Source organism: Puccinia triticina, chromosome 1A, assembly GCF_026914185.1.
Source record: "Puccinia triticina chromosome 1A, complete sequence".
NCBI classification, from domain to species: Eukaryota; Fungi; Basidiomycota; class Pucciniomycetes; order Pucciniales; family Pucciniaceae; genus Puccinia; species Puccinia triticina.
In genome coordinates, this window is record NC_070558.1 from 6,410,687 (window position 1) to 6,482,178 (window position 71,492).

Consider the following 71,492-nt stretch of genomic DNA (forward strand, 5'->3'; position numbering starts at 1 on the left):
GATAAGTTTGGTGTTTTCCTTTAAATTCACTAGGAAAAAACCGCAAACAAAAAGTCAGAAACTGGTTAGAATATTTTTTATATGTATTTAGAATTTTAGGTAGAATTTTGAGTGAAATTTTGGAATAATTAAGTGTTTATTTTGTGGTTTTTGTGTGTATTTTTGGCGGTAAAAAATGGAAAAAGATGATGTTTTTGTCAGATTTTAATGTTTTAAAGTGCGCAAAAATTATAGGAACATAGTACAAAATTATTAGAGTATTTTTATGTATTTTTGTGAATTTTTAGACGTAAAAAATTGTAGAATTAAAGGTCCTTTCTTTCAAATAAATTTGAATTGAATTTCCCAGCCAGACCCCCAATTGTCAGCCTATGTGATGCCAAGGACTAATCCTTGTAGCTACACGTGGTGAAAAATAAGATAAAAGAGTATAAAACTCTAAGCAAAAGTATAAGGGATAATACCAATGGATATATTGGTAACTAGAGGCAAAGGCGGCTTTGCCGCTGCAGGGTGCACACCCCCAAGGACATCCTTATTTTGCCTATAGAAACTCATCCTTGATGTACTGAAAAGTCATTCACGCTCACCTTGAAGTTCTGAAAATTGCAGCAAAATTCATCCAGTGTGAATTCATAACTATGGCAAGATGTCATCCCTGCAAGCCAAAATTTCTATTTATTTTTCCAACCACTATCAACATTAGGAAACACAGAACCAATATAAACCTGAGTGCTAAGGGTGCAAAACTGAAAGGAACAACATGAGAAATGATAAGGAAAAAAATGAGAGACTGATTGCAAAGATAAACAAAGCAGGAGGCAAAACAAAGGAGATTAGATACAGATTCCCAGGGCTGCCTCTTCACTGAGAAACTCATAGCCACCTTCAGCCTCAGAGGCGACCACTTCCTGTCCCTGGCCATGTGCGGCATCTTGAATGGCCCCTATGTTGGCCTCAACAACAACTACACCCTCCATCCCGTCCTCAAAGTGGGTCATTTCACACACAAACACACTTTCCATCTATCTATCTCTGAAGAAGAGATATCTTTTGTTATTTTGTAGTTCCTTGAAGGCCCGGCTGCCCATGAGCTCTTTGAGCTCCAGGACCCCCACAGTCCGGCATCCAAGGAGGTCTCGCAGAGGTAAATATGCCAATTTCAGAAAAGAAGAGAGGACACTAAAAAGACTGACTGATGAAAAAGCCTGAGCAACTGTTTGAAGCACGGCGTGAAGCACCTCCTGATTGGGTGGATGAACGACCAAGTGGTCCCGCTGTACTCGGCACTCAACAGCCCAGTCAACCACCCCTCAATCCTGCGCGCGCTCTTCATCAACTCCGCTGTATTCTAGGCCACCGACTTCCTCACTAACTTCATTGTCTTCTGTCTCCGGCTCCGGGACGCTGGCTTCTCTGACCACGGCCCCATCTTCCTCCTCCATACAATTGGTGTGCAACGGCGTTCGGAAACTTGAACCCGCCCAAGAGAAAAAAAAACCAAATTTGCGTTGTCGTTTGACGGGTGGTAGAGGAAAGAGGTTGAGCAATCAAGTGTGCAGTGCAGAGGCGAAAAAGGTCAAGAGAGCTGCTCACCAACATCTTCATGTACCAACAATGCTGGTAGGTGCTCAGCCTGATAGCCGCATTTAAACTCCGTCAAATGTCTCCTTCATCCGTGTAGAACTCTAAAAGTTTCATTGAAGCTTTGGCCAAGAACTTTGCCTCCAAACATTGCTGGAATGTGTCCTTTGCCTGTTACTTATGGTGCAATCAGAACGCCAGATCCCCAAGGATCTGCCACTCCGTCCTATTTTTCCTATACGGCATGTGCTGGGCCTTGAAGTGCGCTACCTTGGCCCTCCAAAGCGTATAAACCCTCAGATCCTATTCAAGCAAAAAAAAAATCATCCTATTCAAGTAAAAAAAAAAATCATGTGAGCATTTGACACTCTCTTGACTTCTTTCGCTTGAAGCTCACCTCATAGAGCACCATAAACAAGTTATCCAACCACCTTTCACAGAGCCTCTTGTTCATGAAGGTATTTTGGGGGGCGGCTGTCGTGGAAGTTGCTGCAATTTCATCCTGCTTGTCCGTTATACCCGTCGATGGATGAGCTGCAATTGGTTTATCAACTCCTGGCAGGGCCGACCATTGGGCTTTTAGAAGGCTGATCTGGGTCGTCCGGAGGATCCGGGTTCAAGCCTTCATCCTCTCTGGAAGAGAGTTTGACCGGACCTACCATCTCAGGCGGTTGAGGATCTTGTGAACCTGAGACGTTGATTGTTGGGATAGGGCTTGGGGGATTGTATGCCATGAAAGATTGTGGATTGGGGGGGGGGGGGGGGGGGGGGGGGGGCGAAGACTCTCTGCGCAAAGGCGCCTTTGCCCCATCGTCTGTTGCGTCGTTCGGACCTCCATTACTCGTAGCGGAAGTACTGAATTGCTTTGCATTTGGCTGAAGCAATCCTTGCTGCTCATTCTCTGATTGCTGTTGCCGATATTCTTCCTCCATCACAAAAACCTGACTCCAACATTTCAGCAGTTTGTCCCAACCAATCAGAATCACCAGATGAGTCAATAGCTAATCAGCCTCAGGCGGCGATGAGGATTAGGACGCGACTGGGGGGCGCCTAGCTGCGACTCGGTCGGATTGTTGCTTGGAGGAATCGGAGAGGGTAATGAAGCGGGGATGGTCAAGTTTCCGAGATGGCGCTGGCCGGCTTGCCCAAGATGTCGAAAGCTGTTAAGCCGGGTGGAGTGATGGTCGATGGGAATTCTGAATCTGGAGCCACCAGGACAAGGGGCGAGGGCCTCTTGAAGTTTACCGGCTTGGGTGGAGTCATAGGCGGCCCAGGGACAAATGGTGTAGCGTTCTTGTTGAGACGCTTGAGGGGCGATACCACCATCCTTATCATAGCCCCCAAGGCCCCGCCAGCGCAGAGCGCAGGAATGTTTGACAAAAAGATGCAAGCTCATCAATTCTAGAATATGAAAGATGCAAGCTCATCGATTCTAGCATATGTATGTAGCATGACTGGTCATTGCCATGACCAATCCCGTCATCAAAGGCACACTCACTGTTGTTGTGGAGCTGGAGACGCAGGAGGCGGTGGGAAGGCTGGTGGCTCCAGGATCAGTCAACAGACATTGCAGAAGCTGGGATGGCGCTTTGCCCTATTTGGCATTCTGATGCTGGGAAACAGTTGACATGGCTGGTTTGGAAAGACCCTGGGCAGGCGTATTGCAAGGGCAATGGTTTGAGAAAAGCCTTGTCTTGTGGCGAGGGTCACCATGGGTCTCCATGGGTTCGTTGCGTGGCAGTGGTGTGGTTGTCAAGGAAGGATGAATGCGCGAGTGCGCGGGTGGATCTTGAGGGCTGTGCCAGGTGGTGCCAAATTTTCTATAAAAAGAGGGCATTGGCTTGCTTTTTTGTTTCCCCCAGGCGTCCTCTGCTGCTGTACTTCCAGCGTGCGGTTTGTCCTCATCCCCCTCCACTGTTGCACTTGCACAGTTTGAGGGGCTCTACTTGGTGGCCCCCCTTTGCATAATGCCTTCAATGCGGTGCGCTGGGGGCCATCCACACACTATTTTAAACCCTGCTAGACAGGAATGGATAGTGGGCCTAGTTAGTGGTGTTTGGATTTTGTGTTAGGGAGGCTTGTTTTTGTGATTTGTTTTTTTGAAAGGGGGAACCCTTGCTTTTTTTTTTGTAATTTGGTTCATTTGTAGGGAGAACCCTTGATCTTTGTTTCTGTGTTTCTCTGTCTTTAATAAACTTGGATTATGGCGTAAAATATATGACAAAATGGTGTAATTATATCAATAAAGTTAATATAATTAAATAAAGAGGGGCCTGATAAAATCAGGGGTGTTTAATCCCTCAAAAATGAAAACTGGGGCCTGTGAAAAGGGGTAGTTTATATCTCAGCAAGGAATGGCGGAGAATCTCAAGAGAAGGAGTTTAAACTTACTAGTAAAAAGCCCTCAAAGTCTTGAGGTTCTTCAGGGTAGAAACTGGGAAGTTGGGAGAGCTTGAAGAGGTTGATTCTGAAGGCTGGGTGGACACTGAAAAGTTTCTGGAGGAAAAATGGGGCTAAAAACAAGTACTAAGGGACTAACAACAAGCTATTGAGCACGGGTTGAAGGCGGGTAAATTATAGTAGGTATGTAAAAGTGTGATGAAAGGGCTTCTGCGGCGGACAGAGGGCCCCTTAAATACCTGTGGCAGCTCTCTGGGGCGCCTGGGGGAGCTACAGGGCCACTGGCCAACTTGTGGGCGCTTTTGGGCCAGGCTGTGGATGCTACAAGGGCTAATTCTTCTTTGGGAAGATGTACTAGCCTAATTGGGGCGCCTTCAGGCGGATTTCCAGCCTGGATGATGGCGCCATAGAAGCTAGTCTTCTTTGAGAATATGTACTAGCCATTTGTGGGCGCCTACAGTTCAGGATTCCCTCATCCAGTCAGATGAGCTGCTACGTGTCTCATATTTATTCAAATAAGCCACAGTGCTTCCCAATTTGTCTGTACTGTGTATGCATTAGGTATTGAATTGTTTTAATGCGTCAGGAATATTCTGTTTACATCCATGTGACATCATTACATATGTACAGCTTATGTAATGTGTGTAGTGTTTCACGTGAAGGGGCAGACTTGATGTAATTACTTCCCTGTGGGCGTGCTGTAACACTTCAAGGATAATTAAATTCCCCCAAAAAATTACTTAAAGTTTGAAGTTGGGAAAATCATTGAAAAAAAATCACTTCCTACTGAAAAAAAATGCTAACTGAGCGTGCTCAGCCAAAAAAATAAAAATGTGTCAGAATGAGTAAAAAACAATGGGGCACATTTCTGGGGTGATTTTTTAGACAGGCCTGCATCAGGCCCACATGGGCCCATACCAGGCCCGTTGGGCCCATTGAAAAAGTAGTACTTGTTTGGAATTCCCATGCTCTGCTAAAATATGAAATGGGTCAAACCAAATAAATAATGAGGGGGCACATTTTTGGGCAGATTTTTTCACGGGCCTGAATGAGGCCCACCCGGCCCCCACAAAGCCCACTGGGCCCATTGAAAGAGTAGCCTTAGTCAAGAATGCCTTATATGCTCAGCTAAGAAACAAAAATGTGTCAACCTGAGTAAAAAATATGGGGCCACACTTTTGGGGAGCGCTTATTGACAGACCTGCATCAGGCCCATACGGGCCCACCCAAAGCTGGTTGGGCCAACCCAAAAGTATTCTTGGTTAAGAATGCCCATATGATGTTTCAGAACAGCACCAATTGGCCACTAATCAACAGAAGATATTGAAGGGCTTCTGACATCTGTATGACATTTGTGCACTCACAGAATGTAGGTCCAGGCCCATCCCTTCCCCTAGGAAACCTGTTGGCCCGTACGTGCCTGATACAGGCCCGTCCAAAAAGCCTCCCCAAAAATCCCCCCCCGTTTTTTACTCAGTCTGACACATTATTATTTCTTAGCTGAGCATATGCTTTCTTAACCAAGGCTACTCTTTCAATGGGCCCAGTGGGCTTTGTGGGGGCCATGCGGGCCTCATTCAGGCCGGTGAAAAAATCTCCCAAAAAATGTGCCCCCTCATTATTTATTTGGTTTGACCCATTTCATATTTTAGCAGAGCATGGGAATCCCAAACAAATACTACTTTTTCAATGGGCCCAACGGGCCTGGCATGGGCCCATGCGGGCCTGATGCAGGCCCATCTAACAAATCACCCCAGAAATGTGCCCCATTGTTTTTTACTCATTCTGACACATTTTTATTTTTTTGGCTGAGCACGCTCAGTTAGCATTTTTTTTCAGTAGGAAGTGATTTTTTTTCAATGATTTTCCCAACTTCAAACTTTAAGTAATTTTTTTTGGGGAATTTAATTATCCTTGAAGTGTAATTTACAGGTAGCCCTTTTTGGGGTTTCATTCATCTATGGAGCTCTGCGCTATCTTTAGGCGTAGCGCGCAGCACGCGGGTTTAGAGTTAACTCAACCTGAGTTGGGCTATCTTCTAAACTAAACATAACACTTCAATTTTGTGGCTATTGAAGTGTTATGAGCATATGTACAAATGTACACAAGCATACAGGTTGCTCAATTCGAGGTACCTTGTAAATGCTGATTGGGTGATTACACAATGAAGCAGTGAGAATTAAGGATACCCCAGGTTAATTTAGGCGTAGATTAAGAATATAAAATAACATTTATACTTTTAATTATGTAAGAGACAGTATTAATGTCTCTTTCATAGGTAATGATTTTTATGTTTTATTTTTATGGTATTAAATATGTAAGAGTGTAATAATATCTCTTTCATATGTAATACTACTTTTTATTTTTATGTTACGGTGGCTCTGCTATAGTAGCCAGCTGACAAGGAGGAGGAATGCCTTCATGCGGCTCTTGGCCTTTGGAATCAGAGGATTCACTATCTTGATTGTCTTCAGATTCAATCTCGGCCGGTTGATTCTCTGCCAAAATATGGTCAGGTATTGGTATCTCTTTGTGTTGTTTGTCACCAGGCTGAGACTCTAATAGATTCAAAAACTTTGTGATGACCTTGTCTTCTCTTATAACTAGCTCTTCATCAAATTCATCATCATCTTCTTCTTTCTCAAGCTTGCCATTTATATCTTCCTCTTTTTAAGTATGTTGATTGTTTGGGCTTATATACATTTCTTCTTTGGATTCAGAAAGCTGAAGGAGGAAGGGATCTATGAAATCTTCAATTGGGTTTGGGGCCTTTACAACGTTAGTAGTTGCTGGAATCGCATTGGGAGGAGCTTCGCCGGCGGCAAGAAGGCCAAAAAACATGTTCTTGGAGGCTTGAGCGGCCGAGGAAGCGGCGATCATATCTTTGGTCGCGGTCGGGGGTTTGATGGTTTCAGTAGCTTGATTGGCGGCCGGAGGACTTTTGACCACGGTCGGAAGGCCAAAAACCATCTTCTTGTAGGCTTGAGCGGCCGCAGTAGCAGCGATCATATTTTTGGCGGCTATCATAATGTTGGTGGTGTCAGGGTCTTGGGCAGTTTTTGTGGCGTTTGAGGAAGCGTGAACGGAGTTCAAAGAGGTGTCAGCCCGATTAGACATGGTGGTTAGAGTGTTGGGGAGTGATTGGATTGAGCCGTTGGATTTTTTTTTATGTTGTGTGGTGTGTACAACTACATGCTGGGTTGGTTGATCGCGGTTACGGACCCGGTGAAGTCCCGGGATTGGTGTGATATCATATGCATGTAGTCCGACTTCCACACTGGCAGAGTTTTTAGTTGGCCAACTCTCAAAAATAGTAAAAAATAATAAAAAGATGTGGTCGGGGAAATTATCTCAGCAACTCCCAGTTGCGGCATTAGGGGGGTTCACAATAGGATAAAAATAAAACTTTAGAGCCAATTTTAAGGCCTTTATCAACAACTTTTTAAAAATTTGGTAAGATGTACAGGATTGAGTGTCCCTTGACATTCAGAGAAACTTCTTCATTTTTAAAAATGTTGTCCATAAAGGGCTTAAAATTGGCTCTAAAGTTTTATTTTTATCCTATTGTGAACCCCCCTATTGCAATTGGGAGAGTGACTCCCAAAAAGTCCGCAACCAAGGAGATGGTTGAGGCGACCATGTCAGGACCGCTGGGCGCGGCCCCACGGACGTAACTCAATTCTGGGAGTCGTTTTCCTAGGGCCTGGGAGTCGTTTTTCCAAGGCCCTTATTTTAACCACTGTCTAAAATAAAGAATGCAAATATGAAAGATATTTTACCTGAAAGCAGCACGAGTGGGTTCTCTTGCTACAATGTGGTGGTATAAATAGGTGGTCTGTCAGAAAATGCCCACAAAGCAGCATGGCCGGAAAACGCAGGCGGCTGAGCTCATTGGGAAGCTTGTGCGTTCCTGAGAGAGTAGAAAAGCACGTGTGCTTATATGCTGCTGAGGGAACCTCAAATGTACGACCAAACAAAAGCATGCGGAAAGTCAATGGGCGGAGGCGGGCGCGGAGTGGGGGACCAACACGGGTGCGGGGAGCCGGGGTTTGAGCCACGGCCTAGATGGAGATTTAGCTGAGAGTTGGAGTAGGACTGTGGCATATTGAGTGCACAGATGGACTAGTTGTAGGAATCTGAGATCTTTTTTTAAACTTTATTGCAGCACACAAACTATAGCTAGTAGTAGTAGATACTAAAAACAAGAATAAAAAGGTCAAAACAGATGTAAATGAAGAAACAATGATTGAAAGAGTGAAATCATGTACCTTCTTATAGTTCGGGTCCTTACTATAATTCAAAAGAGATTTTTAAGAAGACTTTGACAGGAATAAAGGGAAAACAGACAAAACAAGCCTAAAAGAAATCTGGGTTAACAATGAATCATGAGTGAGACAAGAGAGAAAGAAAAGGGGATCAATTTGTACCTCCACTTGTGTCTGATCCGTGCTCCTCCTGAATCTTCTGAATCTCAGACAAATGTTTGAATCGGAACCAAATTGCAAAACTAGGACATTTAATCAAAAGTTGATTGAGGGCTTGTATGTTCAACGGAGTTGTAGCAATGAAGTCGTACTCCAAAGAAGTTCCTCTCTGAGTTCAGGGGGAGAACCAGGGGACCCGCGGCAGTGCTGACACATTGCATATTCATCATACAATTTGAATTATTTTCTGACACTAGTAGCGGTGCAGAGTTAGGTGAACTGGGGCAGCAGAAGTGGACGTCATCAGTGGATGATGTTGGGGTGGGAGGGCTGGGTAGAGACTATCTCCTGAGGCTAGTCACGGGGTGCAGGAGAACAGGCGTTGGAGATGTGCTAGGCTGGGAGGCAATTTAGGCGGAGTTTTTTAGTGCGGGAAAGTGGGAATGCGGACAACCTTGGGTGGAATGGAGGACGGCGGGGCAGACATTCTACTTACTACTCTTACAATACCAACATTGTAGTAACTGTTTTCTCATGTGTCCCTTTACGGATTACAAGTGTGCGGAGAGTCTTTTTTACCTACCCAAAAAATCATACCTTTGCAGAGTTCTTGCGTGTGGAAGCAAAGCAGTTGAACCCTTTGAAGACTAGGTGGATCATATCAGACTCACGGAGGAGTGCTGAAGGGATTTTTACATTGCGGAGTTTCAGTGCAGACTACCAAACAAGCCTGGAACTATTCTAGAAGGAAGGCGGACAATCAATTTTATCTATACTTCCCCCTTTTTATTAAACAACAATGAGAGGGGATGTATGCTACCTGAAGGTGGATCTGTAAGCTGCGCCTTCATTAGCTTCTGTTCTCCCTCATTCTGCTTCTGTTCTAGTTCTAGCTTTTGCACTTACCAATACAGGGGCTAGTCAAATTAGGATCCTAGTCTTATCCTGTCTGTAACGGTACGTTGTTTCTGTTTCTGCTTGGCAAACAAAGTTCAAGACAAGTTAGTGCTGTCTCTCTTGGGTCTAGGAGAGGAGACTGCTCACCCATTGTGGAACTACTCTTTGGGATGAATAGAGCTGGAGAGGGAATGTTGCTTTAATGGGCTGCCTCTCTGGGAACAAGAAAAGTATATAAGAGTGTGGACTCTTATGGAAAGGTGTGGCTATAGAGGATTCTTGAGGTATGTCTTGAGGGTTACTTTTCTACTAATCTAATATTTTGTACAAAGATGAAAAGCTTTTCCAATCTGATTTATTGGCATAAGCAAGGCTAATGATAGGTGACCAGTGATCTGAATTACTTTGACAGGATCTGATTGGGAAAAAATGAATAGGAAAACAACCCAGTTTATATCAACGCTGAAACAAATACAATACATGGAGCGTATATGGTAAACATTTTTCATTGAAGATGGAGACCTACATGTCCTCTTTTTTGTTTTTAGCCCTGATTATGTATAGGATGGCTGAAAACAAAAAATAGGACATGTAGGTCTCCATCTTCAATGAAAAACGTTTACCATATACGCTCCATGTATTGTATTTGTGTCAACCCTTGAGACATTTAGAATGTCCCAAAGGGTTGCAAATACAATTATTATTATCATTAATGTAGTATACAATTCTATAAAAAGCGCGGGCGCAGAGAAGTGAAAGCGCTAAGCGCAGAGATAATGAATATGTAATGATATGTTATGTGCTATAGCCGCGCTATGGAGCGCGGGAACTGCAAGTAAGAATAATGCATATATGCTTAAAGTAAGAACAACCACAAATAGTAGAAATAATCATCAAGAATTAACAAACATAGAAAAACAAGTAATGAAGAAAAACTTTGACATGTACAATGACACAATCACAACCAAAGACACGGAAGAGAGAACAGTTATCTCTTCAAAAGAGTCGGAGAGAATCTCTCCCCCCCCCTCAGAGAAGAATAGATCAAAAATTTTACTCGACTTCCGACCAGAATTCGTAAATCAAAGGTAATCACTACTTAGAAAGACTCTAAGCTAGACTACTGTATTACAGTACTCTAGTATAAGACTCCTTTATCTAGTATTTTCCTTAATATACGTTAACAAGCGGAATCGGATAATTATTGATATGAAATTCTTGTGACCTTACTCAGCTCCGTAAACCTCGTTAAGCAAATCGTACTCGATAGAGATAGCGCTACTAGGAACTTACTCTGTAAGTTTAAATTCCGTATTCTTATCAAAGAGTTATATTATACTCCTCTCTTATAAATATATATTTATCTCGAACCACTTCCCTTTTCCTTACTCTTACTAAATATCCGTAAACCAACTATACAATAAAACTTTACTTCTGGGTTTTTTGGTAATAACCCTACCATGCTATCTTAGCCGGAGAGAAACCAAAAAGATCTTATAAATATCTTAGATCTAACCTCCTATAGATTTCTATAGGAGAGGCTAGCTATAAGCAGCTTAACCAGTCTACAAAGACTCGACCGCTATACGCGAGATAAACTTAAATATAAATCTCTTATCTTTTATCCTTTATCTTTTTTTTTTCTCTTCCTATCTACCGTTGTATTTAGAACTTGTTAGTAATTATACATATATAATTACTAACACTTTGTCTAGCTAGTTCCCTACGCGGGTAAGCCAGCTGACAATTTGTTTCAGCGTTGTTTATATACACAAGAAAGAGGAGCCATGAGGAAACAAGGATAACCTGAAGGGAAGCATAGAAAATTCTACTTCTATAGGATGAAACAGCCATGTGGTCAGAGTACAAACTTGACACAAGTCCCTTGTACCCAGTTTGGTAGAGGGGCGCGGGCGGCGTGTGCAACCCCACTACCATTGGTAGAGGGACTTGCATGCAATCCCACTTTCATAGATAAAATGCTCTTGGTGTAGAGCACACCTTTTTGGCACAACACCTCACAAAACCAGCAAACCTTGTTTTTCTTTTACATGTAGCCAATGGCCTGCTTCTTGCCGTCACTTCAGTCTATTCAAAACTTTGAATTTCAACTTGTAGTATGTTTTATATTTTTTGAAAAGTCCGGGTCTTTGAGATCCCTCGACTGTTACACTCTGAAACCCATGATCTGCAATTAAATCCTAAATTAATTTTCTTGTACCTTTTCCTCTTTTTTTCCGATCAACCTTGATTAGTAAGCTACAGTTCTCCAGCAAAGACCTACCAAGACTCAAGGAATAAATCTTGGCCGGACAGAACCCGCTCACTTCATTGGCGAGAACACCAATCTTGGCCAGACAGAACTCACTCAATTCATTGGGATCTGGTTTGCTTCACAGGACCCTTCCACCTCATCGGCGACAGCAATTGATCTCGGCCCAACAGAACATGCTCCATTCATTGGGATCTGGATCCCGCTGGTAAGTCCATCACATCATTTGTTCAAAAAAACATCACTGTATCCTCCACACATCCCCAAGAGCGCTATGGTGCGCTGCTGGGGCGTTGTTGTCTCCCCGCCAGGCGCTGTGTGAGTGGAAACTGGTGTTGTTGTTGTGGGACCTTTGGCTCCTTCTTTGTGGGATGATGTGGAGGAGTGTGCCCAACCATATTCACATAATTGATTCTCTCCAAGTGAATCAAGTGGATTCAACACCGGCATAGTTGCCTTCTGTGTTGAGGGGGCAGACAAGTGGTGATACATACATCTTGGTGATCCAAGTCTTCCCAGAACTGGTGCCCGATAAAACAAAAGTATTTCTTTTTTTCACAAGATTTACAACGGCGTCGACCTATAAAGCCGTTGGTGTTTGACCAAAAATGGACTTGGAATCTTTGATAATGTACTCCCGGAGAGAATCATCATTCATATCAAGTATTGTCTGTATCAACTTGATCCTACTGTCTCGGACAGCTTGATTCTTGAAGAATTTCTTAGCTAGACTTTTGGGAGACATCAGACCGGCACTTGAAGATCTTGGGGTGGAACTTGATGAGGAACTCAAAGATGCCCTTGTCAGCACTTTGATTGGTACTCTAGGCATGTTTGCAGCCGTCTGGTCATTATTGTTTTGTCAGTGTGTTCTGCTGGTTCTTGATTTTCTGGGTTCTCCCTTGATGATTGTGATCACAACACACTCTGTCAAAGAGCTTACCAATGACCATTGGAGACTTACAGAAAGTCAGTCGCCCTCACGTTAAAAGAGCAATGGCTTTCGTGATTTCACACTCCGAGGGAATTAATTACAATTGGGCATTGCATTGAAAAAAAGAGCAGCTCAACACAAATTTATTTTGTCATTATAAAATCAAGTTAACTAGATAGAGAAAAGCTACATAGTACAAGAGGTGCACATCAGATCAGACAAGGATTCCATGTCTTGGAATAGTCATCTAAGTGTGTGGGTTTTTTTATATCTAATTTAAAGATGTAATCGGGGTAATTTGCGAATGCTGTCAGCCCCGCAACCCGACTTTGCATATAAGCCTCTCTACGAGAGTGTTGCCCCCGCAAGACCTCCAGAGAGGCTGCTTAAGCTTGGTCAGAGTAGTGGTTCAAGGAGTCACATGATGGTGTAATAGTGGGTGGGGATGATGCCATCTTCTGGGGCTATGGTGCAATCTTCTTAGTTGGAGGAGGGGATATGTGAGACATAACAGGGGTAGAATATTCTATGATCTAAGATAGGAGGAGTTAGGTGTTTCAGGAAGTAATAATCTAGGGATCTAAGATAGGAGGAGTCAGGTGTTTCAGGAAGTGTTTCAGGAAGTAATAATCTAGTTGGGGTTTGGGGCTATGTATAGTATGATGTGTATCATGCTGGGTTTGGAGGGTGAAGGGTTTCAAGGGTGCTTATACATCTTTGAGCCCATGGTTTTAAGGAAAAACTAGAAGGGGGTAACATGTGATCTGGGTAGATGTTTGAGACTAGGGAGAGGGTTTATCCAAGAGAGGGGGAGTGTGGGAATAGAAAATACTATTATCAAGGGTATGACCATTGAGTGGGTATGTTGAGGGCCTTGGGCTTTGCTGACAAGGGGGCCAGCACTGCAAGAAAAACTCTAGAAACTGCTTGCAGTTGAGATGCAAGAACTCAAGGCAAGCTGTGCCTCATGCAAGAATCAAGCACTGGTTGATTCCATGCACATTTCATAATTTATGCAAGAGTGAGTCTAAGGTACAAAAAACTGAGTAAAGGCTCCAAAATATTTATTTGATACCTGTGCAAATTCCCCTTTCATGTACACATACCCCTTTCATGTGCACATATCCCTTTTTTATGCATTCAACCCTTTCATAATGTGTACATACCCCGTTATGTGCACATACCCCTTCTGTGTGCGTGTATCCCTTTCATGTGCATGTATCCCTTTCACAATGTCAACATACCTCTTTCATCATGTTTTAATGACCCTTTCATATTTACATGTCCCCTTGGAGCTTTTTAAATCCCTTTCAATACCCCTTTCATCATTCAGTTCTACATACCCCTTTGATGTTTACATATCCCTTTCATGTGCAAATTGAAATACCACTTAATGCAAATACCCCTTTCATGTATAAATACCCATTTCATCATGTGTACATATCCCTTTTATGTACTAATATGCCTTCTCACATTCCCTTTCATATGTAGATATCCCTTTCATGTGTACATACTCTTTTCATGTTATTCTGGCTGGATTCAATGGCACATGGAGTGTTTACTAAAAGCAAATAAAAGATTGCTCAGGGGGATGCTCATTTTCAAGGTTGAGCATTTGCCTCAGCCTACTGCATGAGCACTTGTAAGCGCTCCAAATAGAGGGGCGCTTCACTGGTTGGAAGCTGGCACTGGGGACAAGGATGGCTGGGCCTTGGAAGCTTTCTAGAACCAACAGAGCTGTTTTGATTGCAAGTGGGGCGAGCTAGCTTGGGAGAGATGACAGATCAATCTCTGTTAGTTCTACTCACAACATCATGGGCAAAACGGACAAGGGTCAATACAGAAGGGAGAAAAGGAAAGAAGGGACTGGCTTCCCTAGCTCAAGAGAGATGACAGATCAATCTCTACCAAGCTAGGAGGGGCGGGGGCGTGGTTGGACTATAGGCAAGGACAAATGGAGGCTTGTGATCCTTCTTGTGACAGCCCCAAGGTGGGGGGTCACAGCGCTACAGCATGTTCAGCATTGGGATGCTGAACAAGGTGCACACTCAAGGTGCACCAGCACACAATTTGAGTGCTTGACTCCAGCTTGAGCTGAGGCTTGATTCAAGCTTGCTGCATCTCAACTGCAAGCAGTTTCTAGAGTTTTTCTTGCAGTGCAGAGGTATGGGATTTGGTCTTGAGGTGTGACAGCCTTGTGATTGATTGTTGCTGGTTTTCTGGTAGATCAGGATTGGCTTACCACACTGTGACGGTGCTGGCTGCAATCCTAGCTAGTAGGGAGTCTGATTTCTTGGTACCAATACGGTCTGCAAGCGGTCTATGAGTGTAAGGTTGGGTAGCTTGGTCTGAGCCCCAACTTTAACTCCACTTGGGTAGCTACTTGTGTACTGAGCTTAATCTTCCTCTTTCCCTTGCGGTTCCTGTGAAGGTTGCCGTGTTCACAAGTGAGCAAGCAAGGCTTGTCAGCTGGAGGACTTGGGTTGAGGTTCTGGGTCTGGACTGCTAGAGGGGGGCTTACCTCTATTTGCAGCTAGGTCTGTTTCTAGTTGTGCTAGCTTCCTTGACAGTTGCTGAGGATGGTCTGGTCCGGTAATCCTACATAAAGTTCCCCCCACATCTTGTGTCCACCTGTCGTGTACAAGACACGGGCTCATAGGGCTGGAGAGCCTAGAGTTGTTCTAGGACCAAACACATGAGAGAGAGAACAAAATAAAAGGGCTCAACTGGCTCAGAGAGAAATGGAATCAGTTCTCTGCTGGGCCAAGCAAGAAAGGAGGCTGAACTATATGAGGTAGTGTCATGGAAGGTGTTCACTTGTGACATCTTGTGAGCCACAAGGAAGTATGGGGGTTTCCACTGAGCTACCTCTGTGCTTATTTTTACAATGGTTCATCTGTATTACATATTTTCATTCTGTCTACATACATATTTGTTTACTGAACACGGTTGAAACTTTCTTGTCTTCTTAGGGGTGTGTTGGAATGCGTGCTGCATTTAGTTTCTTAGCAGAGCATTGTGATTCATGCTGCGGCGAATTCTACAATTTTTCTTAACTGCATATCACAATCTTATGTTCTGGGCTGTCCATCTTTGGCGTGCAATTTGGCATGTTAGCTGGGCTTGTCTTAAATTATAGCCCTGCTGACAAACAAGGCTGTTTGACAGAACAGGCCCATTGATATTATTGATTTTTTGGAGGAGTTTTTCCTTGCTTACATCTCCTTTCCTTGGGGTAGTCTTCACCACAGGTCAGTTAGTTGCACCCAAGTTGAGTGCTTGATCAATAGTCACAGACCAGGTTTCATCAATGTTGAGGCAACAGAAGAAGATCTGTTCAACAGAGTGCACAAGGTTCTACACAGCACTCATCTTCTTGATCTTCACAGCTTTTACCTTTTCAATCTACAGTACTTGCTTGATTGAGTCAATCTTGTTTTGTTGTGCTGAGATCTGATCACTGAACGCTGAAATACTGGCTTTGAGTTCAATATATGGTTGGAACATGTCTAGTGGAAAAGGTTTTATTTCCTTTGGCAGGGTGAGAAAATTGAGTGGTTTGTAATTCAGATGCATACAGGGAGTTTTACTTTTCTTTCCAGGACCAAAAACCAGTAAGCCACTCATGGTTTTGAGGTGTTGGATGATTCTTGATGAATATTCTCTGATGGGAGTTTGCAGAACTTGTTCAATTGATGCTTGCAGCTCAGCTATTTCTGCTTTCAGAGTCTGAATTTCATTCATTGGGATATTTTCAGTGTTTTTTTGGTGCAATCAGGTGCTCAATCCATTTCAATATCTTGCGCATTCCTGGCATTGTTCTGTTCCATATGCTAGAAGGTATGGTAAAAAGTTTTGAGATTTCATCCAGTTTGGCAATTTCAATGGTTGACATAGATAGGCCTGAAGATACTTCTGGGTAAGGAGAGGATAAGCTTTCTGTTTTCTTGGATCTAGAGGCAAAATTAGGACTTGACATTTTTGTTTATTGCTGGGTTGCTTTATTAGGAGTGTGCCAAAGCACACTCCTTTATTAGGAATGTGCCAAAGCACGCTCTTGTGTCAAAGCACGCTCTTGTGCCAAAGCACACTCCTTTTGTAGGGGTGTGCCAAAGCACACTCCTTTGGTAGGAGTGTGCCAAAGCACACTCCTTTGGTAGGAGTGTGCCAAAGCACACTCTGTTTGTAGGAGTGTGCCAAAGCACACTCCTTTGGTAGGAGTGTGCCAAAGCACACTCCTTTGGTAGGAGTGTGCCAAAGCACACTCCTTTGGTAGGAGTGTGCCAAAGCACACTCCTTTGGTAGGAGTGTGCCAAAGCACACTCCTTTGGTAGGAGTGTGCCAAAGCACACTCCTTTGGTAGGAGTGTGCCAAAGCACACTCCTTTGGTAGGAGTGTGCCAAAGCACACTCCTTTGGTAGGAGTGTGCCAAAGCACACTCCTTTGGTAGGAGTGTGCCAAAGCACACTCCTTTGGTAGGAGTGTGCCAAAGCACACTCCTTTGGTAGGAGTGTGCCAAAGCACACTCCTTTGGTAGGAGTGTGCCAAAGCACACTCCTTTGGTAGGAGTGTGCCAAAGCACACTCCTTTGGTAGGAGTGTGCCAAAGCACACTCCTTTGGTAGGAGTGTGCCAAAGCACACTCCTTTGGTAGGAGTGTGCCAAAGCACACTCCTTTGGTAGGAGTGTGCCAAAGCACACTCCTTTGGTAGGAGTGTGCCAAAGCACACTCCTTTGGTAGGAGTGTGCCAAAGCACACTCCTTTGGTAGGAGTGTGCCAAAGCACACTCCTTTGGTAGGAGTGTGCCAAAGCACACTCCTTTGGTAGGAGTGTGCCAAAGCACACTCCTTTGGTAGGAGTGTGCCAAAGCACACTCCTTTGGTAGGAGTGTGCCAAAGCACACTCCTTTGGTAGGAGTGTGCCAAAGCACATTCCTTTTGTAGGAGTGTGCCAAAGCACACTCCTTTTGTAGGAGTGTGCCAAAGCACACTCCTTTTGTAGGAGTGTGCCAAAGCACACTCCTTTTGTAGGAGTGTGCCAAAGCACACTCCTTTTTTAGGAGTGTGCCAAAGCACACTCCTTTTGTAGGAGTGTGCCAAAGCACACTCCTTTACACTCTGTTATCAGGAGTGTGCCAAAGCACACTCTGTTATTAGGAGTGTGCCAAAGCACACTCTGTTATTAGGAGTGTGCCAAAGCACACTCCATTATTAGGAGTGTGCCAAAGCACACTCCATTATTAGGAGTGTGCCAAAGCACACTCCATTATTAGGAGTGTGCCAAAGCACACTCCATTATTAGGAGTGTGCCAAAGCACACTCCATTATTAAGAGTGTGCCAAAGCACACTCCATTTATACCCTATTTGTTTCTGGTCCTGGATGTGTGTGTTTTTTGGGCGGAAAAAGTGGTATTAAGTCCACAGGGGATATGTGATCAGTATGTTGTCATAATCTTGATTTGAGTTTGCTGATTCCTGAGTTTTTTTTCTTCTTCTTTTTTTTTTTTGAAGAGATGAAGTGAAAAGGTCTTTACATTGTGTGCTATTGCCTGTTTTGCCTTCTTATTCTCAAGCCTGAATTGTCTTGGTAGTCATGTAAGCTGACTTGAATGACTCACGCGCGCTGCGCCGGTCGTGGGGTCTAAGAGTGAGGAGGCACTCAGGCTCAGCAAGGGTCATGCCTGACTGCAACCAGACATTCTCTTGGGGTCAAAGAAGGTCTATTGGGGCCCGGAGGGCTCTTTGACCTTTGGTTTGAACATCTCAAACGCTTCATGCCATTTTGTCAGTGTTGACATGCTGATAAGCTAACAAGCAGGGAGTCAACATTGTTACTGGCTTGTTGAGTTGAGCCACCAGCCTTCTTGATAGCAGCAATGAAAGCGTTTGCCGCATCTTCCGGGAAAGTGCTTTATGCGAGGGGGCACGTTGCTTCCATCGGGATTGGCGGGGAAATTACCAACTTTGCGCAGTGGTGATTGCCCTGTTGACGACCCCCTTTGAGATCACTGGTGACTTTGGCCATGTCGATCAGAGCAGGAAGCAGCTGGGGGGTGACAGGATGGACAGTGCCGGTTGGCCTGCCATCAGCATCAAGGGTAAAGCAGTACTGGGAGAGGAAGCCGGTGTCAACCCGGGCAAATTGCTTGTACTCTTTTTGATCTTCATCCTGGCCAGCGGCTGAGAGAATAAGACAGGTGAAGATATTATAGTGTTGGCTCCAGAGTTCGGACTTTTGTTAAGTCTTGCCAACCATTGCACACTCCTCAGAATTTTTCCGTGTGACTATCCACAACAAAGATGAGCGAGTTGATGAGACTGAAGGGGCGGAGGACGCAGGTGCTTGCCCGGAAGGCCCAATTGGTGCCCGCAAGTTGCCAGAACAGGGCCCTGCTGGACCATTGGTCTTCTTTGGCGAGGGGCCCACGGTCTCCCCTGTCCAACTGAAAATATAATATTGGTTGGCTTGCTCAACGCCAACAAACAGGTTCAGAATCTCCCTCTGTTCAAGAATGACCAGGGCTGATTGCAAGAGTAACAGGGCGGCGTGATGGGCGCCTAGGAGTCGAGATTGTACGTTTATTCAAGATCAAAACAGCTGAATAGAGTGGAGGTCAGCACACAAATTTTGATATGAACACAGCCGATGGGAGGCTGTATGATTTGTGGGGTCGCGTGGCGTTTTGACGTTGGCAAGGCCGAGGGGAGGTCTAGCGGGGGAAACGGGAGGTGCAGTTGTTGGGCAGGCGGGGATGGGGTTGTCGTGGCGTTAGAAGATTTTGTGGTTGAGATCATGGCATAAGCAACCAGTCAACTTCTGTTGGTGGTTGTGTTGGCTTTGGCAACAGTGAAGTGGAGTCGGTGGGGAGTCTGCCGGCAAAGGTATTTAACAAGGTCACTCTCAAAGGGATGATGATTTTCTGTTAGGGCATCCCCCATTGCACTTGCGCGGGGTGATATCCTCACAGCCCCGACTTTTGCTTCTCACAGTTCTGCCAGGCTGAGCGGGTTAAATCTGGTCTCTTTTTACCTGTGGCATGTCACAGGCTGGGAGTTTGTTAAATCTGTTGCTTTTCATGTATAATTAGTCACCTACAATTTGTATTTTTGTGCTTTTTGCTGGTTTAACTTGTTTTTATATGGTATTTGCTTGGGTACAGGGGAAACCCTTGAATTTTTGTTTGGTGAATCTGTGGTTTTAATAAACTTAGATGCGGCCCTACATAGCTTGTTGTTTTCTCTTTCCTAGCTCAGCAGACACCCAAACCCAACTGACTTGTCTCCCTGAGCTAGGTATGTTGCTTCTTTCTCTTTCTCTTCTTCTCCTTTATCAGTTGTACTCAGAAGACACCCAACCCCAACTGACTTGTCTCCCTGAGCTAGATGCAATAAAGACCCCAACATTGGCATCAGAATTCCTTGAGACCGTTGTCTCTCCTGAGTGCCAGTGCCTAGCCCAGTGAAGAGCTTCCAGCTCTTACACACAGTATGTATTTATGTAATCAAAAAAAAAAAAAAAAAGAAAAGAAACATAATAGGAAACCAATGATGAAGAGCTGAAGGATAAAGCAGTTCAGTTAAAGGAAGATGATACAAAAAGTAAGTGAAAAGGACAGCCCAAGATGATGTTGAGGGTAACTTGGGTGATAGCAGACTAAGAGAAGTTTGACAAGATGTCAAGGACAAAGTCCGAGCACAATGAGTCAAAGTATAATCATCATTCAGTGGGGAAGGATAACAGTAAGAAGAACAACTAGACTATATACATGTATAATATAGGCTAAGTTGTGGGTGTATAGGTTAGAAGCATACTACATAGGGAAATGCTAATACACTATCTCAACAGATGAGAAAAAGACTGATATATGAAATTCTGCAGCAGCAATACAAAATGCTGTGCAAGATGGCTAGTTTGAAGAATTGGAGAAAACACTGATAGCAGGGTATTTTGGGCTGCAACAATGCAATGCCAAAGATTGGATAGGGAATTGATATGTTTTCGGGATTCATCAAAAGAAACTGAGTTAGTATCAAGCATGACTTTGAGTTTTAGGGCTGAATAAATTTTAAGAGTGTAGAAAATGAAATAAGGTGTGAACCAGGAGATATGCAACAAAAACCAGAATGGTTTTATGGAATCTACCATCATTTAAAGAAAATATCATGTTCTCAAGAATGGGTTCAACATGATATTTCACAATCTCAGACTTGGGCCACTTTAGCAATGCATCTAAACCATCTTCATGAAGATTTTTCAAGTTTTTATTTTCTGATAACCAATATTTCCAAGTTAAATCAGCTTTTTCAAGCCGTTCATGTGCTTTTTTGAACTTTGGATAGATATATTTTATTTGATCTTGATAATCTATCTGGATTGATTGGGCATCAATGGATTGTTTCTTCAGTATTTTGCGGCAAGAGGAGTCCAATTTTGTGAAAGCCTCTGGAAGACGCTTCAGATCATCAATTTCTGAAGATAGTTGTATAACTTGATAGTAGTCTAAAGCATTTTGTAGTATATATGCTTTTGGATTTTCCCCAGTAAGCAGAGGTTGAGCATCACTTTCCTCCTGAGCCAGTGGACCAATCAAGTTCATGGCATCTATTTTCATTTCTTTGGTCACCTGGGTTATGACACCTGGGCAAATGAGTGTTTCAATCAAGTCCAGATATTGGCAAATCATTTTAGATATAGGCTTTGCATAAATTACAAAGTACCCATTGGTATAACTGACACCTGGACCATGTGCATTGATTGAAATAGTGAGAGCTTTCTTGACATCCTTTTTGACTTCTTCTACAGCTAAAGAATTTTCATTTTGGGCATTCAATTTTATGAATCCCTTTCTGAATTTCAAATGATCCAAATATTTCCTGTCTGAAATGATATCACAAAATTCAATGAAATGTATGTTGCTTGCAAGAGAGTACCCCCCATAATACATAGTTTCAAGCACTGCTTGGTTTATTAATTCCATTTTGATCCTTGCATGATCTTCTTCATCAAGTACTATATAAATGTGTATTCATTTTATCAGAAAGAGAGAAAAAGGAGGATGATTTGCAACACCCAATCACATGCAAGAATTCAAGAGATACTTACTTGTAAAAAATTTAAAACCCAATGGTCCCCAACCATCACTTGTCTTACCAAACAACTCACTGGTAAAAGGGAATTGTTGAGAATAATAATACTTTGCATAAAGACTTGCTCTTGTCAGGAATAAATCATCTTGGAAAATCTTTTTCACACTTTCATTGCAAATAAATCCATTCTTCAATAAGAAATCCATTGTGTTCAATAAATAGGGCATATATTTTGAAGGGTGAAACATAAATTCAAAAGATTCATTTTTGATATGAGGTATGGTATATTCATAAACAACAACTGCTCTCTTTATCTTCCCCAAAATTGAAAGTCCCAATTCTTCACCATTTTTCCTGACACTGGAGGGAATTTGATACTCTTTGTTGATCTTTGAATATTTGTAATGTTTGAAATTGTTAGGTAAAATACTTTTCAACTTCTCCCAATTGTTGATCAAATCAAATCGGCCTAGTTCTAACAGCTTCAGTTCTTTCAAAACCAATATTTTGTGTTGAATATCTTCAATTAAATCTATATGCTCTTGTTTTGGTGGAAAAATCCCATGATTTTGCTCTGGATCCTGATGTCCCTCAAACAAATTGGTGATTATTTTCAAATCATGATTGAGTGATAGCAAAGTATATTCTATCAGAGAGAAGTTTAAAAATTCAGCTCTTTATCCACCATATTGATTCAAGTTAATCTGATCACAAAGCTACCATTACCAAACCCCACCAAACTCATCATCTCAAAACATCTTATCCTGGTTTTGAGACCACTTTGGGATCTAGGCCTCAGGTGATTATTCAGATTTTAAATTTGGAATTGGGTGATCATCAAACCCTTTCTTCCACCCACATTGCATCATCCTCAGAAGCTTGCTTCAATTTATGCAAGCCATTTGAAGAGAGAGGGCTGAATGCCTAGTCACCCCTATTCTTAGATTAAAATCTGAATAAAATCACCCAACTGGGTGTGGATGTGGTTGGTCCTGTTAACCGGATATGATGGTATGAGATGATCCTTTTGGTGGGAGTTGGTCTAGAGGCTTTTACTTGTTGCAAGCTGTTGATCAACTCTTTCAAATGAAAGAATAACTTACCTTCATCTTTTGTGGTATGATCTGTTAAGATTGTATTTTGGATCTTCATCAGAATGAGCAATTTAATACCAATCAGTTGATCCAACATAAAAAATTTACTTACATTTTTGATTTGTCAGTTTGTATACTTTCCCTGGTTCATCCACCTGAAAATTTGGTTTTTGTTCAGGTAGTGACCCTTGTTTCTGATATCCATTAAAAAAAATCGAAGTTACCTGTGTCTCAAGGAAATTGTTTTGTGCACATGTGACCTGTTGCTCTTTCCGGCCTTCAGTGATTTCCTGTTGAGCAATTTGATTTGCTTCAGAAACTTATGGATTGAAAGAAAATATGAAGGATGATGATAGATAAAAAATGAATCAGCATTAGGAAGGCACAGCACTAAGGGAAACTAGAAATGAAATTATTTATTACCCTGATTGTGTGCTGCAGCACTACTTTCAAAGCTAGGAACCAGTGAGCTGGTGACTCTTTTAGTTGTAATCAAGATGGAGCACAACACCCCAAGTATCAGTGGTGAAGACATGATGTTGGAATATTTCTGATGGCTAAAAATAAATTTTAAGCACAGAGGAGTTTGGGCAAAAGATATATTGGAATGGAAAATGAATATGTTTTCACTAAAATTTAAAAATAAGACCCTGCGCCCAAGATCCTGTACAGATGGTGCTTCATCCAGGGCCAAGATCATTGACCAGACAGAGATACATACATTTTAAATGTCAGAACTCCTTGTCAATGTTTATGCATTTGGCCTGCACCTGTTGTATATATTTCCATGATTGGTTTCATTGAAGCTGGGTGTACAACAGATAAAAATAAAAATGATAAATGATAAGGCTGGGTTTAGCCAGGATTGATGAAGGGTGTCTCAGAAGTAGAATTATCTGTGTGACTTGCAATAGTAAGTGATTATGTCTCAAAATTATTTTTTATATATTGGAATATGAGTTTTCTTGCTCAAGATCCAGGTACAGATAGTGTGTCATCCCCGTTGAAGCTGGATGAAAAAGACACAATCCAAGTGCTCTACATTGCATAAACTGCTGTTGGACTGAACTTGGACAGACCTGTCCAAGCAGTCATCAGACAGAATTTTTACAACAAGTTCTGTAATAATCCAGGCCTTTATAGCAGAACCCATTGGGCAAAATGTTTCTGGAAACTGCTTGGACAAGATTGTCCAAGCAGCAATGTGCTGTATGTTGAACCTGTTGGAAATTGCAATAACAAACCTGATAAAGGAAATTTTTTGGTTAAGTCAAACTAAGTCAAACTTAAAAATGTCCCTCCCTGTGCTCAAAGGGTTCAAGCACACTCACACAAGAGAGGGACTTGAGTATAATGTCCAAAATTTGGCTTGAGGCTGGCCAGCCATTATAATGAAGCTCCCTTCTATTTCACATATCACCCTCTACCCAGCTGACCTTTTACAGCCTTGGGCACCATTATAATCAGCTTCTCTTTCTTCATGTTACCATGTATGCCATCAAGATTATATCAACATCCCTTGGATGTAATTGGGATGTAAAAATTTCCTTGAGGCCAAAACTATGAGAACCTGTACAATCTTGACCTGTAGTTGACCCAATGGGTCCATGATCATCACATAGGTCAGGGGCAGCCCTTACAAGAATGGCTACTTTCCAGCCAATTTTTTCAAAAATACTGGGGAAAAATATGTAAAAGATAGCTGAGATCAAGGGCTACAACATGCTCAGCTAAAATTTTGTTGGTAGTGGGGAGATATTTGTGAAAGGCATGTAAATAAAACACTCCTGTTTTCCTTTGAAAACCCCTGTCAGTGTCAGCCTTAGGCCAATAATATGGCTTTAGTCAATAAGCCTCTCCTTTGGAAACGCTTCGCACCTCCTGGGAGAGGCTTACTGAATTTTGCATTTAATTCAGGCTCAATGAAGGTCATCTCAATACTCTGAGTCTGACTTGAAATATTTGTATTTTTGGCATCCGTCTGTTTTAAGGTTCAAGGAACCCTTCACTGATGATTGTGAGATGGGGCACAAGAAGCTGACTTGTGGACATAGAGAAGGTAGGAGAAGGGGTGACTCACCTATCCACAACAGAGGCAAGGAGCCGTCTGGTTCTCTGCTAACTTCACTTAGCTAGGTGGGGAAGCGGCTACTGTTGTCTGTGTTTTTATAGTTGGATCCATGGAAGTTGGTTATATGAAAACAGCAAGCACAATGAATGCTGGGAGCACTACAATCCATGATTCTGCATGGAACCCTACCCGCCAGAAAGTCACCCAGCACGCCTACCAGCCAGTAAAATTCCTAGGCTGTGCATGTTTGCCAGACCTCACGTCAATGTTTTCCAGAGGGAAAAGTCTTGCCCCTTGTCAGCTATTTTTATGAAACTTGGGGTAAAAACCTGTCAGAAATAAGGGTTTTTGCCCTAGTACTATAACTGTACTGAAATAAAACACTGGCAATAATGTGCCAAACTTGTTACGTTGTATTTAACCACTACAAGGGTTTAAACACTCTTATGTAAGAGGAAGGTATTTGTAATTAATAAGTTTTACTTATTAAGAACAGGTATATATAAGGTTTTTGTCGGAGAAATAGCTGGTAAGCGCTTAAACTGATTGGCTGCGCGTTAGAGGCGGAGGTCTTACAGCAACTTTATATAAAGATATAACTGTAATAAATGCTTATAAGGGATATTGGCATTTTTAGAGTTAAGATCTAGTGGTTTTTGTGCCAGGAAGGCAGAAGTAAAGGAAGTGGTGGCTTTAATAAGCCAGAGGAGAATTTTCACGAGTTAACTTACAGGTTAATGGGCGGTGAAATGTCTGGGGGGAAAATTCCAGTGGCCCCATAACCTCCTTAAATACTGGAGAGGTCATTGAGGGCGCTGAAAAGTTCCCATTAGTTTTGGCTATGGGTAAATTCCAAGAGTAGACGTGTAATCTGCCTTGGTTATGGGGTGGGTGAATTTTACAAAGTGTTTCTTACAAGGTACAAGGCCCTGTAATAAATTTCTTTGTAAAAGTACACATTAAGGGTGGTTAAGTGTGATTTTACAATGTGTTGGCTAGATTCCCACCTTGTAATGTAAAAGCAACCGTGTAAAATTATACCTGAAGTCTTCCATATGGAATTTTACTTGGTGTTTTTTTAAAAAGTGCCACCTTGTAAAAAAAGGAACTTGCAAGATTGCATATTTGCAGCAAAAACCTGAATTTTAGAAGGCAAATTTTGAGGAAGCAGTACACCAAGCAAAACATGTGTTGCAAAAATCAATAACAATGACTACCAGGCTTGAAATTTACAAGGTGATGTGGAGATTTTATAGGGTGTTTTTACTCCTTTTTCCTTTGGAAAATTGACTTTCCTGAACTGCAAATTGTCCAATATGCACTCCTGCTGAAATTATTGAAGGTGCAGGAGCAATAAGAGAATTCACTCCACTGACATAAAATTTGAACAAGGGTTGTATGGTGATTCATGACTCCCAGAAATTTCATAATTCCAGCAGAAGTTCATATTTTCCAAGTGCAGTTGGTAGTAGTGGGTTTTCCAAAAAAAAAAAAAAAAAAAAAAAAACTGCCTTGTAAATTTCCCACAGCAACTTGTAAATTTGAGCTTTGTAACCACTTTTATTGATCTTTACAAGGTAGATTTTGTGCGGTGTACCAAAACCACCTTGTAAAATTTACACAACACCTTGTAATTTCAAACCTGGTTGCCATCATTATTGATTTTTGCAAGGTATATTTTGCATGGTGTACTGCTTCTTCAAAATTTGCCTTGTAAAATTCAGGTTTTTGCTGCAAATATGCAATTTTGCAATGTACTTTTTTTGCAAGGTGGCACTTTGTAAAAAAACACCAAGTAAAATTCCATATGGAAGACTTCAGGTATAATTTTACACAGTTGCTTTTACATTACAAGGTGGGAATCTAGTTAACACATTGTAAAATCACACATACCCCCCCTCAATGTGTACTTTGGGGTTGGTAAAATTGTAAACATTCTGTTTTCTAAATGCCTCAGAAGTGAAAAATGAGCTAAACTGATTCAAAATAATTACCTAAAACAAGCAAGAATAATTTTTGCACTGCTTGTAAATATTTGTCTTTTTGGCTGAGCATCCTGAATTTGGCTCAGTTTTTCACTCTGGGGTGTGTTCAAGATAAAATGTTTCCATAGTACCCAGAAACAAAAATCACCCCTAGGAGAAATTTTCATATTTTTGCGGTGTAGCACAGGATGGTGGTTTTCCGCTCTGTCACGTGGCTAGACTAAAAATAAATAGCGCAGGGTTTTTCCCGCTGCGCTACTTGTGTCAGCCTTGAGCGCACGGAATAACTACTTCAATGCTCCAAAAGGCTACTCTAGACCCCTAGGTCGGAGAGGTACTGCCTCACCGAGCCGGAAAGAGTGCAAACAAGTTCTGGCACCAGGAGCGGACTCCGCGACCAGTAGCGGATGCCCAGCTCCTATTACCTACTGTCTCCAAGGAGACTAGTAAATTCCATTAGGAGATTGATATCCCCTAATGGAGAGTGTTATTCCCTTATAGGAATAACTGCCTGAGCGTGGAACCACATGAGGAGAGTGTTGAAAGCACTTGCTACTAGGAGGATACCCCAGATTTTAGGTTCATCGTCTTGTAGCCTACCAAGCCCAAGCAGTTACAGCACCCGTTTGTGATTGGGGCCTTTATATCAGTCTCCTTTTCTTTTATCCCCTCCTCCTTTTCTCTATTCTACTTCATCTGACTTCTTCTCTACTCATTGCACTTTTACTTTTACTTAGTTGCCATGTATTCCAGATATCCTCAGTCTTCTCTTCTCTTCCAACCACCTGCCTTGCACTTGAGTTTTCATTCAGAGGTATTCACCTAAGAGACTACCCCTGAAAACTTGCCATGTGAAGCAATGACCGCTACCCTCCCAGGGCAATTAGCAATATTGCAGCAGAAGCAAAAGCAAAAGCAGAAATTTTCTATGCTATCTTCTCAATTAGCAGATATTGGAACTGTTGTTTGGTTTCACCTTTGTTTTTTTTGGTTTTAACCCATTCTTTTCAAACATCAGAAGCAAGAATTTGCTATATAGTATCTGCTGATTTAGTGGATAACCCAACTGTTTTGTGTTTTAAAATTCTTTTTTCCTTTTTCAACCCAATTTTTTCTTATCTTCCAAACTGCTGCACTTTTTTGATGATGCATATTATCTGTGCTTTTATATTATTAGCAATAATGTGTCATCACAACATGAGATATAAGGTGGGTGTGATTGGCTCAGTAGGAAATTGCTGCTAACTGTATAACCTTTTTGTTACACAACCAAACAGTCTAAAAAGTTCAGGGATATTTATATGTTGTATATACTTTGTGCTATGAAAATTAAGGAAATATTATGTCATCAGAAAATTAAGTATGAGGGATGCACGTTAGCCATCATGCATTAACAACTTACCTCACGTAGACCCGGTTCCGCTGAACTTTATATAATCAATTTTATTAGCTCAAAAGAACCGCCTGAATCTATCCTTTCAAATAAAGAAATTTTGCAAATGTTTCCTCTCATTTTCACATTATTTACAGCGCTTTCCATCCAGCCTTCTGTCCCAACGGCAGCACGCACACCCCCTGTTTACCTAACCCTGACAAATTGGTACATTGGGGGTGAAATGTTACATGTTGGGTTACATGTTGAATTTTGCGTGTGTACATGTGTTTTGTGGTGTGCATACTTAATGCTTAAGGTTTACATGGTATTTGTGCTTGTCACAGGTGGTACATACATGTGGTACACTTTTTGTAAACTTCTTTCATGGGGTTTACATGGTGCGGGTCATTCATGAGGGGTACTTGGGGGTTACATGTTGCGGGAACATCTTACATCAATGTCATGCGGGGTTTACATGCCGTGTAACAATGTTATATGGTGTTTTTATGCCACATAACAATTTCATACAGGTAACTACCGGTGTCTGCGGATGGCTCCCAAAATGGTGTTCTGCGGAGGGCTGATTCCCTTTTCCATTGTCAAAAAAATAATAATAAATAACTTGTGCAGACGACTCCCAAAAAAAATATAATTGGGAAAACAACTCTCAAAACCTGTCCCGGCGACGTAAATTGGGAAATGGGAGTTGTTTTCCCATTTTTTGGGAGTTGTTGTTCCAAGAATCTCTTTATAAGCTTGAGTTTTAACCTTTTTTTTGACTTCAGATTCTGCTTCCCCATACAAATTTAATCCTATTCCCAGCTGACAGACTTCTCTTATTCTTTCCACCAAAAGTCAAGTTTCCTTTCTGCCAACAATATTTGGAACTTGATTCTTCTTATAGACTTCTGGCCTCTAATCCTCCACCCATCTCATCCTTTCAGTGAGGGGTCACAGAAAACTCACACATGGTACAAGAATTCTTCAACCGCTAGGAATGTGTGTAGCAGCAAAAGATTGGGAAGATTGAGACAAGTCTCATGGTCCAAAGGGTAAGCACTTACAGCAGCCATTTGGGAATAGGGTCAAAATTGAAAGGCACAGAATCACCTGGAAAGGGTCATTGGAATATCTGAATCTCTCAGTTCAGTTAGGGGACATCAGTCCGGGGCCCCGCCAGACTATGTAGCTCAACCTAAGCCTCTTGAACGGAGGGTCTGGGTGAACCTGCCCAGAGGTCTCTATGTAGGAGAGGCTTACAAATAATGTCTGCAGGCTTGCAGAAAAAGGAAGGATTTTTAATCCTAAAAACACAAAAACACAGTTTAAAAATTAACAAAATATGTGAAAGAAAAACTGAACACACAGTTTCTTTGACAGTACTGATGCGCAATTGAAGAAATCAGTTTTGAAGATAAAAGGAATCCTGAAGGATATTCCATTGCTCTGAAGATCCATTTTTGGATTTTCTGATAATAGGGGGTATCAAATATGACAAAATCCACCATTATGTAATTGACAGGTTTGAAAAAACCCACCATTTTTAAAACATGCTGGTCCTTCTTCTACCCCATTTTGGGATCCACTGGTGACAAATTTCACTTTTGGCCAATTGACTGGTTTCTAATTGTGGATTTCTCATATTTGATACCCCCTAATATGCAAGATTGAATTTCCTATCTGCAACAATTGAGTGGCTACAGGTGTAGGATCTGTAGATATCTGCAGTTTTGTGAATCCAAGATCCCCAAGGCATGATGGTTGTAGATTTAGCTTACATTTCTTTGTGTTTTTTATTTTTAAAAGATTAGCACAGTGAAAATGATAGGGATTGGGGAGATGAGACCAGCACCATTTGAAAGCTGAAGTCCAGAAGTATATTTTGGCTCTGGGGCAGGTCCAAAGGAGCTGAGGGGGAGGGTGGGTGAGGCTATAGGGGCCTGTACCATGGGCCTCAATTTTGAAAAATTTCAACTTTTTTTGCCCTGTACACAAAAATGGAAAATTAGAAGAGGGTTCAAATGTTGAAATTCTTCACATTTGGGCTCCAGCCAATATTTTGGCCAGGCTCAGTTAATGTCCCAAGAAATTTTGAGGCAAAAAAATTTGGAAAATTTCAATTTTCATGCCCTATGGTACAGGCCCTAAATATTTTTCCTCCAGGTGCCATTCATGATTTCTTTCTTAGCCAAATTTTTCACTTTGTGCACAAGTCCCTCCCTGCAGGAGGGGCCGCTTTGCGGCCAGCCACAGCAAGCCTCCCACAGGGTCCTGAAAGTGGGTTTGGGCTTAGTTTGGTTCATGTAGCAACGCGGTTTGATTGCGGGGGAGCAAGCAGGGCACCGCGAGTACCCCTCTGTCCATGGAGGCGGCTAAGCGGGTGTACCTGGGGATCAGAGCCGGGACAAGCTAGGGCCTCGGACGTCAGCCGCGGATAACACCACGCAAGGGCCCGGCGACTCATATATGAGTTCCTCAAGGAAGAAGAAGCATGCCCCAGCAGCGTTCTTCCCCCTCACCAATCCCCTCCACACCCTGAGTTGCTCTCAACTTTTCAGACACCACGCACCCACCCCAGAACAAGGCGAGGTTCAGGGTGTTGACACCTGAACCCTACACCACGGGCGCAGAATTTTCAAAGTTCGTCGTCAAACCACCCAAGGCAATAATTTGACATTGACTCGCCACAGCTACGGCAAAAAGCGGTCCCGGTGAGGCAAGACCGCCAATCACCATCTTCAGACGGGCTAAGGCTAGCCTTCCACACAGCAGACCTCCTAGCCCCGTTGGGCAGGAGTTGCCATCGATGAGCCGGCAATCTCTCCACTTTACGACGGTGCTGCAAAACTGTGCTGGGCCACTGTCCAAAACAAAATGCCCTGTATTCGTCCCGGCAAGAATACCGCCCAGCCATGCACATGGCATCACAGCACAGCCCCATCACGGGCATGGCTACCTGCCACACATTTATGTACATAGATATGTAAATAAAAACAGTTGTACGGAAAACTGTAATGTAAATTTGATGGGGGTTGTGGATTAGTTTGTCAGCGATGATCCTTGTTTGCATTATCACAGTGTTGTCAAGAGGCCAACATGTTCAGCTCCACGGATGGTGGGTGGTCAGTTTGCATAAATAGAGCTTGGTCCTTTGGCCACATGAAGCACTTTCTCCTCTCAGCTTGATGTGGACATCATTCGGCCACCCACTGAGCTTGAAGTAATGGTGAAGAGGGCCATTCTTGCGCAAGAAAATGCTGCTCTGGCTCCCGGCAAGCCCTCTTGATCTATGCATTTGTACATATCTGGTTTCTAAATTTCTAACCCCCCCTGTACTGAGCTCTTGTATTTCTCTTTGCTTTCCACACTTCCACATTCCCTTTTGTTTTTTTTGTTGTATTCTGTTTTTCCGGGCAGATTGTTTCCTGCCTCGGATGTGTGCGCAAAAAACAATGACTCTCTAACATTTCTCACCGTTATTGGTGGCATTGTGCGTTGCACATCGCGCCCCGCTACCGCGAGCGAGCGGGCAATACCTGCCAGTTCCATCTTGCCGCGGACGGTTGCACGCGGTAGTGGTGGTGGGGTGCCGTACATGTGGCGTGCAATGTTTTGGCCGTGTGGTTTATGAGCCACTGTGTATCGGCCGTCTGTTTTGGCCACCCCGTTTGGTGGACGTGCTGCAAGCAGCCGACGTTAGTCGGCTGCTTCCGTCTGGTGACGTGGGTTTTGGACGGCGGATTGGGCGAGGGAATAGGAGACGGCTTCATGAAGCCGTCGTGGGGCCTGGCACGGGGCCCGTGACTGGACCGTATGTTGTTGCGGGGGAGGTCCTGTCGTGAGACGTAAGGATCAGCCCGTCCCCAGAGGTTCTAGTGCACCCGGGGTGTACCTCTTCATTGTTGCAAGAAATTCATTGTCTCATTTCTCTCAACCTGGTCGAGGCAAAGAGGTAAGAAACCCCTTTTGCCCTCCTTTCCCGCACTTGCTGCGGTGCGCCCCTGCCAGGGCAGCCGCAGCAAGTACCAGGCGAGAGCGACAGCCGAATGGACACGCGGGGTGGAGATGCTCTCAAGCCAGAGCCTGCCCCAGCAAGAAGCAGCGACCATCTTCTCACTCTTTCCTCAGGAGCCATCACCATGCGTGAAAATTTTCTTCGGCGAAGGTGAGCTGTCATTTCTGATCTTTCTCCCCAAGAAAAGTATGATGGAAATCCTTTTTACCTTTAAACAAGTCGTCCGAAAATGGGCGCAGATGAATCGGGTACATCCGGCAGACTTCTCTTTTCCCATGAACGGATTTCTTTGTCCGCGATGCATGACCCGCTCAATGATCCAACCGTGCAGGGGTTCTGACTTTCCACTCGCTTCGTGCTCTCTTTTTTTCATTTGAGATTGAAAACTCCGTCACTGATTCCCATGATCTGTTTTGCATTTTCCTCCTGTATACCTCATCAGGTTTATGTTGCGTGTAGTTTACGAACAGAAACGTGGCTGAAAAGCAAAGGCCGAACGTTGATCAAGCCTGCATAACCGGTTTTCACAACAAACAACATGGGAATCCATTGATCGGGAAACCTTTCAGGACTACTGACGACAAAATGCTAAGACCCGCGAAAAAAAGGCTCGATACCAAATCTAGGCTCATCAGACCCGCTTTTCTTTTCTCTAGACGGGACAAGTATCGGTTCATTTTTAGCTTGGTAAGTTCATCTCAACAGTGCGAGATCTGTACTAGGTGATCAAAAAAAACTGAACGTCTATTGCGGCAAAAACCTGACAGGCCTACCAGAGAAACTCAAATTAATTTGTGAGTATGCCAGTAATTGAGGCAGGCAATCTGAAAAAAGTGCAAGCAACTACTCACTGAAAAAAAAAAAAAAAAACGGAATCAAGAAAGATGAGGTGTTTGATATTGGATGATATTGATAGGGTACTGCAGTGATTTAAGAGAAAATATCTTATTTGTTATGTCATCAGTGCAAACTTAGCGCCAGGTAACTGATGAATTTTAGGCTGGAAACAGCTTATTTTGGCCCATTAGTGTGTTACTAGAGTGCAGGGGCGGCTACGCCGCCCTGTATAAACCCTTATGTAGGAAATCTGTAACAGTAAGATTTCTATAGCACTTATTTAAATACAAATTTTTTCACAGAACCTCTTCTTGATCTTTATCTGCCAACTGAACAACCAATAAATTAGACACTTCACGCACACGCGAAAGGCCTACATATGATTGTCCGTGTGCAAAAACTTGATTTTTAAGAACTAAAGCTACACGCTTCATGCTCTGTTAAGACTGTCCTTGACATTTATTAATTGTCATTGCAAAGGCCAAACCCACAGGAAATTGATATCAATAAAACAATACTTTCATGTACAAATCACCCTTGTGCAAGAGCGTTATCTTAGGAATGGTTACCTCTTTATACTTGTGCGGCCCTGTCACAATACGGCCGCAGATAGTATTATTGGTTACCCTTAGGACTACCAACCTGGTGCCATTGCACAAGCCGTTGGCAATACTCAAATTCCTAAGTAATACAACTGGAATGCCCACTTTCAGTTTCAAGAACAATCTGTTGAGGGGCCTTGGGTATTCCTTTGCCTTCTATTATGATTCCTACCGCTTGGAATGTTGGAGCATTGTATTTTCTAGGGTCATTTGAAGCATTTTCCACAGTCTTAAAAATCATTGAAATGTATTTTCATCTTCTTATGATATTACCAGCCATGCAATACAATTTTGCATATGGATTGTGTTGGTACAGGAAGTTCTGCAGCTTGACAATAATCTTGATGTCAATGCCATCACATGTAGAACTGCTTGCAAATGATCCAAGAGCGCATGTCTTCTGATGATTTGCCTCTTGAAGACCTCCATTGCACACAACAAAAATCTGAGAAAAATGAGCATCACTTGCTACTAACAGTTGAATTGGACCAATGTTGTGAGACAGTCCTCCTTGAATAGTGAAAACAGGTGCTCTTGGGAATTTTCCCGCTTGATTGCTAAGAGTGAAGCCAAGAGAAGTAAAGGATATTGAGTTGTTGTATGTCCTTATATATCTCTGGAAGGTTTTAGCATCTGAAGATGAAGTGGATCACTGCTTCAGTTCAAGTTGCCAAAATCCAATGCTAGTGTGCGTACCTTTTGAGTCACCGGTCAACAGATTCTTCAACAACTTCGGTTATTTGGGACCAGGGGCAAAGGTGTCTGGTAATTTGAACTTTCCTTTCTGACAGAATGTTGAAAAGGCTTGATTGTTGCCATTGACATCAACTATTGCCCGCTTTTCAGGCCAATGTAGTGTCTGACAAGAAATACACGCCATATCACAATCTCCCAGTAGGTGCACCAGGAAAAAAAAATAGTCACTTGATGAAAAGTGACATCATGCCTGCTCCAGCGGGCTACCCACCATCTACCCACCATCTACCCATCATCTACCCATCATCTACCCACAATCTACCCACCATCTAACCAGTTTAAGAATTTCCACGGGAGATCCTCAGTTTTTGCTGGGCACCACTGATCACCATTTCTGGTCAGCTGATACTCAGCTTTAGCTCCCAGCTTATGCTCAGCTTTGGTGCCCAGCTCATGCTCAGCTTTGTTGCCCAGATCAGAACCAGTCCTGGCCCAGCTTATTTTCAGCTTTATTCCAGTTGTGGCTCAGCTTAGACTCAGATTAGGACTATCATTGACCCAGCCAATGCTCAGCTTTGTACCAGTATTGGCTCAGCTGATTTTCAGCTTTGGATAAATCTCGGCCCAGCCAATGCTCAGATTCTGAGTCTGACCACTCCTGTAACAGCTTATGCTCATCTGTGGACCAGCCTTGGCTCAGCTGATGCTCAGCTGTGGACCAACCTTGGCTAAGACAATGCTCAGCTGTGGACCAGCCTTGGCTCAGCTGATGCTCAGCTGTGGACCAGCCTTGGCTCAGCTGATCCTCAGCTGTGGACCAGACTTGGCTCAGCTGATGCTCAGCTGTGGACCAGCCTTGGCTCAGCTGATGCTCAGCTGTGGAACAGCCTTGGCTCAAGTGATATTAATCTTTTGAATAGTCTCAAAAAATCTGATACTCAGCTTTGGAACAGCCTTGGCTCAGCCAATGCTCAGCTTTGTACCAGCATTGGCTCAGCCAATGCTCACCTTTTGAAAAATTTTGGCCCAGCTGGTGTTAATCTTTGGCACAGTATTGTCCCAGCTGATCCCAAGCTCTGCACAATCCTTTTCCAAGATGATGCTCAGCTTTGGACCATTGTTGGCTAAGCTGATGCTCAGATTTGGAATATTCTTGGTTCAGCTGACACTTGGATTTGTTTCAGGCTTTGAATATCCAATGCTCAGCTGTGGCCCAGGCTCAGCCAATGCTCAGCTTTGGCCCAGGCTCAGTCAATGGCTACTGCTCAGCTTATGACGAGCATCAGCTGTTCCTGGGAAAAAATTAGGATCAGCTCACTGTGCCACATTGAGTGCTCTGGTGCAGTCCTGCAAGCTCTACAAGTGCCGGTGGAGCAGACTTGGAGCAGTGATGGAGTAGCTCTGAAGCAGAAACCAAAGCTGCATCATGTCACTTGCCATCAAGTGACTATTTTTTTTTCCTGGTGGTGAGCTCCATCAGGCATACATCAAGCAAAAATCAATTGCTCGTTGTTTTCCTCCTCGCGCGAACAGGCAGGACCAATGTAAGACATTTAAAGTGAGGATTTGAGATTGAGGTTGTGGGATAAAGACTAAAATTTAGTTGTTGCTAGGAAGCGGAACAATATTTGGGTATGTTGTGGATGCCTCACATGGCGAGGGGAGTTTATTGTGAGTTGATGCCGCGTCCAATGCCCTATCCCCAGGCTGCATTAGGTAAAATCACTTTTAGTCACTGTGTCTCTGAAAGTCAAAGTCGACGGGGCAAGGGCTTGGCTATATTCCACGTACATAGCCGTGGCTCAATGCAAAAGGAAATTATTCAAAAGACATTTAGGTGAGAATGAGGAGACAAAAGACATTTAGTCACAGTGAGGGGGGTAACCAAAAGTGCAAGTGTATTATCATTTTCCAGATCCGGTGAAACAGAGCCTTGGGCATTGTGGCGCTGGCAGTGGTGTTTGATGAAGAAAGCAATTCTTCAGGTCAGAAATGCAGTTCGAGGTCGTTAAAAAGTAAAATACACGTTCCGTGAATGTCAAGGTAGCTTAAAAAGTAGAATGGAGGGGTCGCAATTGGAGAGGCAGTGCATTTCATGAGGTGGATCTCGCGCCGGAAGAGTTGGAATTAGAGTACAAAAAATATCACTTGCAAAAGTAACAAAGGAAAACAAAGGTAATGAATAGGTCAACGTGGCGGACAGAGCCGGCCAAAAGCTACGATGCTGAGCAAAAATGGAGAACAGACGCCAGCCGGAAGGCTATAAATAGTCAAGCCACTTTGCAGCTGAGATAATTTTTGAATGATGGCAGATCTAGCTTTTGTGCTGCAACAAATTTTGTTGTTTAAGGTTGAGAGAAGAATCCACTGGATAATGCGCAGGAAGGACTTCACAAAAAGAAGCCATTGTGTTATGCACAAGGCCTGAAAAGACCCCTTTAGCAATCATGTAATGTGGAGCAATGGGTAACTAGGGCTTTGTTTGGAGCCGATATAAATATAGGTGATATAATCATTGGGTAATTCAATGAAAACTACAAAATTCAACATAAAGCCTCCAAATATTTTTTCTAGGCAACCTACAATATTGGTCTCTTCAATTATGAAGTCAGATTCAACTGATTCAGCCATATTCAGTACTGTAGTACCATTATATTGCTTTTGACCAAAACAAAGTAATATAATGGTATTATGGTGCTGAAGATGGATGAATCAGTTAAATCTAACTTCATAGTTGATGAGACCAGTACTGTAGGTTTCCTGCAAACAAAATTGGATTCTTTATGTTGAGTTTTGTATTTTTTATTGAATTTACAAATGATTATATCACCTATATTTATATTGGCTCCAAACAGGGCCTAGGGTAGTTATGTTACCCAAATTGTGTGGATGACACAACCTAACATAACTACCCATGATTGCGTAAAGAAGTGAACATGAGTTCATGAGATGATGAAATGGCAAGTTTTTTGGGGCCACCAGGCAAACCTTTCAGACTGCTTTCTCTCCAAATCCTCCTCTCATCACGCATCCACACTGCAGATTGAGGGGAACAAGGGGGATGCGATCACATGCAGTTATTCCAGCCCTGCGCTACGTTCGAAGTGGTCGGACTGCCTGATGATGAGGAATGGACCCTTGTTATTGAAGAGGCGTACATGCAAGGTCCATCTGGAGCAACAGCATCGCTGAATCACGCCTGCCCACGCTCCGCATTCCCCTCAATCTATCCACGGATACCTAGCGCAACCGCCACAGCTGTAAACATGGCCAGATGAAGCCTGCTGCAGAGGACGAGGCAGCCCTGCAAGCTCTGCACCTCTTGTTGCACTGTCCATGTGTGTTGTGCCAGAGGCGGTCCTCTTTCTTGTCTCTGTGTTGCTGTACAAGCGGCAACTCCCTGGCACTGTCCCAGGGCCCAATAAAGGAAACATCCTCAAAGACCCTGCATTCTGAAGAAGGGTCTCATTTCCAAACAGGTCGTCCCTTGGATGCTTTCTTGTGTGTTGTGGAAAAGTGCACCTCTGGGGGTCTCCTGAGTTTGGTGTGCATACTTTTTCTCTTGGAGATACAGAGACTGGCCCTCCGGTTGATCGAAAGAGCACATGTGTTGGGGGTCACAAGGTACAAGTTTGGACGGTTGGCAAGGGTCTCTGTTGGTTGGATCAGGAAGGTGAGAGGAATATGAGATGCCATTGCATTTTTTCGCTGCCCAGTGCTGGGAACACAGCTGTAAACCATAAGAAACATGATGATGAATTGTTTTAGCATCAGGGCGGACTTCTCCTTCCGAGGGTCCCAGCGAAACGGCGTCTTCCCTTGGAGCTCGCGGGGACATGGCGGAGTTGGCATATTATTCAAGCTAGGGCAGGATGACAAAACAGCACAGAGTACACTCGATGAAAGAAGAAAGAAGAAAAAAACAGAGTTGGACACAGAAAGAAGATGGTCAATAACCCAACTCGAGCCTGCGATTGGCGGCGGTGTCTTCTCTGGCTTTGTACTTCCACGCGGGGACATACTTCCAGCAGGCCTGGTCGTCATGGCACGCTGCGCCCTCGCCGATGCAGTCCAAGAGGAGGTTCTCGTATTCGAACTCCTTCGGCTACGGAAAGAAAAGCAAAAGGTGCAGAAGGGGGGGGGGGGGGGGGGGGGGGGGGGGGGGGGGAGGAGGGAGATGAATACGAGGAGATGAGGGGTGTGGGATGGCGCGCTTACGGGCGGCATCGCATGGACTTCCTTCGACTCCGTGTGCTCGTCGTCCATCGGATGGAGCGCAAACGGCCTGCGCCCGGACCATCGCGCGGCGACCGCTCGGGCCTGATGCTCGGCCTGCACAGCAGCGCCGCCATGTGTGTGGCGCCAGCCGAAACAAAAAGCGCAGCGGTGAGAGGCCCGATGGTCAGGGTTGGAGGAGGGGTGCTTACGACAGGGAAGGGGACGGCTTGGTGGACGAGGACGAGGAAGGCGAGCGAGGGGTCGGGGTAGAAGAACAGCTGGGTGCGGTCGAGATGGTGGACGCGGAGGCCGGGCTTCGAAAGCGTTGGGGGTCCGGAGGGAGCGGGGTCGGGGGGAAGAAGGGTGGGGGGCAGTGGCGGGGGAAGGGTGAGTGGATGGGCGGCCCAGGGCGGGTCGTGGGGGCGACAGAAGGGGAAGTCGTAGAGATAGCCGGTGGCGAAGCAGAGCAGGTCCACGTCCTCGAGCGGCCGGCCGTCGACCAGCCAGAGCTTCCCGCCTTCGATCCGCGCGACCCGCGGCACGCGGGTGATCTGCCTCGTCCATGACGGCGCCGCCGGGTCGCCGAAGTCCCAGCCCATCTTCGCCGGGTGCGAGGCCACCGAGTACAGCTTCTTCCCACCCGTCTCGCCCCGGCCTTGCTCCTGCTCTCGGCGCATGGCTAGCTCCCGCAGAATGTCGTAGCCTGATGGCCCGATGCCGATCACTGCTACCGTCTGCCCCCAGAAAGTCAGCCCCCCCCCTGTTCTTCCTGGATTGAATGGGTGTGCTGAGTGGCAAAAACGCTTACTTTGTGTTGGAAAACAGCGTCCGAGGGGCTAGTGTACGCACAGGCATGGATGATTTCTTTGGGCCAAGTCGACAGCGACGGTATGAAGGGCACATAAGGCACGTTGTAATGTCTGAAGACGCCTTTGAGAAAGAGAGGGGGGTAGATATTGTCAGTCAGTGGCCCTAGCATGCCTGTTGAAGCAAACGGGGAAGCTGACCCAGATGCGACGAGAACGAAGTCGCAGTAGACGATGGTGGTTTCTCGAGGACGATTTGGGGCGGGGGTGGGCTTGGATCGAGGATGGACCTCGACGATCCAGCGGCGGTTGCAGTTCGGGGGTGGGTGGTGATGAGCGACCCTTTGGACGAGGGAATTGAAGCGGATGAGGGGCTCTAGCCCGCGGGCAGCTTCGAGCAGGTAGGTGGAGACCTCGTGGCCGGGCGGGAAACTGCTCGCCGGGTGCTCGGTGACGAAGGGCTGGCCGTGGAAGGCCATGAGCTGCTTGGGCACATTGGTGTGCAGGCCGGCGTAGACCGGCGAGGCGTCTATTGGCGGCGGCTCAACGGACGGCACGCCCGCCCAGTCGAAGCCGACCCGGCCGTCGCCCTTCGTGCTCTCCGGGTTCCTGCCGACGCGCAAGCACACCCTGTGAGCCCGTGAGCGGCACCATGCGGGTGGGTGGGGCGGACTGACCAGACTCCAGCGGGCCCGCTCCTGGCTTCAAAGCACACCACCTTGAGCTCCGTCGTCGTGGTGAGCTGCTTGAGGGCAGCAAGACCCTGGATGAAGAGGCAGGTCTCTGAGCTCGCCTGAGTCGTATGCTTCAGAAGATCGCACTTCGTACTTACGCTGGCGCCTGCTCCAATGACCACTACGTCCGTCTCCTCTTCCATCCTCGTTCGTTTCCGAGTCCGTTGGTTTCCCATCATGATGTCTCCCTGGGACAGCCTCGGAGCAATCCGCGCGGATGGTTCGATCTGCGGATATCCGGCGGGAGCCCTCCGCGGACAGGCCTCGGCTTGATTCTCCGGATCTGCGGCTCATCCCATCTTCCTGTGGTCTTGTGGCTCCAGCTGCTGGCAGGCTGGTGGGTGTTTGCAGAGTACATATGGAGTATGGACAACCAAGTGGCTGCTTGGACTGCCAGAGTGCTGCTGCAGAAACATGTGGATCATGAATAAGGTTGCGATCCGGCCCTCCGGGTTCGGGTATGGCTCTCCCGAGATCCGAGCCCGGTGTATCCGGCTCCGACGCCGGGTATCCGTCGGGTCTTCATCTTTTTTTTGGAAATCTGCACTCCTGAGCCTCGAAGTGATCTTTTGCAGTGCACGTGGGATCCCTAATTGCCAGCCAGCTACCTGCTTGCATCTGGCCGCGAAGATGCCTACGAAACGCTCCGTTGAAGAAGTAGAATCCAGCTCCGACTCCGATATTGAACAATTAACGCCTTCCGCCAAGAGCCAAGAAAGCAGCAAGAAAAGCTGGGTCTGGCAATATTTCAAGACGACAACCATCCAGGGTGTTTCTCACAATGTTTGCCAGGCAAACAAGACTCCTGGAGGCGATAATAAGTGCCTGGCAAAACTTGCGGTTGACAAAAAAGGATCCACTAAAAGTATGTCCAATCACTTGGAGCGCTGTCATGGAATAACCAAAGGAGGAAAGTCAAATACGGGTGCAATCACTAAGTTCTTACAGAAGGGAATATTACCAAAAAAACTCAACAGCAACACCTTGACCTCTGCGATTGCTTGTTTTTTTATCAATTGTAATATCCCTTTCCACAACATATTTTTGAGAACTACTTTGACTGATCAACCCAGACACAATGCGACTTATCTGTGGAAAAGATACTCTTGCGGAATTCATACGCAAATCTTTCCAGCAAGAACAACAAGTTATCCGACATCAGTTCCACGGACTAGAGTCTAGAATCAGTTTGACATGCAACACTTGGACGTCTCCTAGCAATATATCTATACTCGGCGTTACTGCACACTGGATTGCAAAAGACTTTTCTCTCAAGTCAATGATCTTGGCGGCAATACCAATTGAAGGAAGCCATGCTGGAGATAATCTGGGAAGTCACCTAGCCAACATACTCACAACTTTTGGCATTTCCAATAAGATCTTCTGTATCACGGCCAATAACGCATCTAACAATGGGACTATGGGGACCCATTTGGACGGTGCAATCCCTTTCAACTCAAAGGAATGTTTGCTTGGTTGCATGGCCCATGTCATTAATCTTGCTGCTCAAGCTGGAATAAAAGCATTCACCAAGCCGTCACCAGCGTCGGAAACACCTGCAAGTCTCTTGGGTATTCTAAACGACCAGCCATCTACAGTTGAAGTGTCCTCTATTGTCTCGCACCTCAGTGGCTTCGCAACATTCCTGAAGCGCTCGCCACAAAAATCAGCAGCCTTTGACGGAATAGTCAAAGGTATCATTGGAAAACGAAGTGCGACCTTCTGAAGCATAAAACTCAGGCGAGCTCAGAGACCTGCCTCTTCATCCAGAGTCTTGCTGCCCTCAAGCAGCTCACGACGACGACGGAGCTCAAGGTGGTGTGCTTTGAAGCCAGGAGCGGGCCCGCTGGAGTCTGGTCAGTCCGCCCCACCCACCCGCATGGTGCCGCTCAAGGGCTCACGGGGTCTGCTTGCGCGTTGGCAGGAACCTGGAGAGCACGAAGGGCGATGGCCGGGTCGGCTTCGACCGGGCGGGCGTGCCGTCTGTCGAGCCGCCGCCGATAGACGCCTCGCCGGTCTACGCCGGCCTGCACACCAATGTGCCCAAGCAGCTCATGGCCTTCCACGGCCAGCCCTTCGTCACCAAGCACCCAGCAAGAAGCTTCCCGCCTGGCCACAAGGTCTCCACCTACCTGCTCGAAGCTGCCCGCGGGCTAGAGCCCCTCATCCGCTTCAATTCCCTCGTCTAAAGGGTTGCTCATCACCACCCACCCCCAAACTGCAAGCGCCGCTGGATTGTCGAGGTCCATCCTTGCTCCTCATCAACCCCCGCCCCAACAAGATGGAATTCAACGTTTGCTATGCTTCAAAGGGCATTAAAACTTTGTGCTTGCATAGCGATTTTCTGTGAAACGAACGATTTGAATGAGAAATACGGGCTCTCTCCGGATGAATGGGTGAAAGTTGAACAGATCTGTAAATTCTTGGAACCTCTTAACGAAGCGACTGAAACAGTTTCACCCGATAAAACTACCACTCTAGTCTTTGGTGCACCGGTATACATCTGCTTGATACAAAGGCTCAATGATGTGCGTCTTTTCAACCACTTGCTCCCCCTACATCATTGTTTTTCTATACTAAATCTTTTTTTGGTATCATGGTGAAACAGGATTTTACAAAGTATGGAGAGCGCAAACTCATCCCCGCTGCCAAAGCAATGCTCAACAAGCTGATAGGTTACTTCGACGCTTCTATAAAAAAACCAGTGTACCTTTCTTCAATGTTGCTCGATCCTTGCATCAAAACCAACGCACTCACCTCTGAAGCCCTTGCGCTGATGAAGCTGAGCAAGGAATCAATTCTTTGGCAGTTCAAGGAACAAGCCGAGCAATTCGTTCTTAATCATTACAATAAGAATAATGACAACGTTCAAGAGAAGGAAGCTGTTACTAGAAACACCTTGACAGCAAGTATCTTCAAAAAAAAGAAACGGCAGATCAGCTCACTCAATGAAGAGATTGACTTCTATCTCAACTTGGAATGCGAGGACAAATCATGTGATCCCCTCAAATATTGGAAAGCCAATCACAAACAGTTTCCAAGCCTTGCAAACATGCCAAAGACCTACCTCTTGGTACCCGCTTTGAGTGCTCCCACCGAGCAAGCCTTCTCTTCAGGTCGCCACATTCAAGACTATACAAGGAATCGACTCAATGCCACCACCCTCGAGGCATTAATCTGCTTGAAAAGCTGGCTCCTTCATGATGTTATTGATATCTATGACATCAAACTTTCCTCAGAATAACCCAGCCCTTTTTTCTTTGTATGCTGCACCATGATATCTACTTGAAATGCAAAAAAAAGCCATTTTTCTCTTTTTTTTCTCTATCTTGTCCCCCTGGCTTTATACCCAGGTATCCGGTCGGATACCGGGTTTCTGAAAGTGCATCCACGACCCGACACGACCCGGTATCCGGTTGGGTACCACCGGATCATCAGGGTCCGGATTGCAACCTTAATCATGAAGCATTCCAGGACCCGAAACCCCTGATAAATGACCGTAACCTAAAATCCAGAATTTTGATGAAATTCATACATTTTTTGACCTCATTCATACACGTTTTGTGCTTACGCCTTGAGGATTTCCCAAATTTTCATACATTTTCCATGCCTACCATTCCTGCCGAGGGGGGGGAGGGGTACAAAAAAAAACCTGGGTGTGCTGCCAAGGTGGGGCACTGGGGTACCAAAAATAAGCCAAGCTGTGCTGCTGAGGGTGGGAGGGCTACGGGTTTTTCTGGTGCACTTGCAGGAATTTCATACATCTTGGTTACTACCCTCTTGTACCCAGGAAAAATTTCATACACTTGAAGTGCTTACCATTGAGGCCTAAAAAGCCCATTGATACCATTTTTGTGCCTACTATTTTGGGTTTTTGCCACAAAATTCATACCTTTTTGCTATGGTCATTTACAGGGGGTTTCCTGAGGTTTCCTGGGTCCTACACTAAAGAAGGCACCAAGTACCCGTTGGCGGGTACTTGGCACCCGCCGGCGGGTACTCGCCAGCATTTGGCGAGTACCCGTTGGCGGGTGCAGGCCGCGGGTGCGGGTGTCCAGATTTGGGGGTGAAAAACAGGCGGGTACCCGCGCCAAGTACCCGCCAGAATACAGTTGTACTGGCGGATTGCACGTAATCTACCAGTAAAACAGTCAACTGCGGTTCTGCGAGTTAAGTTCACACCCGCGTGAGGCCACATGCTGCCAGGGCGATCTCAACTCCAACCGGACCCAAACAATATCCATTGGCCGGCTCAATGGCACATAACCAGAAAAGCAGGAAGCGCCGTCAAGCACCTGGATCCCCTAGCTCCTCCATCCCCAGTAGTACCCCAGCCAAATCAACCCGACATCCTTGACGGAGAATAGTGAATGTCATTGATGACTCCGATGTAAAAGAACCCGAGAATCAAGAAAGCTGTTGGAATTTTGAATCCTTGCTTCGCGCTCTTCTGACTCATCTCCGCTCCGCGCTCCGCAAACTGCGCTCCCTCACAATTCTTCTCCCCGATCACCGTCTCTCGTTCCCCTGCTCCTAATATTCTTATCTACATTCTCCTAGTTTCACCTCACCAAACCGTCAACTGAAACAACTCCTCACTCTCTGTCTGCTTCTGCTCCTCCAACCTCGAACCACAAGTCAACCGATATGATTCTCTGAACAAGTATCTCAAAACCACAACTCGGCCATCTCGACCGAGCCTATAAATTCGGGATCTATACTCACCTCATTCCTCCAGCAGCAACCTCATCGATCTCAACGACCGATCTTCTCCATCTTCCTGCTCAACTCACCGCTCCGACCTCAACCATCATTCCTCTCCTCAACATTCACCTCCAACTGCGCCTTTTCCCTTCCCTGTTTCTTTATTTTCTATTGCTCTTCTCTCTCATCATCCAATCTAATCAACAGCGACTATACTTCGACTATCCCTCGACAACTTCACCGCTCATCCTAGTCCCTCCTATTCGCTCTCTCGACTTCATCAATTGGTTGCTTCCAATTTGGTGAGAAAAAGCTAACCAACTCATCCTCACCGCCTCGATCAACTCTCACAGTGCTCATATTAATCCTGTTCTTTTTCTTGTCTTTCCGCGTAGTGTTTATTACACATCCTTGTTTGATCTTATATACTTTAGCCTGTCTGTTCTTTCTCCACCCAAATCCTACAACTATCGTGGTATGCTTATTTTCCTCAAACCTGAATTGTTTCCTTAAGTATTGTTCATCTTCTGACCTTAATTGTTTTAGTTCTGGTTCTAGTGTCAATTATAAAAACTGTTTTTTCTCAAAAGCACTCAAACTCCTAGGTCCCAGGAGCTGACCAATGAGCAAGAGCTTCGTAAGTGACTCAGCTATTAATTTCACAATTGATCTAAAATGTCATGCCAACCATCCTGTTTTTATTTCCTGTAGGAAAGGCAATCCAGGTGCACAAAAATCAGCTCAGCGCTTGCTATGCCGCCTATCACCCTCCAAAACTCTCCAATCAGTTGGATAAACACGGCCGCAAGATGATAGCTTACTTGTGTTGAACGTGAGTAATTTTCTTGTTTATGTAGTTTCCTTCCGGTCCTTGCTGGATTGCCTGACTTTCCCCTTTTTTATTTCAGATGTGGCAGTAGTATCAACCGACCAACATACAACACTTCCCCTAGCAATCTCTCCAAGCACGTGGCTAGTTGCACTAAGAAAACCCACGACTCCAAAGCTCAAACATTAACATCTATGGGGATATCTGGCAGTAATAATGTTGATGCTTGGGATGTGAGTGCCTTATCTTTGATTCCCAAGAGAAATCTAGGACTGACCTCTAGACTGTACCAGGTACCTCAGCTGTGTGCAGTTTGGTGTGCTGAAGGTGCCCGACCTTTCTCAGCTCTTGGGGAGCAGGCGCACCGAGGCATCTTGCACCCAACTTTTGTGCAAAATTTACCCAGCAAAAAGGCTGTATCAAACAACATTGCCCACTTATATACGGCCGTGCAGGACTCCATTATTCAATCCCTTAAGGTTTGATTTCCCTCTTTTTCAATTAATGAAAAATCAGCTGATTTGTCTTTCTAGGCTCACACTGGGGCAATGTACTTGGGTCTTGACACTTGGCAGTCCCCGAATGGATTTGACGTATTGGGGACGGTGATATACCGCATGGTAGAAGATGAAGCGATTGGATTCCACTTGGAGGCCATGCCACTTGATTTTGTCAGGTTAAAACAAAGCCATACGGGTGTTTATCTGGCCGAAACGGTCCAGCTAATTGTTGATAAGTTTGGCTTGAGGGACAAAGCAAGCACCTTTTCTGAGTTTTCCCGTGCAATATTTCTCCATTTTGCTAATTCCTCACTATCTTATCCCATAATTCCTCACTATCTTATCCCATAGATATGCGGTATTGTTACTGACAACGCATCAAACAACCAAACAATGATTGAGGAGACTGCAAGATTCAGATGGCCTCGCTTCAAGGGTGAACCACAATGGATCCAATGCTTCGCACACATTCTCAATTTAATCGTTCAGGTGATATTGCGGCCATTTGGAAGCCAAAAGAAAAAACGTATTAGCTCAGCTCACAAAGATGAAGACAATTCTGGCAACAATCTTTTGGATCCAGACAACCCGGAGGATCCAGATGACCAGATTCAGCTGTATGTTTCTTTTTTCCTGTCTTGTCGCCTCCCTCAATTGGTTGATCACTGAAGATTATCTAAATTTACCCAGTATGGTCAAAGACACAGGCAATACTGAAGACGAAGAGGAGGCTGAAGAAACAGATCTTCTGGCAGCCAAGGTCATTGACAATGAAGAGATTGAACTCGAAAGCAATGATGTTAATGAGTTAAGTGACGAGGATGATGATGATCGATATACATCTGATGCTTGCAAACAGACACTGGCTAGGGTAAGCCGAGCTCATCACCCTTGGTATCAACAATCATGTCATATTTACTGAATTCATTTCCATACTGAAAATAGTTCCAAGCAATCTCCCGCAAGCTTAATAAGTTGCCGAACTCAAAGGCACTGTTTGTTGAGCTATGCAGGGATCACAATTGTGGAACACCACACAATATCAAACGAGATGTCAGAACCAGATGGAACTCGACTTTGGCCCAGTTGGCCAGTATCTTGAGATGCTCGGCAGCAGTGTGAGTCCATTCTCTTACTAAAACCATTAGTCAGGAATACAACTGATATATTCTTTCTATTGCAGTCTTGAGTGGCAAACCGATCAACGACACGGCCTCTCCTGAGAACATCAGATCAACCAGGACGATCTTGACTTGGCAAGCGACCTTGTTGAAGTTCTTCAACCCTTCTCTGAAATGACGCTACAAGTCTCGATTCCCGGTGGTGCTCGAATAGCAGACATAGTTGTGTTTATCAACCAGATCACAAGCCACCTTTCAACAGCCATTTCCAAAAAGAAAGCGCAGTATCCCCCGGCTTTGAGAAATGCCTGTCGTGCAGGACTCCAGCTCACAAACAAGTACTATACTCTTACGGACTGCTCACCATTGTACCGAGTTGCCATGTGTGAGTTCTAACTTCTTGTCTCTAATCCCTTTTATTTCATACATACTCAGCTGACTGACAAGATTTGAATTATTCAGTTCTTCATCCATCCTTCAAGGATGAGTATTTCAAACTCGCTAACTGGCAACCTGAATGGATTCAAGAAGCAATCAGACTCACCCGCGAGATGTGGGAAAGCAAGTACAAACCTCCACCTCACCCAACCACCACCCAGCGACCAAATACTGGCCCAAAAGTGAGCAAATGTCTGACAAGGATTGCCGCATCCATCATCATCCATACTAATCTGCTACACAAAAGCCTCAGGCAGGTATCCTGGCAGGTTTAATGGGTGCTTCAGAGGCACGCGGAGCAAGTACCACCACAGATCCACTGACCATGTGGCTTTTGGGAGGATTGGTGCTGAACAAAGATGTGCAGCCGGTCGACCCCCTCAAATGGTGGATGCAGCAACGACGTGCTGGCAATTCTCATGGGGGCCTTCTCCAGATGGCATTATATGTGCTAAGTTGTCCGGGTGGGCACTCTTAACACTACCAAGATGGATGAATTTGCGATGGCGTATATTGATCAATATAGCGTATATTGATCAATTTATATTGATCAATTTTTTTTTTATTCCTGTTGATACCTTTGTCTGTGTTCCATGTCTCCTTAAGACTCTTCCCCCCTGTGTTAGCTTCAAGCCGCAGGAATCTTTTTTTTTTTTTTTTTTTTGATAAAATTCATGAATTTCTACATACACCATTCAATTCTTCCTGAAAATGCAAGTTTTAGGATTGATCCAGGGTAGCTGAGGGGTCTTGATTTTTTTTTCTTTTTTTTAAATCAAAAATTGATGTTATCAGAAGTCTCCAAATCTACTTTTTTTCAAAAAAGGAAAAACATTGACCCCTGACCTCTCTCATGATACCATCCTGCACTCATTCTTCACTTGGTTGGTTGAACTTCCTGAAGATATTGCATATCATATTGGGAGTACTACATGCATAGAAGGCCTTTTTGAAATTAGTTTACCATGGTTTAGCATATTTTTGTCAGGTTCTTTTTTTATCTACTTTTGTTATCAACCACAGATTGATGAGGAATATTTCCTCAATAATTTCATTGGGAAATTTTTCTGCATATAAAACCCAGAGGTATTAAATTTGGGGTCACATCCCTTATGCAGCAGCTATAATCTGATCAGTTGCCAAGTAGCACTACTTTGGTTGTTTCTTGGTGTTTCTGCAACTATATCTCATCCCAGCCTGGAAATTCTTCAAGAATATTGGTACCAAAATGTTTACAAGCACACAAATTTTCATAATGTACCTTTTCTGACCACAAAATCCCCAAATGTAGCAGCTACAGTCTGATCAGTTTCCAAATATCACTACTTTGGCAGTTTCTGGGTGTTTCTGCCACTATATCTCATCCCAGCGTGGGTATTCTTCTGCCATATGGTTACCAAAATGTTGACAAGCCCCCAAAGTTTCATTATGTACCTTTGCTGACCACAAAACCCCCAAATGTAGCAGCTAAACTTTGATCAGTTTCCAAATATCACTACTTTGGCAGTTTCTGGGTGTTTCTGCCACTATATCTCATCCCAGCATGGGAATTCTTCTGCCATATGGTTACCAAAATATTGAGAAGCCCTCAAGGTTCCATTATGTTCCTTTACTGACCACAAAACCCCCACATGTAGCAGGTACAGTCTGATCGTTTTCCTAATATCACTACTTTAGTAGTTTCTGGTTGTTTCTGTCACTATATCTCATCCCAGCGTGGGGAATCTTCTGCCAGAGTGTTACCAACATGTTCACAAGCGGAGAAATTTCCATTATGTACCTTTACTGACCACAAAACCCCCAAATGTAGCAGCTACAGTCTGATCAGTTTCCAAATATCACTACTTTGGTAGTTTATGGGTGTTTCTGCCACTGTATCTCATCCCAGCGTGGGAATTCTTCTGGCATATGGTTACCAAAATGTTTAAAAGCGTCCAAAAATTCATTATGTACCTTTGTTCACCACAAAACCCCCAAATGTAGCAGCTACAGTCTGATAAGTTTCCAAATATCACTACTTTGGCACTTTCTGGGTGTTTCTGCCACTATATCTCATCCCACCGTGGGTGTTCTTCTGCCATATGGTTGCCAAAATGGTGAACAAAGGTACATAATGAAACTTTGGCCGCTTGTCAACATTTTGGTAACCATATGGCAGAAGAATACCCACGCTGGGATGAGATATAGTGGCAGAAACACCCAGAAACTGCCAAAGTAGTGATATTTGGAAACTGATCAGACTGTAGCTGCTACATTGGGGGTTTTGTGGTCAGCAAAGGTACAGAATAAACCTTTGGACGCTTGTAAACATTTTGGTAACCATATGGCAGAAGGATACCCACGCTGGGATGAGAAATAGTGGCAGAAACACTCAGCAACTGCCAAAGTAGTGATATTTGGAAACTGATCAGACTGTAGTTGCCACATTTGGGGGTTTTGTGGTGAACAAAGGTATGTAATAAAATCTTGGAGGCTTGTAAACATTTTGGTAACCATATGGCAGAAGGATACCCACGCTGGGATGAGATATAGTGGCAGAAACACCCAGAAACTGCCAAAGTAGTGATATTTGGAAACTGATCAGACCGTAGTTGCTACATTTGGGGGTTTTGTGGTGAAAAAAGGTATGTCATAAATTCTTGGACGCTTGTAAACATTTTGGTAACCATATGGCAGAAGGATACGCACGCTGGGATGAGATATAGTGGCAGAAATACCCAGAAACTGCCAAAGTAGTGATATTTGGAAACTGATCAGACTGTAGCTGCTACATTTTGGGGTGTTGTGGTCAGCAAAGGTACATAATGATACTTTGGGGGCTTCTGAACATTTTGGTAACCATTTGGCAGAAGAATACCCATGGTGGGATGAGATATAGTGGCAGAAACACTCAGCAACTGCCAAAGTAGTGATATTTGGAAACTGATCAGACTGTAGTTGCTACATTCGGGGGTTTTGTGGTGAACAAAGGTATGTAATAAAATCTTGGACGCTTATAAACATTTTGGTAACCACATGGCAGAATGATACCCACGCTGGGATGAGATATAGTGGCAGAAACACCCAGAAACTGCCAAAGTAGTGATATTTGGAAACCGATCAGACTGTAGCTGCTACATTTGGGGGTTTTGTGGTCAGCAAAGGTACATTTTGAAACTTTGGGGGCTTGTAAACATTTCGGTAACCATATGGCAGAAGAATACCCACACGGATGTTTGGAAACCGATCAGACTGTAGCTGCTACATTTGGGGGTTTTGTGGTCAGCAAAGGTACATTTTGAAACTCTGGGGGCTTGTCAACATTTTGGTAACCATATGGCAGAAGAATACCCACACGCAACACTGGGCCGGCACGATTCAATACGATATTGGCCCTATTTTCGTATTGAATCGTTCCCCGGTACCCAGATGGACCGTTACCGCCATCAGTAACGATGTTTTCTGTGGCTTGTCTCTATTGAATCGTGTTTTTTTTTTTTTGGTGTGAGATTTGGCTATCGCAACGCCTCATAACGCGTCGTAACGCATAGTAACGCCGTGTAACAAGTTTTACCCCTGTACCCCTGTGCTTGACCCCTGATTTTTTGCGCTGTCAGGGGCTAGTGGCTTCTGAAAATCTCTCCAGTATTGTTCAAGTCATTCACTAAATCAACGTCCCTCTCTGCTCGTCATTGCTGCTCTTTTTCATCTTGAAACAATCAAAAACAATCATGCCACCAAAAAGTCAAGCTCCCCAAGGTACCGAAGACATCAATGCTGGCGGATACGCGACCGACCAGTCTCAGCTCCGCCGTTCAGCCAGAGCTTCATCGGCGGCTTTGGAAACGGGTATGGTTGCAACGCCTTCGGACTCTCGGGTCAGATTAACCAAACCGGGCCAGGCGCCGGCGGCCGCTTCTTTGGAATCTGGCTCATCAAAGGCACCAAGAGCCAAGCCAAAGAAGAAAAGGATTATTGAACAAGAGTCATTGGAGCCCGAGGCGACCCCTGCTATTGTTGTAAAAAAAAAAAGTTGAAGAAGAAAAAGGCAACCAAGGGTCAGGTGCGTGTAAAAATACAAATATATTTGTATCATATTACTATTAGAAGTATGATTCAAATGAAAACATTGCCTTTTACTTTTTACTTTAGACAAACTTGGACAGTGAGGCGTACGACTTCAGTCAGGACACCGACAAATCGATTGAAATCCAGCCGAGGGAAGCCAAAAAAAATAAAGTAGAAAAGCAGTATGATGATCTCTTTGAGTTCTTCGAAGAGCCTTTTTGGAAGAAAGGCGATAAACCTAACACTCAAATCAATTACAAGTGCAAATGGTGCGGAGAGATCTATCGTGCGCACGCAACCTCTAGAGGCAACTTAAAAGTCCATCGAGATGGATCAACTCAGTCCAAAAAGAAAAGCCACGGCTGTGTGAACCGAGAGAAAGCTAAGAAGGCGGGTGAAAAACTACCACTCTCAGTCGCCGAACGCAACATTTCCCAAGCTAATGGCGGGGGTGATCCGAAGCAAACTGTGATCAGCGGATTTCTTCAACCCAAGACCACTTTTGTCAATCGGGTTCTCAACCAATTGATCATGATGTGGCAGATCCAACAGGCCCTGCCCTGGTCACGGATTGAAGATCCTTCACTCCATGCGGCTTTTCAGTACTCCAATCCCAAGGCTATCCTCTACGGTTGCAAGTGGTCGGCCCAGGAGTCAAAGAAGCTGTACTCAATGCTCAAGAAAAATGTCTTTGATGAGTTAAATGTAAGCTTCTATTACCCTGTTGTTTCTGTTTTATATACACTGACATTTTACATTTATGAAGAACCTGGACACCAAGTTCACCCTAATCCATGATGTATGGACGACAAAGGGTAACAGATTTGCTTTTATTGGGGCCGCGGTGGCTTTCATCAACTCGGATTGGGTGTATACGGTCCGACACTTGACTCTTAAAATGATACCTTGGAAACATCTTGGTCATTTACTCGCGCGACCTATTGCGAGCCTCCTCACTAAGAAGAAGTTGTTTCACAAGATGCTCGCACAGACGACGGACTCTGGCTCAAACAACAAGACCATGGCCCATGAAATGTACAGTTTGCTTTACTCCAACGAGCCACCCAACACAGACTCGTGGGATCCAATGACTATGCATGTTTGGTGCTTCTGTCATAAGCTGGCCTTAATTGTCAACGCCGGCCTTGAATCCTTATCACTTAAGATTCTTCCTCCGGGAAAGACAAAGGAATCGGTCCTAGGATTTTTTCCAGTTCTTGGAAGAATCACTGAGGAGGATGAAGAACCCCCGGTTGGAAAGAATGGTTCGGCAACTCCTGCAGTTCCAACGGCAAATGCAGCCCCCCTCGATGATGATTGCACTTCGGAAAGTGATTACGGCAATGCGGATGACGAGCTCTCAGACACTGATACCGGCGAGGATTCCAATCCTCCTTCCCCAGTAGAAGATTCCGAAAAGCACCAAAATACGACCAAACTTCAAGTGCTCATCACAAAGCTTGATACAGTGATCAAACAGATCACCCGATCTGCTGCGCAGCGAGCCAGATTCAACCGCACGGCTGAACGTTTGGGCTTGAAGGTAGCCCCATTGATCGCCGGTTACGGCATTCGATGGAACATAAGATACCAAAGCCACCGTAAAGCGATCGAGGCAAGAGAGGTCATTGATCAACTTCTCAAAGAAGATCAACAGCAGAACAAACCAGGAATTTTCAATGATGTTCTATTTACCCCTCGAGATTGGAAAGAGATCAATAACTTGAACCGCGAGCTTGAGGTATGTGTATTTACTATTTAATAGCCAATGTGGTGTAGCCTGTCATACCGACATTGACCAAACAAAAATCACTAGGTTTTTGTCCAACTCACCTCCGAAATGGAAGGGAATCACGCCACCGGTGCACATGTGATCCCTAAGTATCTGGAGCTTAAGGATCAGATCTCTGCAAAGCTCAACCGGTCAGAAGAAAGTGACACATTGTATCCAATGTACTACTCGATGCTGAAGCGCGTCGAGAAGTACCTGGCTGAAGTGATGCAGTGTGAGACACTCATACTAGCCACCATTCTCCATCCATGCTACCGGATGGATATATTCGAGCTTGTTTTTGGATCCGAAAGTAAGGAGGTCCGAGAGTGCTTGGAACTGCTCAATCGCCGATTCTTGGAATACAAGAACAAGCCGTCCACCTCAACATTGGACGCTCCCGAACCAGATATAACTGTCATAGGGGAACTCCCGGAGGCTGAGCCAGACTCTCTCATGGCTTGGCTGGCTTCCCGCATGACTCAGAAGCCCTCGACTCCGCACAAAAACGAAGTTGAAACCTTCCTCAAAGCCCAGCTTGTTTTCAATGGTAAAGAAATCAAGGACAAATCGACAGCCCTGAAGTGGTGGAAAGACAACTGTGCAACCTATCCCTCACTCTCGCGGATGGCACGAGCGTACCTCGGTTGCTCTGGGAGCTCATGCGCGGTGGAGCGCTTATTCTCTGCAGCTTCTAATGTCTGCAGCAGTAGGCGAGGTGGCTTGCTTCCATCAACAATGTCTTGCTGCGTCAGCAGCTTGATGTGGTTGCGGGAGCAGGTGCCCCTCACCGGCGATTTTGAGGAGGCGGGCAATGCTTTGGCAGCTCTGGTGCCTGCGCCCAAGCAGAACACCGGCGCTTGACCAATCAAAATTAAATTACTTGTTATCATCTTTTGTCCCGTTACCAATAACGAGTAACGGTACCCTTTCCTACTATCGTAACAAAAAAAAAATAGTTCTGGTGTGCAGAAAAAAAGCGTATCGCTGCCTTTCTTTTTTTTGGAGAAATCCGCACTAACGGTAGCGCGCTGCCGTTACTGGTAATGGCAACGGTAACGCATAAAAAATCGTTACGTTACCGTTACGATACCATTACCGGCATCGTACCGGCCCAGTGTTGCCACACGGATGAGATATAGTGGCAGAAACACCCAGAAAATGCCAAAGTAGTGATATTTGGAAAGTGATCAGACTGTAGCTGCTACATTTGGGGGTTTTGTGGTCAGCAAAGGTACATAATGAAACTTTGGGGGCTTTTAAACATTTTGGTAACCATATGTCAGAAGGATACCCACGCTGCGATGAGATATAGTGGCAGAAACACCCAGAAACTACCAAAGTAGTGATATTTGGAAACTGATCAGACTTCTGCTGCTACATTTGTGGGTTTTGTGGTGAGCAAAAGTACATAATGAACTTTTGGCCGCTTGCAGAAATTTTGGTAACCATATGGCGGATGAATTCCCACACTGGGATGAGATATAGTGGCAGAAACACCCAGAAACTGCCAAAGTAGTGATATTTGGAAACCGATCAGACTGTAGCTGCTACATTTGGGGGTTTTGTGGTCAGCAAAGGTACATTTTGAAACTTTGGGGGCTTGTAAACATTTCGGTAACCATATGGCAGAAGAATACCCACGCTGGGATGAGATATAGTGGCAGAAACACCCAGAAACTGCCAAAGTAGTGATATTTGGAAACCAATCAGACTGTAGCTGCTACATTTGGGGTTTTGTGGTCAGCAAAGGCACAAAATAGACCTTTGGGGGCTTGTAAACATTTTGGGAACCATATGGCAGAAGGATACCCACGCTGGGATGAGATATAGCGGCAGAAACACCCAGAAGCTACCAAAGTAGTGATATTTGGAAACTGATCAGACTGTAGCTGCTACATTTGGGGGTTTTGTGGTGGAAAAAGGTATTTAATGCAATTTTGAACGCTTTTAAACATTTTGGTAACCATATGGCAGAAGGATTCCCAAGCTGGGATGGGATATAGTGGCAGAAACACCCAGAAACTGCCAAAGTAGTGATATTTGGAAACTGATCAGACTGTAGCTGCTACATTTGGGGGTTTTGTGGTGAAAAAACGTATGTAATGAAATTTTGGACTCTTGTGAACATTTTGGTACCCATATGGCAGAAGGATACCCACGCTGCGATGAGATATAGTGGCAGAAACACCCAGAAACTACCAAAGTAGTGATATTTGGAAACTGATCAGACTTCTGCTGCTACATTTGTGGGTTTTGTGGTGAGCAAAAGTACATAATGAACTTTTGGCCGCTTGCAGAAATTTTGGTAACCATATGGCGGATGAATTCCCACACTGGGATGAGATATAGTGGCAGAAACACCCAGAAACTGCCAAAGTAGTGATATTTGGAAACCGATCAGACTGTACCTGCTGAATTTGGGGGTTTTGTGGTGAGTAAAGGTACATTATGAAACTCTGTGTCCTTGTCAACATTTTGGTACCAACATTTTGGAAGAATTACCAGGCTGGGATGAGATATAGTCGCAGAAACACCAAGAAACAACCAAAGTAGTGCTACTTGGCAACTGATCAGATTATAGCTGCTGCATAAGGGATGTGACCCCAAATATAATATTTCTGGGTTCAATATGCAGAAAAATTTCTCAATGAAATTTTCTGAGGAAATATTCCTCATCAATCTGTGGTTGATAACAAAAGTAGATAAAAAAAGAACCTGACAAAAATATGCTAAACCATGGTAAACTAATTTTAAAAAGGCCTTCTATGCATGTAGTACTCCCAGTATGATATGCAATATCTTCAAGAAGTTCAACCAACCAAGTTAAGAATGAGTGCAGGATGGTATCATGAGAGAGGTCAGGGGTCAATGTTTTTCCTTTTTTGAAAAAAAGTAGATTCTGAGACTTCTGATAACATCCATTGTTGATTTAAAAACAAGAAAAAAGAATTTGAGACCCCTCAGCTACCCTGGATTAATCCTAAAACTTGCATTTTCAGGAAGAATTGAATGGTGTATGTAGAAATTCATTAATTTTATCAGGCAAAAAAAAAAAAAAGATTCCTGTGGCTTGAAGCTAACACAGGGCGAAGGAGAGAGATTATAGAAGAGTATTAAGGAGACATGGAACAAAGACAAAGGTATCAACAGGAATAATAATAAAATAAAAAAAAATGATCAATATAAATTGATCAATATACGCTATATTGATCAATATAAATTGATCAATATACGCTATATTGATCAATATATGACATCGCAAATTCATCCATCTTGGTAGTGTAATTGACCGTTTTTTATGCTTTTTGAGCTAACACCGCATTTCATACAGCAACAACCGTGGATGTTGAGCAATCTTTCAGTTTTGGCCAAGACTATGTTTCCTTACAAAGGCATCGCCTCAGCGCATCATTGGTTACTCAAGGGATGGCGGTGGCATTCTACTCCAAGAATGGTAAGATTCAACCAGGGGTATTGCGTAAATGGAAACTAAAGAAGAGGAACGAAGCTAAGATGAAGGGAAATGAGAGAGCACGGGTGGGGAAACCATGATGCTTAAGGGGGCTATCATATACATTGTATGCTACTTATAAGAAAAAGTGAAATCAACAGCTACTTATCTGTGAGAGGCCTTTGGCACTGCAAAAAGTGGTACACACCCGCGGGTACCCGCCACAAGTATGCGGGTACTCGCCAGCTTCTGCCTTGGCGGGTGCCGGGTGCGGGTGCGGGTGCCCAAAATCTGAAGTTTTTCAGCCAAGTACCCGGACTTGTGGCGGGTACCCGGGTGCGAGGGGCATTCTTTATCCTGCCCAAAATCTGAAGTTTTTCAGCCAAGTACCCGGACTTGTGGCGGGTACCAGGGTGCGAGGGGCATTCTTTATCCTACACCACGGCTCCACTTGTAAAGTGAGTCGCATGGCGGGCGGACCCTCCTGTCAGATTTGGGTCCAGCCGTCCTGGCAGGACGTCGAGCAGCCCTTTGGGTCGGCCCAACCCTGCCCAACCACCCGTCGGCTGTTCCTCCCAACAGGAAGGGCAGGCCGACCTCGTCCAACCGTACCGACCCGCAAGGCAGCATGGTTGGCTTGTCTGATAGGTCTGGCCAACCCATCTGCCCGGCGGGTCAGCATGGTTTGCTGGCCCTCAAGGTTGTCAACAGGTTGGCTGCCCCTGGAAATGAGCCAACCTTCCCAACAAGTCACCGGACTATTCAACCTTTCCATTGGCCCAAGGTCAGAAACTCACTTGAAAAAGTGAATTTCCTGAGACCACCAGTACGATCTGCCAAGCGTGCTTGCAGATTGTACATAGAAGAGAAAAAAGAAAGAAAAAAATGTTGGTTGCTCTTCATGATAAGTAGAGAATATGGTATATAGTCTTGATTAAGGTGGTTATTGCCACTGCGGGCATCTGGATGTTGCTGCAGACCACAGCAACATCTGACAATTCAGTGGGGATTTGAACCCTGCGCAACAAGTATTGCAGCAACACTTGGCCAGCTGTCCATCAGCCAGCCACCGGGGTATGTACACACAATGCACCTCTCGATGGCCGGCACAACGACCGGTCACCGCAAAGACTAGCACATTGAATCAAATTGATTTGAGTATTCGTATTTGTATTCAATTTGATTCGAATGATGCTGGGTCCTATTTTGGCTCAAATATTTGATCATATTGCCACCCGGGGCCTTTTTGGCCCCGGAGGAGCTTACATAGGCCCTCTGCTTACCCCGGGGGCCCCCAGAGACCACCGGGGCTGCAGATATGACCAGTGGACCACTGACACTGACTATACCAGTGACTACAACCAAAGACCGCCGACTGCCAACCATGGTGACAGCCAACGATCCCCCACCACAAAACAAAACAATTTTGCAATCTGATCCACCGCCGTCATCCAAAAACCTTCTGAAGAGACGTAAATTGCTTGGTGTCAACCAATCCGAGACGGCAATATCGTTTTTTGGACCTCCTGATTCTGAAGGAAAATGGACATGCTTGATTGAGGAGTGCGGCAATACGCTAGTGGCAAACAAAACGACTAAGGTCAATTTCGTCAACCACATAGCTCGTAAGCATCCTGGAGAATGGAAGCTTGCACTCGAAGCTGCTGAAAATGCCAAAGAAGGCATTGAAACTCCGCAAAGCTCTGGTACCCCCGCCCCGGCCGCTCCCCAAACGTCTAAACCTAAAGGACCTCTCCAACAGCTGATGCTCAAGTCTTGACAGGCTAATTTTGAAACCAATCTTATTGACTGGATCATTTCAGACCAACTCCCTTACGCAAAAGTCAAAAGTCCCAATTTCATCAAGATGATCCAAGGATTAGACCCGGGGATCTCAATCATGAGCAAACATACAGTATCTCGCCAAATAAAGGCCCTGTATGCGGATAGTAAGCCCGTTGTGTTTACATTCTTGGTAAATGAATCCAACCAATTCTCTTTCACAACCAATATCTGGTCCTCAGCTGGCGGAACCCCTTATATTTCACTTACTTGTCATTTCATATCAAAAGCTTGGAAATCAGCTTCAGCAACAATCGGCTTCAAACCCTTCCGAGAAAAGCACACGGGCATCAATATCCACAACAAGATCCTTGAGATCTTTGAAGATTTTTTTTGTCATCACAAACTCGGCTTGACTTCCAAAAAGCAAAAATCAATCCACATTGATGATTCTTCTGATGAGGAATCCAGCTCATCCAATACCCCCGATGATAATGAAAATAGTCAATCTGAAGAATCTATTGAGAATAACGAAATGGATCTCTTGTATCTGGGCAAGCAAATATATCAATCACCCTGGACAACGCTTCAAACAACAACAAATTTATTGAGACCGCCCTCACCACCAAAATTCTGATCTCCCCAGAAGCTCATATCAGATGTTTTGGACATACCCTCAACCTTGTGGCAAACAAAGTTCTCAATGTCATTGAGGATTCCTTAACAAAACTTCAAGCATTTTTTTACATGTCCGACATTCCAATCAGGTCTTCAGTGCATTCCAGCAACTCTGTAAGGATAATGATGTTAAACAATCTAGACCGGTCATCAACATTGCCACACGCTGGAATTCCACCTTCAACATGCTTGATTCCGCTCTTGTTCAACAACCAGCAATCAACAACCTTATCTCTTCATACATGAAATCTAACCAAGCTAGTCAAAAGGCAAAAAAGAAGAAATCTGGATCAAAGAAGAAAGGGAAAAATAGCTTGGGCACATCTTATATTATTGATGCGGTGCAGGGGGCAAATGATAGGAAAACTCATGAGATTGTCAGCAATCCCTGCAGATTTTAGTTGTATTTGTTGTCACCCAGCTCGGTTTTGCATTGCTAACAGAAGACATTCTTCATATAACAGGAAGTAATAACCAATGACGAATGGAATCTATTTGAATGGTTTCACACGTTCTTGGAGAAGTTCCAACAGGCGTTGAATGACACCCAAGGCGAATTCTACGCAACTCTCACGATTGTTATCCCGTGGTACAAGGTGCTCATGGATCACTGCAACAAAACCATCAAGAAGTTCACCAAATCTCGTCAACCATTGAGATCAGTGATGATTGAAGCAGCTAATGCTGCTCTTGAGAAACTCCAAGGCTACTACTTGGTCCACACCCACCACTCTGTCCTTGCAGTTGTTTTGGATCCCCGATTCAAGCTCGCTCTTTTTGAAGAACAATTGATCAACCCCAATGACAAGAGACCCGATATAAATGTTGATACTGAGACCCAGATTCAGTTCAGAGATGAAGCAATGTCAATTTTACAATTTGCTTTCAAAGATTACTCAACAAAGTATTCAGTCAAGAAGAAATCCACCTCTGAATCCTAGTCAGTTTCCAAGAAGGTCAACAATAAAATCCAGTTCCACCCGTTACAAAAATATAAGAAGATATCCAAGCCAAGTTCAAACAATGAAATCAAGACCTACCTGAAAATGCCCGAGCCAGATTTTGAGAAAGACATCATTGAATGGTGGAAGGAGAATCAGTATGTACTTCCAACACTTTCAATGATGGCGAAGGACTACCTTGCGATTCCGGCCACTTCAGCGGCAAGTGAACGGGTCTTCTCTCAGTCAGGTAATCTAGTTGTGGTAAAAAGATTTAATCTCACAGGTGACTCAGTTTAATCTAACATGTGCATGAGGTCTTGGCTCCTGGGAAATCTAGTTGATATTGCTTATAATTCAATTAAAACTGAGCAGTAGTTTTACCTTTTTTTCTCTATTTGCTTTTAAAAATTTATAGTACAGTATGGATAAACATGAAATAGCTATTACTTGAGTGAAAAAAAGAAATATATTGCTTTCTGGATTCAAGTTTAATTCTGTGTTGACAAAATAACCAAAAATACCATTTTTGGTGTTTTTGGTACAATTTGAGTCGAATATCTCCGAATACTCCAGTATTAAACAAATCAGTATTTGACAGTCCCAAAAAATACGTCGAATACCACCGTGCTATTCTTTGGGTCACCAAGAGCAGTACGCACTCCTCTTGATGGCTGGCCCAAGGACCGGCCATCAGGAGGAGTCCTTGTGCTGGCCATTGAGAGTTTTCCACACTCCTCTCGATGACCAGCATAACGACTGGTCATTGGGAGGAGGAGTCCACACTCCTCTCAATGACCAGCACAAGGACCGATCATTGGGAGGAGGAATCCATACTCCTTTCAATGCCAACACAGGCTGGCGTTGAGAGGAGTACATGCACCTTGATGCCCGGTCTGTGCCGTCCATCAAGGGAAGTGTGTCTGTACTCCTCCCAATGACCGGGCCTTGGGCCAGCCATTGAGAGGAGTGCGTACTCCTCTTGGTTACCGGTCGTTGTGCTGGCCATCAAGAGGTTTCTGTACTCCTATTGACGCCGGTTTGTGCTGGCCATCAAGAGGTTTCTGTACTCCTATTGACGCCGGTTTGTGCTGGCATCAAGAGGAGTTTGGACTCCTCCCAATGACCGGTCCATGAGCTGGTCACCGAGAGGAGCGAGAGGAGTGTGTAATCCTCTCAATGGCCGGAACAAGGACCAGTCATTGAGAGGTTGTTATGTATGTACTGCGGTGGCTGGCTGTCCAAAGGCAAATCAGCTGGCCAGATGTCGCTGCAGCTGATGCTGCATTATGATATGCATTGTCATGATGTTGCTGCGGGCCGCAGCAACAGCAAGATGCCCGCATTGTATGAAGATTCTTGCTATTGCAGTGGTTGGAAGCAATTGCAATGGTGAGCGATTAATCTAGCAATGGAGGTGCGGTCGCTGGATTGACCCTCCCGTTGGATGGTTTTTTGCTGCTCAGATCTCATCATGACCCTGGGCCCCGCGGCCAACATCTGGGTAATCCCAGCTTGAAGCCTATAAGACACTCAGGGATGAGTGAATGAAAATCTGACAATAAGATATGTGTCACGGGTAAGCACAAGTACGCTTGGTATTGATTACACTCACGTGATGATAATTAGATATGCGTCACAGGTAAGCACAAGTACGCTTGGTATTGGTCCAATCTTGGTGAAGAAGAGAAGAGGGCCGGTACCAAGTGCACTGGTTAGACTAAGTACAAGGTTGCTGCAGCCGTAGTTATGCATATATGTACAAGTTTAGTATATGCATAGCTACCAATAAACTCTGATGAAGTAAGTTTACCACCTTGGCTACCCCCAAGCTTAACAAAGCCTCTTGAACGGGGGTCCCAAAGGGACTCTCCATAGGAGAGGCTTACCTCCAAAGTCGCCCGCGTGGCCTGAGCAATTTGAGAAAATGGTGAAATTTTCACCATTTTTAAGCTCAAGAATCATTTGAGCAAAAGCAAAGCCCTTCAGAACAATTCTGATTCGGCAAAGTTGTAGCCTTGCTTCTTAGGCATATTTTCCTTGTTTTTTGGAAAAAAAGGTGCAAAATAGCCGGTTGCTTGCAATTTGCAGTTGGTCTTGTTCTTTCCTTTTGCAAAGTAAAGCTTGACAGGTGGGGAACTGTTTGGATCATCAGACCATAAACCCTCTCACAGTTTTTTGACTTGCTGCAGCCAGGTGCTGAATACATACTAGTATCTGATCATCAATTCATCATGATTGTTAGTCGGAATGGTGGAGAATTGATAATATGTATTTGTTTTTTCTGCTGTGTGATACTTGGTTATGTATATAACACCAGATACATCCGTTGGGATATCCGGGCTTGAAGACGTTGGATTGTTTACAGTGGCATTTTATTGGCATAATGATTTATTCAAAGGGATGAAGTTATTTGGGAATTTTAAGCTGGAATAAATGTGCTTGGAATCTTGCGCTTCTAATGGTGCCGGCGGCGGGATGTTTTTTGAAGTGCTAGTGATGAATTGAGGGGGTGAGATCACCTCCCAGCCATTTGGCTGGTAGCTCTCCCCCTCGTAAGCTGACTTTGGATGCAAGTCCCTCCCTTTGGGAGGCGGGCCCTTCGGCCCCCCCCCCCCCCCCCCCCCCCCAAGCGTAGGCGTGAGGGACTTGTGTTAAGTTCGGGCTACCCCAAGCTTGACTAAGTCTCTCCAAGGAGGCGCAAAGCGCCTCCAAAGGAGAGGATTAACTCTAAAGTCACACCATTGGCCCTAAAGACTTGAGAATTTCTGGCAAAAAAACACCTATTTTCTTTTCAAAATGTTTTTAAAAATGTAGTTTTTAGTTTAAAAAAGATCTGAGTAGACAGACTTGTAGTCTGCAATCTCAGCTTCCATTTCACCATTTTTTACCCAATTGGCCCCCATGATTACTAGCACTGCAAGAAAAACTCTAGAAACTTCTTGCAGTTGAGATGCAGCAAGCTTGAATCAAGCCTCAGCTCAAGCTGGTGTCAAGCACCCAAATTCTGTGCTGGTGCACATTGAGTGTATACCTTGTTCAGCATCCCAATGCTGAACATTCTGTAGTGATCATGCAGTAGGCTGAGGCAAATGTTCAACATTGAAAATGAGAATCCCCCTGAGCACCCTTTTATTTTATCTTATTAAACACTCCATGTGCCATTTAGGGTGTTCAAAGTTGACTTGCATAAAATCATAACACCATAAAATCATAAAATTCTAAGCTGAAAAAATATGTTGCACCCAAGCACTCAAATTAGAGCAACATTTCTAGAATGGTACATATGAAATCATCACTTGAAAGTTTTATGATTTTATGATTTTATACATTGAAAATTTTATGATTTCAACTTTGAACACCCTTATTGAATCCAGCCAGAATAACATAAAAAGGGTGTGTACACATGAAAGGGATATACACATAATATATGGTGTTCAAAATTGCATAAGATTTTTTTGCATGACAGCATAAGCTGCAATTTTGGCTGGGAGATGTCACTTTAAGTTTTATGTACGCTGACATCTCCCAGCCAAAATCACATGTTATGCTGTTATGTAAACACATCTTATGCAATTTTGAACACCATAATAATAAATGAATATGTAAGCATGAAAGGGGAATGTGAGAGGGTGTATTAACACATAAAAGGGATATTTACAAATGATGAAAGGGGTATGTATGCATGAAAGGGTTTTGTATGTGTGAAAGGAGTATGTGCAGTAAGGGGTATTTGCACATGAAAGGGATATGTAAACATCAAAGGGGTATGTAAACCTGAATGATGAAAGGGGTATTGAAAGGGATGTAAAAAACTCAAAAGGGACATGTAAACATGAAAGGTTCATGAGCACATAATGAAAGGGTATGTACACATTGTGAAAGTCATACATGCACATGAAAGGGATACATGCACATGAAAGGGTTATGTGCACATAAAAGGGTATGGACACATTGTGAAAGGTGTGAATGCATAAAAAGGGATATGTGCACATGAAAGGGGTATGTGCACATGAAAGGGGTATGTGCACATGAAAGGGATATGTGCACATGAAAGGGGTATGTGCACATGAAAGGGGAATTTGCACAGGTATCAACTCAGTATTTTGGAGCCTGTACTCAGTTTTTTAGAGATTAGACTCACTCTTGCATAAATTATGCAATTTGCATTTTATCAAGCAGTGCTTGATTCTTGCATGATGCACAGCTTGCCTTGAGCTCTTGCATCTCAACTGCAAGCAGTTTCTAGAGTTTTTCTTGCAGTGTAGCCCACTCCTCCTGCCCTGAAGTGGTTCTGGAGTGGTGAGCCAGCCGTTTTTGGGCTCAAAATTTGGTATTCCCTGAGCCCGCGCGGTCTCAAAGGGGGGGATTGCTCACATAAATCTGCCATGTAAAAAAATTTACAGGACGTTTCTTGCCACGGGGGATGGATATGGGGGAGTTTGAAGTGGGCAAAAATAAGCTAAGAAGCTTGCCATTCCAATGGTGCAAAGGGCGCGGGATGAATCAAGAGGAAACAGGGAGGTATTGGGGAAAATGGGGAAGCGTAGGGTCCTCCCTGCCATTTGTCTTGATCCTGTAGGGCAAGACATGCGACTTTAGAGGCAAGTCCCTCCTTCGGAGGTCGCTACGCTCCCCCAAGGAGGGTACGCTTGTGTTAAGTTTGGGGCTACCCCAGCCTCCAACAAAGCCCTAACTTAGCTAATTCCCTCCTTGGGGGAGCGAAGCGACCTCCGAAGGAGGGACTTACGCGCTATGTGGACCCCGCAGCCTGAGAGAATTATGACTTTTGGTGGGGACTTTTTTAGAATCACTCTCCCTCATGAGCCTCTGCACCATTTTTGAAATTGTTTACATCTCTGGGATGGCCCAAGCTGTCCCTATCTTGCTACTATTTTTTCCCATCCTCAACACCTATTGTTGAGCTGTAATCAGAGTTGTAACATCATGGATTCCAGATTCTGTACAGTGCAACATGTGTGATATGGGATATAGCCAACTAGATGAAGTTGCAAAAAAAGACATTTGAATGTCATTACATATCCCTAAAAATAGGACAATAGGTGGAAAGATTCTCCTTGATGTTCTGCATCTTTTGTTCCCCTACAACTCAGTCACATAATGTGATGTGATGAAGCTACACATGATTGAAAAAGGCCAAGTTCCTGATTCTCTCAGGCCACGGGGTCCACTTAGTGTACAAGTCCCTCCTTCGGAGGGTCCCTGCGGGACGGTGTCCCCCCTCCACAAAGAGAGGGACTTATAGTTAAGTTAGAACAAAGCCCAACGTCCGGGTAGGATTCGTGGCCTAGCCGCCGTCAGGGGCAGCCCGACCTTCCCAACATACACTCCTCCCAACGTCCGCCGTGCAAAGTTTTACTGCAGGGGGGGAGAGGGGGCGGCCAACGTCGGGCCGGACGTCCGCCCGCCGTCCAATGTAGCATTCCTCGCTTCGAATATTTACCCAAGTGCATGTGCATTGTGCACACAGCCACCCCTCCTCGCTCGGCGCTCCGGCGGCGGAACTTGTTCGTACATACACCTGGTGCGATGCACGGCCTTAAGGCGGCGCCAGCGGACGCGCGACGGATGTCTCGGATCTCCGGCCGACACTAGCCGAGCTGCCCCGCCCATAAACGGGACCTCCACGGGCTGCAGGAGCCCACGCCGCACACGACCACCATGGAGCGCCTCTGGATCTTCTCGCACCTCGTCGGCATGCTCCTCCAGGCGCGGCTGTTCCTGCTCGCATGGACCCAGCCGGGGCGGTACCTGGACGACCGGCGGGTGCGCTGGACCCGGCTCGGCCTGCTGCCGGCCACGCTCGGCCTGCTGCTCCTCAACCACGCCCGCGTCCGCCACACCGCCCTCATCCCCCGCCCGCTCAAGGTCAACCTCGGATGCATGTTCGCCCAGAACCTCTTCAAGACCGTCCTGCTCGCCTTCAACCGCCCCAGTCCCGCCCGGGTCGCCAAGCTGCGCCAGGCGGGCCCTCAGCCGGCCCTCTCCGCCCCCGCCGCCCTCTTCCAATCCCTCTCGCTCATCGTCAGGTCAGTCTCGTCACTGCCTCCGCCGTCAGATGACAGGCGGACACTGACCGGTGTGATCGTCTCTCATCATCAGTGGAAGCACCAATCCGTCCAAGCAACCCAAGCTGGTCACCGGAGGACCCAACCACACGCTCCGCGCCGACCTCGTCTTCCTCCTCTCGACGATCCGGCGGATGGTGGTGCTGAACCTCTTCGGCATCCTGGCCCTGTACGGCTGGAAGAGCGTGCACGACGAGGGGCTCGTGGGGCGGTACCCGATGCTGAAGCGCCACAAGCCCCAGATCACGGCAGTAGTGTGGGGGGTGTTCATCTGGACGGGGATCGACCTGCCGGGCTGTGTGGCCCGGCTGGCGGCGTTCGCGGCCAAGACGGCCAGCCGCTCCGCGACCGTCCAGCGCCTGCTGCCCGACTTCAGCCGGGTGGACCTCGAACAGACATGCCCATTCTTGTTCGCGAACTCGCCCCTCGAGGCCTCCAGCATCTCCGCCTTCTGGGGCAGACATTGGCACACCGTCCTCCAGGCCCTCTTCGTCGAGGCCGGCGCGATCCCCCTCTCCGCACTCGTCCGCGCCGCCTTCGCGCCCCGCAGACCGCCCCCCAAGCTGCTCCGCCTCACCGGAATCTTCGGCGCCTTTGCCGTCTCCGCCATCATGCACGAACTCGGTCAGTCCCCTGCCCCCCCTCTCTCTCTCTGTGTCAAGCCTCGAATCGCACAGGCAGCCCAGAGCTGACAGTGCGGGGAATACATACAGGGATTTGGTGCGCAGGCCCGTTCGATCGCCGGCTGAGGACCTCGGTCTTCTTCCTCAGCCAAGCCCTCGCCATGGGTCTCGAGAACGGATTCAAGAGCCTCTCGGGCCGCCGGGTCGGCGGGCCCCTGGGCAGGGTATGGGCCTTCGCCTGGCTCATCTTCTTCGGCGCACCCATGATCGCCGCGTGGATGGAGAGTCTGGCCATCGACAAACACAGCATGTTCGAGGCTGCCGAGCGCCTGGGCTTCTGGAGGATGCTGGCCACTCCCCTCGTCTTGCCCTCTCTTATCTTCTCTCGCAATTGACCCACCCTCAATCTCTTCTGTCCAATTCTTGAATGGATCCCATGCTTCCAACTGTCTGCTATCTCATCTGTTTTCCAGGAACGGTGGACGCTTGTATACTTAGTCTGCTCACCACCTAGAGTTTCATTCTCCTCCTCACATCAATCATGGGCTGCTATGCTTGACCACTCCCTGTTATACTGTAGCAGCCCTTTTTTTTCCTCTTCAAGAAAATCTGTACGGTTGGATCAACTTACACTCTGCTAAACCAACAACACTGAAAGAAACATTTTGTATCAACTGTCAAGGTGCATGGCAAAACCCCAGATCTATCATGGCCGCAGAGGTAAAGAAATGATGTTCATTGGGATACCAATACATGAAATGATACACCCAGATAACAGTATCTGTTGCAGCGGGGAAATTTCCTTCAATTGGGGTTATGCATCTTGAAATAATCACTGCTACGACTAACTTGTTTCCTGCCAACAATCATGTATGCACTTCACAGTGCACTATGCTACATACACCCCGTCTAACTGGGATGACCTAGACCCAGGCAATTATGCTAGCAGTGCCATCACTGGTGCGGTGTTTCTGTGGCATAGCCCGCCCTTTCTTGAGCTCTGTGGACTCTCTTGGCCCCCACACAAACAGGCCATTCAAATTGTTGCAGCTTAAAGTATAGGAAGAATTTGTATTCATGTGAGTGTCGCGGGGTTCACACTGGGATCTTTGCTGCCTGGTCGCACCATGAAAGTGTCTTTATGTCCAGGTTTCATTTCCAGTCTCAGGTCGGCACTTACATACCAACCTCAATTGAAATTTGGGAGGCATGCTGAAGTTGTCCACTGTCCTCTGTGGGAAAATCCATGCGGAGAGGGCCGCAATCTGGGCCGACATCTCATCAAGAGCTTGGGTTCAAGTGTGGAGAAATTTGGGGTGATCAGCTGCCCAGTTTTAAAAACTAACACAGAGAAATGTGGTTTGGTCTTGATGTCTTGGAAGCCTGAATGAATCAGTCAAGCTTGTACGATTCCCAGTAGTGAAAATAAAAGTATACAACTACCAATTCCACCATGAGATGAATCTATTCAAGAATTGCACAGAAGAGATTGTGGGAGAAGCCTAGGAATGGGTCAATCACGAGAGAAGATAAGTTTGGGCAAGATGAGAGGGGTGAACAGCATCCTCCAGAACCCGAGCCGCTCGGCTTCATCGAACATTTTCTGTTTGTCATAGGTCAGGTTCTCGAGCCACGCGTCGATCATGGGCGTGCCGAAGAAGATCAGCCAGGCGAAGGTCCATATCCTGCCCAAGGGCCCGGTAACACGCTGGCCGGAGAGACTCTTGAATGCGCTCTCGAGACACACTGCGACGCCCTGGCTGAGGAAAAAGACCGAGGTCCTCAGACGGCGGTCGAATGGGCCTGCGCTCCACACCCCTGTATCACAAGATGAATCCGGAAAATCAGGCGGATGGCTTATGGTATTCGCGAGTCGAAGGAGAGAGGGAGGAGCTCAGTGGACTGACCGACTTCGTGCATGATGGCCGAGACCGCAAAGGCGCCGATGATTCCGCTGAGACGGAGGAGCTTTGGCGGAGGTTTGTGGGTTCCGAAGGCCCAGCGAACGAGGGACGTGAGGGGGACCGCGCCGGCCTCGACGAAGAGGCCCTGGAGGACAGTGTGCCAATGTCTGCCCCAGAAGGCGGAGATGCTGGAGGCCTCGAGGGGCGAGTTCGCGAACAAGAATGGGCATGTCTGTTCGAGGTCCACCCGGCTGAAGTCGGGTGCAGCGGGCAGGCGGTGGGAGGGTATGGCCGGGGCCAAGAGCCGGTGGACGGACTTGGATGCGAACGCCGCCAGCCGGACCAGACAGCCCGTCAGGTCGATCCCCGTCCAGCAGAACAGCCCCCATACTACGGCCGTCATCTGGGCCTCGTAGCGCTTCAGCATCGGGTACCGCCCCACGAGCCGGTCGTCGTGCACGCTCTTCCAGCAGTACAGGCCCAGGAGGCCGAAGCTGTTGAGCACCAGCATCCGCCGGATCGTCGAGAGTAGGAAGACGAGGTCCGCGCGGACCGTGTGGTTGGGTCCTTCGGTGACCAGCTTGGGCTGCTTGGCTGGATTCGAGCTCCCGCTGATCAACAAGAACACGTCAGCTGATGCGGCGCGATCGTCTCAGCCGAGCAGGCGACGCTCTGGGCCGGCAAAAGAGCACTGACTTGACGACTAGCAAGGCGGCCTGGACGAGGGTGGCTGGGGCAGAGAGGCCCTGTGGCGCCTCGCGCGTCTGGGCGACTTCAGCCGCGCTCGGCCGGGTGAAGGCCAGCAGGATGGACTTGAAGAGCTGCCCGGCGAACGTGCAGCCCAGGTTGACCTTGAATTGCCGGACGATGCCCGGGTGGTCTTTCATCGCGGCGTGGTTGGAGAAGAGCACGCCCAGCGTCAGCGGCAGCAAGCTTATCCTCGTCCAGCGCACCCGTCGGCTGTCGAGGTACGCCGGCTGGGTCCATACCAGCTGGAGCAGAACGGCCTGGACGAATAAGAGGACGAGGTGAGAACCGACTCTGAGGACCTCGAGCATCGCTTGTGTCTTGTCAAGGCCTCGTTCGCCCTTCTTCTCCTACCCTCACATCTTTTAACTATTCGCCTCCCTTGCCGCACGGAGTTATGAACCTTTCCTATCCACAGTCTATTTACGTAAATACACATCGATCTCCGACATCTCATCCTCCACTTGATCGGGGGCTGCGCATTCGTCCACGGCAGTCCATATTCAAGCGGCCGGGCCAAACCTGGCCAAACTCGGGAATCTTCGGAAATACATATCAATCAACCCGAGCAGACCCGAGCACGCCCGGAGAAAATCATGTGCATACTTCGGGAATACTGGAGGACTTCCCGTGCGATCTGGGACTCTCGCAGATGTCAATATAGACCTAGATTTTCGCAGGGAAATCTAGCTTTTTGGGGTCCAGATCACTTCTGGGAGACCCGCAGATTCCGACGGGAAGTCCTCCACTGATGTTCTCCACTTTAAACTGGCAATTAATAGTAGGATGATTGCCTTTTTTGTGCACTCCTAGCTCTAGCTACAACGGATACTCAAGAAACAGCCAACTTGATAGTTGATACGCGACACATCCGGGACACACTTTACCCTCAACTCAAGCTGAACTCCATTACTGCACATTGAATGGTAAATGATCTACACCTTTGGTACCCCAGGCTACATAGCAGCCTATCTCAACACCAGTCCCTTGATGTTGCTTCAGATCAGGGCCCTGATACAGCCTAGACAGGCTCAGTGATCACTGGCAGAGTTTGGCTTGGAAACTGGGAAGACTTTGGCAGGTAGAATCTTTCCCTCACAAAACTCCTGCCTTCCCTTGCCACACCAATTTTCAGACTTTCTGGCAACATTGGTGCACTTACCATCTTGTCAACGGTTCCAGAAAAGTACAGAAGGATAGAGAAGTGAGGGTGGTTTATTTACTTGAGTGAATGAGTGAATACTTTCTATCTGGGCACATCTCTAGAGTGACAGTGATCTAAATACAAAAAGTTGTCAATAAAACTTTTTTAAGTTCCTGAATAGGAAAACCAACTCCATTTGTCCATAGAACAGATGGAGAAAACCCATGCCTGTGCTAGGAGGGGCTGCTAGAGTTTAAATTTGAGAGCCGTCAGCTGGCTATGAATCACAAGCCATCATGAAATAAATGAAAAAGTAAAAAATTAACAATGATTATAAGGCCACATTTGGAAGCACCATTATATGTCATAAATGGGGTAAATTTATAATGCACCACCCAAAATTTGCCCCCCTGTTGCCACCAAATTCCTAAAGCCCCTGGGGTTTGTGCATCATAAATTTGCCTGTGCCTAAAATGATTCCTGGTTGAATACCATTTTGCTGTTTTCTGAGCACATTCCATATGTGCATTACTGGTATTTGCCTTGAATGACTTCAGGAAAGTGCCCAAACTGAGGGTGCTGGCCAGCCAATCACCTGAATGAAGAAATTTCTTTCTCCTTGTGTGCAGTATTTTCATATTAACATATTGCTAAAATTTGTTTTCTGCAATCTGGGCCTTTGACTAAGG

At 45.3% G+C, this 71,492-nt stretch overlaps 7 protein-coding genes across 7 annotated transcripts; 3 read left to right on the top strand and 4 right to left on the bottom strand.

Annotated features, from left to right (window-relative positions):
- Positions 1–6,654: 6,654 nt before the first annotated feature.
- Positions 6,655–7,101, bottom strand: PtA15_1A703 (uncharacterized protein; the record flags this gene model as incomplete). Its single annotated transcript, XM_053165759.1, has 1 exon — positions 6,655–7,101. One exon carries the CDS (start codon positions 7,099–7,101, stop codon positions 6,655–6,657), a length of 447 nt encoding a protein of 148 aa, XP_053016918.1.
- Positions 7,102–18,422: 11,321 nt separating this feature from the next.
- Positions 18,423–19,306, bottom strand: PtA15_1A704 (uncharacterized protein; the record flags this gene model as incomplete). The annotated part of the gene is made up of 3 exons (XM_053165760.1): positions 18,423–18,691; positions 18,773–19,069; positions 19,135–19,306. 3 exons carry the CDS (start codon positions 19,304–19,306, stop codon positions 18,423–18,425), a joined length of 738 nt encoding a protein of 245 aa, XP_053016919.1.
- Positions 19,307–24,905: 5,599 nt separating this feature from the next.
- PtA15_1A705 (uncharacterized protein) lies at positions 24,906–27,208 on the top strand (the record flags this gene model as incomplete). The annotated part of the gene is made up of 2 exons (XM_053165761.1): positions 24,906–24,986; positions 27,119–27,208. The coding sequence occupies 2 exons, from the start codon at positions 24,906–24,908 to the stop codon at positions 27,206–27,208; spliced, it is 171 nt and encodes a 56-aa protein (XP_053016920.1).
- Positions 27,209–38,222: 11,014 nt separating this feature from the next.
- PtA15_1A706 (uncharacterized protein) lies at positions 38,223–40,210 on the bottom strand (the record flags this gene model as incomplete). Its single annotated transcript, XM_053165762.1, has 7 exons — positions 38,223–38,378; positions 38,492–38,605; positions 38,701–39,225; positions 39,300–39,411; positions 39,499–39,906; positions 39,975–40,060; positions 40,130–40,210. 7 exons carry the CDS (start codon positions 40,208–40,210, stop codon positions 38,223–38,225), a joined length of 1,482 nt encoding a protein of 493 aa, XP_053016921.1.
- A 38-nt stretch (positions 40,211–40,248) lies between these two features.
- PtA15_1A707 (uncharacterized protein) lies at positions 40,249–42,220 on the top strand (the record flags this gene model as incomplete). Its single annotated transcript, XM_053165763.1, has 3 exons — positions 40,249–40,368; positions 41,772–41,887; positions 41,956–42,220. 3 exons carry the CDS (start codon positions 40,249–40,251, stop codon positions 42,218–42,220), a joined length of 501 nt encoding a protein of 166 aa, XP_053016922.1.
- A 23,758-nt stretch (positions 42,221–65,978) lies between these two features.
- On the top strand, positions 65,979–67,403 carry PtA15_1A709 (uncharacterized protein; the record flags this gene model as incomplete). The annotated part of the gene is made up of 3 exons (XM_053165764.1): positions 65,979–66,346; positions 66,420–67,009; positions 67,099–67,403. 3 exons carry the CDS (start codon positions 65,979–65,981, stop codon positions 67,401–67,403), a joined length of 1,263 nt encoding a protein of 420 aa, XP_053016923.1.
- A 1,118-nt stretch (positions 67,404–68,521) lies between these two features.
- Positions 68,522–69,970, bottom strand: PtA15_1A710 (uncharacterized protein; the record flags this gene model as incomplete). Its single annotated transcript, XM_053165766.1, has 3 exons — positions 68,522–68,826; positions 68,916–69,523; positions 69,609–69,970. The coding sequence occupies 3 exons, from the start codon at positions 69,968–69,970 to the stop codon at positions 68,522–68,524; spliced, it is 1,275 nt and encodes a 424-aa protein (XP_053016924.1).
- Between the last annotated feature and the right edge of the window lie 1,522 nt (positions 69,971–71,492).